The sequence below is a fragment of the Oncorhynchus nerka genome, linkage group LG13, assembly GCF_034236695.1.
Source record: "Oncorhynchus nerka isolate Pitt River linkage group LG13, Oner_Uvic_2.0, whole genome shotgun sequence".
NCBI classification, from domain to species: Eukaryota; Metazoa; Chordata; class Actinopteri; order Salmoniformes; family Salmonidae; genus Oncorhynchus; species Oncorhynchus nerka.
This window is the reverse complement of record NC_088408.1, coordinates 51996103-52068191: the sequence shown is the minus strand read 5'-3', so window position 1 is coordinate 52068191 and position 72089 is coordinate 51996103. Positions and strand designations below refer to the sequence as shown.

Below are 72089 nucleotides of genomic sequence, written 5' to 3'. Positions count from 1 at the left end.
GTTTAGTCAAAACCCCTCGTGCTCTACAGTTCCCGGCACCCTAGTGCGCATGTGCATTTCCTATTAGGTGTAGTAACGTAACACTGCCGTAATACATTACTGCTTAGTAACAGCATAGTAACTAATATAAACAGATGTAGATCCCAGATACTGCATAGATGTAGATCCCAGATCCCAGATACTATGAGGACCCCCATAGTGTTTAACTCCCAGAGAACAAGGTAAATATGTTAAGGAACTACTAATGCAATATCTGAACAATGCATTCTTTTAAAAAATTCAACTACTGGGTTGAAGCAGACTTTTCAGAGCCCAGCACAAATCCATGGGATTATTCTGCTCGAAGATGGAGTTTGTGTCCTAATAACTAACCCAGGTAATGTCCTTTTTCTTTCCTTTTATCTAGGACATATTAAAGTGTTTGTTTGTTTTACTGTCTGTTACCTCCTTAACCAGCTCAACTCACAGGTCAAGCTTTTGAGGTGCCCTTCGCTGTCGAATAGGATATCTCCGCTCCTCCCGGGCTTCCTGTGGTGGGCCAGGTTCAGGTGGAAGGTCAAGCTCTGTCTCTCCCGTACGTCCACAGTCAGGAGAATAGTCCTGGGTGTCGTTATTGTTCTTGTCCTCTCAGCATGTCTCTGCTGGGGCGTTGGACCGTAGCAGATGATCCACATGAACGTTGACCTGGCGATGACCAATTTGGACTTGGTAAGGTCCTCTGCGTTGCAAGATCACACCTGAGTTCCACAGGCGCTTGGGGTGTCTGAAATCACGTACCATCACCCTCTCTCCCTCTTTGAATTCTCTGACAGTCTTTGAGTGTCTGTCATGAGCTTTCTTCTGCTGTAGCTGGTGCTTTGCCACATTGATTGACAAGTCTGGTTTCAACAATGTCAGGCGGGTACGTGGTTGGCGTTTCAGAAACAGTTCAGCTGGTGTACATTCCGTTACTGTGTGTGGTGCGTTACGGTAAGTAAACAGGAACCGGGGAAGCCTTTGGTGGGTGGGCATAGACTGAACCTCGAGTCTAGTCCGGGCCTTCTTAAAGGTTTGCACGGCTCTCTCCGCTGCTCCGTTTGATGCCGGATGGTAAGGTGGTGACAGGATGTCCCTTACTCCGTTGTTCTTGAGAAACATTTCAAAATCATTTGACGTGAAAGGAGGGCCATTGTCCGACAAGAGCTCCTTGACTAGTCCAAAGGATGAAAACAGGTGTCTGAGAGGATTGATGGTCTTCTCAGCTGTGGTCAGTTGAGTAGGGAACACTTCCATCCACTTGGAATGGACATTTGGACATTGACGACAACAAGGAAATGTTGCTTGTCAATCTCGGCGTAATCCACATGGATGCGTTCCCAAGGTGTAGCAGCCCAGGACCATGGATGAAGAGGTGCAGCAGCAGGCTTGTTGTGAACAGCTTCACAAGGTGAGCAGTGGCCTACATGCTGTTGAATGTCCTGATCCAATCCAGGCCACCACAGATAACTGTGAGCGAGTGCTTTCATTCGAGTGATCCATGGATGTCCCTCATGCAGGTCAGATAGCAGTCTCCTCTGGAATTTGTGAGGTACCACCACCCTTGATCCCCACAGAACACATCCTTGATCAGTGGACAACTGGTCTTTCTTGTCAATGAATGGACGAAGGTTATCTTCATTTACGAAGGTTGGCCAACCGCCTAATGTTAAGTCCAAGACTTTGGAAAGCACTGAGACTTTCCTTGTTTCCTCTGCTATGTCTGAAGCAGATATGGGCAGTTCGTTGATGAGAGAGAGATCTGGAAGACTGCTCTATCATCTTCACAGTCGGAGTCACTCTTGCATGGTAGTCTTGAAAGTGCATCGGCATTTGCGTGATCACTGGATCGTCTGTACTCAATCTCGTAGTCGTAGGCTAACAATGTCAGAGCCCAACGTTGCATTCGAAGTGCAGCAAGGGTTGGTATAGCTGATATTGGTCCAAGGATGGCCAACAAAGGCTTGTGATCTGTCAGCAGTTGGAACTTCCTTCCATAGAGGTATTTGTGAAACTTCTTCACTCCGAATATTATGCTCAGGGCTTCCTTCTCAATTTGAGCATAATTTTTCTCACTTGGTGACAGAGTCCGTGATGCAAATGCAATAGGGTGTTCTTCACCTGACGGTAGAACATGTGAGATGACGGCTCCTACTCCGTATGGAGATGCATCACACGCGAGTCTCAGCTTCATCTCTGTGTTGTAGTGGGCAAGCCACTTGCTCTTTAGCAGGCGCTGTTTGCAAGTCTTGAATGCTTCTTCGCATTGTGGGGACCATTTCCACTTTGTATCGGCCTGCAGCAGTTGGTGAAGCGGATGCAACAATCTGGACAAGTTTGCCAGAAACTTTCCGTAATAGTTCAGGAGCCCCAAAAATGACCTCAGCTCTGAGATATTTGTGGGTGCTGGTGAGTTTACGATGGCTTCCACCTTGCTGTTGGTTGGGTGCAGGCCTTGTGCATCAATCTTGTATCTGAGATACTCCACTGAGTCCTGGAGGAACTCACACTTGCTGCGTTTCATTCTCACTCCGTATTTCTCCAGTCTTGACATCACTTTGCCCAGCACTACAAGGTGCTCTCCAATGGTTGGTGCTGACACGAGGATGTCGTCCATGAAGCACACAACATTGTCTATACCGTCCAAGATCTAATCCATTGTGTGTTGGAATATCGCTGGAGCTGTCGAGATTCCATAGGCCAAGCGATTGAATCTGAATAGCCCCTTGTGTGTATTGATGGTCAGATACTGTTCTGACTCCGGATCCAGCTTCAGTTGCTGATAAGCGAATGCCAGGTCCAGCTTACTGAAAACCTTCCCACCAGCTAGAGTGGCAAACAGATCTTCAGCTTTTGGTAGTGGATATTCCTTTACTGTGATTTACTGTGAGCTTGTAGTCACCGCACATTCTGACAGTCTTGTCTTTCTTTGGGACTACAACAATCGGAGCGGCCCAGCCGCTCCTCGCTACTTTCGTGATTATGTTATTCTTCTGTAGGCGGTCAATTTCCTTCTCTACTGCTTCCTTAAGAGCATAGGGAACTGGACGTGGTTTGTGAAAGATAGGCTTGGTTCCTTCTTGCACACTGACTTTTGCTGTGAAGTCTTGTATTTCACCGTAGCCATCTTTGAAAAGTTATTTGTGCGTCTCCAGGATGTTAGTGAGTGTAGCCTGTACTCCATCCATCCTCCATCTACTCCAAACTCACTGGTTTGTCATTTCTCAGACTGAAGATTTCTCCCCAGTTCAACTTGATCTTTTGTAGCCAGTTTCTGCCTAGCAAGGCTGATTGTTCTCCTTTAACAATGACAAGCGGTAGCGTCTACTCCATCCCCTCATACCGGACTGGTACCTGGATCTGCCCTAACACAGGAAGTGTCACCAGTGTATGAAGAAATGATGGACGCGGGCTGAAGAGGGCACTCTTTCAGTTTTTCTTTGAGATACAGATGCTCCGGTGTCCAGCTGCATTTTTACTGGTTTTCCCGCTAAATCCATGTTGAGATAGATTCCATCGTTTTGTTGTTGAGCTGTGTACACTGTGAACAGTTCCACTACTGTTTCAGTTGTACCTTCCTCTTCTTGTGCTGCGTCTGACACTTTGTGCGCTCTTGCTGTGCGTTTCGAGGCTTTACACACTCTCTGTAAATGTCCGACCTTTCCACAATTGTGGCACTTTTGATTTTGGAATCGACATTCACTGTGCTGATGATTATCTCCCCCACATTTGTAGCAACTTGGCTTAGACCTTTGAGATGTGGGCTGCTTTGTTCTTGTGTAACCTTGAGGATGGGACTGAGAAAAGTGTGACTTTTGTGAGCCTTTTTCACCATGTGCATCACTGACCTTGTGAACACCTTTCTGACGTTCTGCATGTCCCGATAGCTTAATAGTATCCCTGTGGGCAAGCTCGAGTCCAAGTGCTATATCACCGGCTTTCTTAAAGGTCAGGTCCTTCTCTGACAGAAGCCTTCTGTGATATGCTTCACCTGTGAGACCAAATACAAACTTGTCTCGGAGAGCTTCATCAGGAAATTGTGCAAACTCACATGTACTTGCGAGCCTTTTCAAAGCAAGGATGTAGTCAGCCACGGTTTCCCCTTGACTCTGGTGACGTTGGTCAAATCTGAAACGTTCTGCAATGAGAATTGGCTTAGGCTTGAAATACCTTGAAAGAGTTTCAGTCAGTTCTGCATAGTTCAACTCCACTGCTTTTATTGGTTCAATGAGACCTTTCAGCAATCCATACTCAGTTGGACCCAAAACACTGAGAAATACGTCTGCTTTCTTTTCATCTTTGATTTCATTTGCAGCCAGCCAATGCTCAAAACACTCCAAATAGGAATTAAAATCCTCGTTTGTAGCCTCAAACTCTGGTACTCGACCAATGGTTGCCATTTTCACAGTTAATTGTTCAGTTTCCTTATTCCTTGTATTCCTTAATTTTCTGAATTTGTATCTAATTCTTCACTTCAGAAGTTTCTGCAATTACTTCATTCACTGCACTCATTTGTAATAATGTACACACCGTGTTACGTTCCTTCTTCCTTTTTTTTTCTTGACAATATTTCTCCACTGAGATCGCCTAATTTCAATGGGTTCAATGACAGTTTTTTTTATTTAACCACCAGAGGGGAGTGTCGCTATTCTGGACTCCAATAGTCTTGCTACTTGGCAGCTCCTGAATACTGTACCTACTAGCAGTGCTTAGCCTTCTCTACTGGCGGAAGAAAATAAAAAATAACTGACGAATTACATAATTATTTTGAGTTTCATTACTCACGCAACATTTTTCCCTTCAAGCAATGTCCGTTTATGTAGTTTAATCACCTTGCCGCCACTGTAATATTTGTGTTTTGGAGAAATGACCAGGCAGGAGACGGGAGTACAGTTAGTTTTCCTTTAGTCAAAACCCCTCGTGCTCTACAGTTCCCGGCACCCTAGTGCTCATGTGCATTAGGTGTATTAACGTAAAACTGCCGTAATACATTACTGCTTAGTAACAGCACAGTAACTAATATAAACAGATGTAGATCCCAGATACTACACTATCCAGGTCTGTGTCCAAACAATTCGAGCTTCTACCTCTAAAAATCCACCTCTCCAGAAACAAGTCTCTCACAGTTGCCGCTTGTTATAGACCACCTTCAGCCCCCAGCGGTGCCCTGGACACCATTTGTGAATTGATTTTCCACCATCTATCTTCAGAGCTCGTACTGTTAGGTGACCTAAACTGGGACATGCTTAACACCCCGGCTGTCCTACAATCAAAGATTGATGCCCTCAATCTCACACAAATTATCAATGAACCTACCAGGTACAACCCCAAATCCGTAAACACGGGCACCCTCATAGATATCATCCTGACCAACCTGCCCTCTAAATACCAGGATCTCAGCGATCACTGCCTCATTGCCTGCGTCCGTAATGGGTCTGTCAAACGCTCCCTAAAACAATTCAGCGTACAGGCCTTTCTAATCGACCTGGTCTGGGTATCCTGGAAGGATATTGAACTCATTCCGTCAGTAGAGGATGCCTGGTTATTCTTTAAAAAGTGCTTTCCTCACCATCTTAAATAAGCATGCCCCATTCAAACAATTTAGAACCGGGAACAGATATATCCCTTGGTTCACTCCAGACCTGACTGCCTTTGACCAGCAAAAAAATACATCCTGTGGCGTACTGCATTAGCATCGAATAGCCTCCGCGATATGCAACCTTTCAGGGAAGTTAGGAACCAATATACACAGGCAGTTAGGAAAGCTAAGGCTAGCTTTTTCAAACAGAAATTTGCATCCTGTAGCACAAACTCAAAAAAGTTTTGGGACACTGTAAAGTCCATGGAGAATAAGAGCACCTCCTCCCAGCTGCCCACTGCACTGAGGCTAGGAAACACTGTCACCACGGTAAATCCATGATAATTGAGAATTTCAATAAGCATTTGTCTATGGCTGGCCAATGCTTTCCACCTGGCTACCCCTACGCCGTTCAACAGCCCTGCACCCACCACAGCAACTTGCCCAAACCTCCCCCATTTCTCCTTCACCCAAATCCAGATAGCTGATGTTCAGAAAGAGTTGCAAATTCTGGACACCTACAAATCAGCAGGGCTAGACAACCTGGACCCTCTCTTGTAAAAGTATCCGCTGCAATTGTTGCAACCCCCATACTAAACAAAGACAAAAAAAAAGGAAATAAAGGTCAGAACGTGACAATTACTAGCCTGTTCAACCTCTCTTTCATATCATCTGAGATCCCCAAAGATTGGAAAGCTGATGCGGTCACTCTAGACCCAAACTGTTACAGACCTATATCTATCCTACCCTGTCTTTCTAAGGTCTTCGAAAGCCAAGGTAACAAACAGATCACCGACCATTTCGAATCCCACCGTACCTTCTCCACTATGCAATCTGGTTTCCGAGCTGGTAATGGGTGAAACTCAGCCACGCTCAAGGTCCTAAACTATATCATAACCGCCATCGATAAAAGGCAATACTGTGCAGCCGTATTCATGAACCTGGCCAAGGTTTTCGACTCTGTCAATCACCACATTCTTATCGGCAGATTCAACAGCCTTGGTTTCTCAAATGACTGCCTCGCCTGATTCACCAACTACTTCTCAGACAGAGTTCAGTGTGTCAAATCGGAGGGCCTTTGTCCGGACCTCTGGCCGTCTCTATGGGGGTGCCACAGGGTTAAATTCTCGGGTCGACTCTTTTCTCTGTACATATCAATGATGTCGCTCTTTCTGCTGGTGATTCTCTGATCCACCTCTACGCAGACGACACCATTCTGTATACCTCTGGCCTTTCTTTGGACACTGTGTTAACAAACCTCCAGACGAGCTTCAATGCCATACAACTCTCCTTCCGTGGCCTCCAACTGCTCTTAAATGCAAATAAAACTAGATGCATGCTCTTCAACCATCGCTGCCCGCACCTGCCCGCCCGTCCAGCATCACTTCTCTGGAAGGTTCTGACTTAGAATATGTGGACAACTATAAATACCTAGGTGTCTGGTTAGATTGTAAACTCTCCTTCCAGACTCACATTAAGCATCTCCAATTCAAAATTAAATCTAGAATCAGCTTCCTATTTTGCAACAAAGCATCCTTCACTTATGCTGCCAAACATACCCTCATAAAATTGTCTATCCTACCGATCCTTGACATCCGCGATGTCATTTACAAAATAGCCTCCAATGCTCTACTCAGCAAATTGGATGCAGTCTATCACCGTTTTCATCCATTTTGTCACCAAATCCCCATATACTACCCACCACTGCGGCCTGTATGCCCTCATTGGCTGGCCCTCGCTTCGTATTCGTCGCCAAACCCACTGGCTCCGGGTCATCTATAAGTCTTTGCTAGGTAATGCCCCGTCTTATATCAGCTCACTGGTCACCATTGCAGCAACCACCCGTAGCACACGCTCCAGCAGGTATATTTCACTGGTCACCCCCAAAGCCAATTCCTTGCCACTACGGCCTATTTATTGCCTTACCTCCCTAATCTTACCTCATTTGCACACACTGTATACAGATTTTTTTCTACTGGGTTTATTTACTATATGTTTGTTTATTCCATGTGTAACTCTGTGTTGTTTGTGTCGCACTGCTTTGCTTTATCTTGGCCAGGTCGCAGTTGTAAATGAGAACTTGTTCTCAACTGGCCTACCTGGTTAAATAAAATAAAAAATAAAAATATAACAACAATTTGGCATCATGAAAATTTCGCATCATGAAAAGCATGATTGATTCTGCCTGCGGATCTCTCCATTAGGGATCTGCGTGGAAACCCGGTGTTACATTTCATGAAGCATGAGGGAAATTTCCGTCTGACCAAAAGATGATGAGACCTGCCCAGACCAGACCCTTACTGTGAGCTGCCCAAGAGTAGACACATCATGCGCGAACAATTGAGGGACGGCAACTGATTTCAGTAAGTCAATTTAAATGAATATGTATAAAACAAATACAAATAAATTATCAATTAAATCAAGGCGAGTAACACATAAAAAAGGTACCCATAGTCTTATAGAGAGAGGACTATTCACTAGTTTTATGAGAACTAGAGCGAGGGTGTAACGGTAACATGGAAAGCCCCGCTGACAGCTGTCTGTAGGCATTTAGAAGAAATGTCTATGCGGTCTGCATCCACTAAACATTTTTTGTATACGGGGTGTTACTTTTATGTATTGCAAGGAGTGGCAAGAGACCCGTTGACGATACATATGGTGCATAGCAAGTAACGACAAGAAAATCATTGAAGATGCACATGGGGTAATGAGAAGATTACCGAGTGTGTTTGCGAATAGTACTAAGTGAATGTGGATGTGAAAGTTGTGTGATATGACATATTAAACTGATTGCAATTTGGAGAATAAGATTGAACTTTGATATTAAACTGATAGAAATTGGGATCATAACTGGATTGAAATTATTACTATTATGATTGAAATCTGGATAATAAACTGATTGATTGAAATATGCATAATAAGCTGATTGAAATTCAGCTATTAAGTATTGAGTGAATGAGAGCTGTTAGGGGACTAGTAAGTGTGAATATGGAGTGAATGTGAGCTGAGTTTTCCAGTTCTGTGTAAGCTGATCTACGTTATCTACAGGTAGAGGATAAGATGTCTCAGGGGATGTCTTGATTAGTAATGAGGATAACATGTTTAGATTACATGTCTCAATTAGTAACGAGGATAACATCTCTGAGGGTAACATGACTCATTTTGATTATATGACGATAACATGTCTCATCATATAATGTTAATATGTGTGTGAGATATGAAAGGAGAGATAAATATTTCCAAATATGCTGTTAAATAGAACAATTAGTGTATATATTTAAACCCCTGTATGAATAGAACATTGGCGTAGAGGAGGAATTTGTGATCCGAATCCTCAAGATGACAAGGTAAAAATCATTCATTCTGCCCCTGAACAAGGCAGTTAACCCACTGTTCCTAGATTGTCATTGTAAATAAGAATTTGTTCTTAACTGACTTAACTGACTAGTAAAACATTATGGGTTACTAGAGATATTAATATTGAGTATCATGGGTTATCATAATGATCTGATGAAGTAACATTATAATAAAAACTTCTTAGGGCTGCAATCCCATTAACGGGATTGATATGACAACAGCCAGTGAAAGTACAGAGCACCAAATTCAAACAGGAAGATCAGCTTCCTGTGGAACAATAGCAAGCCGCCAGTAGACACTGAACTCAAACAGGCTGTAAGAGACACAGTGGGGAACTAAATTCTTGAAGATCCTAGCAGATTTGTTAAACAGGTTTCATATTTTGACTAATTTATTTCCCATGTACAGGACAGTTTGTACATGATTGCATTTCAGTGCAACAGGTCAAACGGACAATATTTACTTTAGAAGGAGCCTATTTAGCTTGACGAGACACTATCATCTGATGAATGAAATGTCATTTTGTATTCGACTGATTGAATGTCTGCTACCAATTTTTTTTGTTCATGTTTTCAATGATTCTGTACCTCTCCCTTTGAAAGGCTTCCTAAGGCAAGTGCCTTGGGAGAGCAGTTAAAGGTACCCGGATCCAGCTGTTAAGGGAGCTCCCAAATTAAGTATGTCCTGGCCATTTTGTTTGTTTCTATGTTTTACCAGTCACGCCAGTACCCACACACAACCCACCTGTTAATTCATATTTGTTAGTGGTTAATACTCTTAAATTAAACAAAGTGTGGGGTCTTCTTATTTGTATGGGTTTTTCACGGGTTAAAAAGGATGCTGTACACAAATTACATTTTTTAAAGTTTCTATCATCAGAGTTTTGGTTGCAAATGTAAATTCTCTTGATTAGAAGAAATGTACTGAAAAACACAATGTAAACCTGAAACACAAAATGTTTGAAATATCTTTAAATAATGTTTGAGATACAGGAATATAATTTAGTAATAGTCATGTGTGGACAGAGAGAGTGCTGCCCCTGAATGAGGGACACCTGTCTCTAGTCTATTTTAGCATTACCTTAGGGGATTCAATTATTTCCTTATGGAGTTATCAAGAGTTGCAATTCTAATTTGATTTGTTATTTTAATTGGTTTATTTGTTATTTAACAGGCAGTGTTGTTTTTTTGGAGGCATGAATCACGATGCGAGTCATCTGACCAAAGGGGGAATTACCGGTCCCCTGGGCCTTTGGTTAACATTGAGAGATTTATTCACCTCTGAATCTACAGATCCCTGTGAATGTGTGTGTAATTTTGATACTCACTCCCATTATTAGAATTATTACCTTTATTATGATTATAGTATTACCATACTACTATTGGATTGTAAAACCCAGAATGAAGGGCTTGAAATTATGAAGTGTCTGGGTTTTTTGTTGTTGTTGACTTCCCTTAGTTTAATAGGAGCATAGAATATTTTCATATAGATGCTCAAATCTAAATGCCTACATTAAAATGTAATGATTATGATCACACAAGTGATCCGAGGATGGAATGTGATGGAAATTGTATACTTGTGCTTTTATATAAACAAATGTCTGTGTTCATGCCAGTGATTGACTGAACAAATTCTCACTATCAGTAGCTGCAATTTGGCAGTACACCCGGACCTTTGTTTTGAGAACGAAATATCTCTCAGTTTCAAGGTCTAAGCTTAGAGAGAAGAGGCCTCGTCACACGTTATGAACCAGTATTGGTCGGTCACATGAATGAAACAAAATTGTAATAATGAATTAATTATCCTAAATCATGCAAATATAACTTGTCTGCGTATAGGCCGTATATAAGACAACTGCTGGGACTGCCCCAGCTTAGCTCCTGACAGACATTCACTATGGTGCATTAAGTTTGTTGGAACCTCTCCAGTGTGCTGACAATAAACAACGATTCATATAAGATTGACTTTGAGTGTCCCTGTGTAAGAATTTCCAAGACAAATAATTGAAACGATAACTCATTTATCAACTGTACATTATAATGTATTTGCTGTAGTAATATGATTGTATAAGGGAAGATGCTTGTCTCATCTCAGCACTCCAACATTATAGCTTTGGTCAAAGGTTATCAGTTGTTGGGCCTGATGCACTAACTTAACCTTTTCACCATAAAATAAAACATTTAAAAAATAAGGTAAAAAACCTGTTGTCTTTTTGTAGACCTTTGGAAAAGTGGTGCAAATTTCACACAGATATTTACACAAGTCAGTCAGAAGATAATCAGTCAGTTCAAGTTTAGCTTCCTTGGTTTCTTACATCCTTTGTTTATCCTATTGTCCTGTATCCAAGCTGCCACTCAAATGGAAGCAATGAGGTAGAGAATGTGGCATGGCACCCATAGTCTGCCTGTTCCCTCCAGCCAGCCTGCTGCCAGCTCTATTCAGCTAGGGCTTAACGGGTCTATCGGAAAATCCAGTGAGGTCATGGGGGGTTGGGGGGTATGGAATGTGGTCCATAATACGCCAGCCAAGCAGTCTTCCATCCAAGAAGAATATACCACACGGCAGCTGTGGATTATGGCGACATACAAGTGTAAGATCTTAATTTGGTCACCCTGTTGTGTAAGAAAACTTGTAGTGAGGTCAAGGTTTAAAGAGCAACTGTAGGCAACAAACAATTTCTCTGATTGAAAACGGCATTCGGTGCATTCGGAAAGTATTCAGACCCTTTGACTTTTTCCACATTTTGTTGCGTTACAAGCCTTATTCTAAAATGTATTAAATGCAATGTGTTAATCATCAATCTACAAAAATACCCCATAATGACAAAGCGAAAACAGATTTTTCAGAAATTTGAGCAAAAAACAGGTGCATCCCGTTTCCATTGATCATCCTTGAGATGTTTCTACAACTTGATTGGAGTCCACCTGTGGAAAATTACATTGATTGGACATGATTTGGAAAGGCACACAGCTGTTTATATAAAGGTCCCACAGTTGATAGTGCATGTCAGAGCAAAAACCAAGTCATGAGGTCGAAGGAATTGTCCGTAGACAGGATTGTGTCGAGGCACAGATCTGGGGAAGGGTACCAAAAAATGTCTGCAGCATTGAAGGTCCCCAAGAACACAGTGGCCTCCATCATTCTTAAATGGAAGACATGTGGAACCACTAAGACTCTTCCTAGAGCTGGCCGCCCAGCCAAACTGAGCAATCAGGGGAGAAAGGCCTTGGTCAGGGAGGTGACGCCGAACCTGATGGTCACTCTGACAGAGATCTAGAGTTCCTCTGTCTCCACAGCACTCCACCAATCAGGCCTTTATGGTAGAGTGGCCAGACGAAAGCACCTCTTCACAAAAACGCACATGACAGCCTGCTTGGAAGGAGTCTGACCATGACAAACAAGATTCTCTGGTCTGATGAAACCAAGATTGAACTCTTTGGTCTGAATGCCAAGCATCACGTCTGGAGGAAACCTGCCACCATCCCTATGGTGAAGTATGGTGGTGGCAGCGTCATGCTGTGGGGATGTTTTTGAGAGGCAAGGACTGTGAGACGAGTCATGATCGAGGGAAAGATGAACGGAGCAAAGTACAGAGAGATCCTTGATGAAATCCTGCTCCAGGGTGCTCAGGACCTCAGACTGGGGGCGAAGGTTCACCTTCGAAAACAGCCAAGACAACACAGGAGTGGCTTCGGGACAAGTCTCTGAACATCCTTGAGTGGTCCAGCCAGAGCCCAGACTTTAACCTGATCGAACATCTCTGGATAGACCTGAAAAAAGCTGTGCAGCGACGCTCCCCGTCCAAATCGACAGAGTTTGAGAGGATCTGCAGAGAAGAATGGGGAGAAACTCCCCCAATACAGGTGTGCCAAGCTTGTAGCGTCATACCCAAAATGACACAAGGCTGTAATCGCTGCCAAAGGTGCTTCAACAAAGTACTGAGTGAAGGGTCTGATTACAAATCAAACTTTGACACGTGCCGAATACAAGTGTAGACTTTACTGTGAAATGCTTACTTACAAGTCCTTAACCAACAGTGCAGTTCAAGAAGAGTTAAGAAAATATGTACCAAGTAGGCTAAAGTGAAGTGACTATGCATAGATAATAAACATCTTGTAGCAGCAGTGTACAAAGGGAAAGGGGGGGAGTGTCTATTTTGGTTTGGTCAGGGTGTGATTTGGGTGGGCATTCTATGTTCTGATTTCCATGTTTTGTGTTTCTATTGTTTTGCCGGGTATGGTTCTCTGATTGGGAATCATACTTAGGCAGCCTTTTCCCTTTTGTTATTGTGGGAAGTTATCTTTGTTAGTGGCACTCTAGCCCTTGTAAGCTTCAGGGTCGTTTTTGTGTTTCTTTGTATAATTGATATATATAAATAAATTAATGTATGCTCACAACGCTGCGCTTTGGTCCACTTCTTCAGACGGTCGTGACAGGGAGGGAACGGGGGTCAATGTAAATTGTCCTGTGGCGATTTGATTAATTGTTCAGCAGTCTTATGGCCTGGGTAGAAGCTGTTGAGGAGCCTTTTGATCCTAGACTTGGCGTTCCAGTACCGCTTGCTGTGCAGTAGCAGAGAAACAGTCTATTTTGTGACTGGAGTCTGACTATTTTATGGGCTTTCCTCTGACACCACCTATTATTTAGGTCCTGGGTGGCAGGAAGCTTGGTCCCAGTGATGTACTGGACTGTTTGAACTACCCTCCGTAGTGCCTTACGGTCAGATGCCGAGCAGGTGCCATACCAGGCGGTGATGCAACCGGTCAGGATGCTCTCGATGGTGCAGCTGTAGAACCTTTTAAGGATCTGGGGACCCATGCCAAATCTTTCCAGTCTCCTGAGGGGGAAAAGGTTTTGTCGTGCCCTCTTCACAACTGTCTTAGTATGTTTGGACCATGATAGTTTGTTGGTGATGTGGACACCAAGGAACTTGAAACTCTCGACCCGCTCAACTACAGCCCCGTCGATGTTAATGGGCGCCTGTTTGGACAGCCTTTTCCTGTAGTCCACGATCAGCTCCTTTGTCTTGCTCACATTGAGGGAGAGGTTGTTGTCCTGGCACCACACTGCCAGCTCTCTGACCTCCTCCCCATAAGCCGTCTCAACGTTGTTGGTAATCCGGCCTACCAATGTTGTGTCGTCAGCAAACTTAATGATGGTGTTGCAGTCGTGGGTGAACAGGGAATACACCCAGTGTTAAGGATCAGTGTGGCAGAACTGTTTGTTGCCTACTCTTACCACCTGGGGGTGGCCCGTCAGGAAGTCCAGGATCCAGTTGCAGAAGGAGGTGTTTAGTCCCAGACTCCTTAGCTTAGTGATGAGCTTCGTGGGCACTATGGTGTTGAACACTGAGCTGTAAGTCAATGAACAGCACTCTTACATATGTGTTCCTTTTGTCCAGGTGAGAAAGGGCAGTGTGGAGTGCGATTTAGATTACGTCATCTGTGGATCTGTTGGGGCGGTATGCGAATTGGAGTGGGTCTAGGGTGTCCGGGAGGATGCTGTTGATGAGAGCCATGTCCAGCCTTTCAAAGCACTTCATGGCTACCGACATGAGTGCCACTGTGCGGTAATCATTTAGGCTGGTTACCTTCGCTTCCTTGGGCACAGGGACTATGGTGGTCTGCTTGAAACATGTAGGTATTACAGACTCGGTCTGGGAGAGGTTGAAAATGTCAGTGAAGACACTTCCTGGTTTTGTTCACATCAGCTACCGAGAGCGTTAGAGAGCTGGTGCTCTCGTGCATGCTTCAGGGTTGCTTGCCTCGAAGCGAGCATAAAAGGACTTTAGCTCATCTGGTAGGCTCACATCACTGTGCAGCTCGCGTCTGGGTTTCCCTTTGTAAGTCCATAATAGTTTTCAAGCCCTGCCACATCCGACGAGCGTCAGAGACGGTGTAGTAGGATTCAGTCTTAATCATGTATTGACTTACTTTTTTTTTTACAAATCGAACATTTCTGTAACCCTGTTTTGCTTTGTCATTATGGGGTATTGTGTGTGTATATTGGTGAGGAAAAAAAACATTTAATAATTTTTTAGAATAAGGCTGTAACGTAACCAATTGTGGAAAAAGTCAAGGGATCTGAATATTTTCCGAATGCACCGTATATGATGTGAAGGATAGTTTATTCTACATGTAACTGTTACATTTTAAAGTTATCAATACACGTTGTTTAGAATATCTACATAAGTTCAGCAATTGCACTCTTTATGTAAAAGGAGTGAGTAAATGGCTGCAGGCAAGTCAGGCGCAGGAGAGCATAAATGGGTAGCAAACGGAGCCCTTTATTGAGGCAAACAAAACACGGTAATAAGAAAACTAGACACACACGGGTTACAATAACCCGCCGCAAACCAGCCTGGAGTACACATACATTTACATATAACAACTCCACATACAGACATGGGGGGAAACAGAGGGTTATATGCAAGACGATTAATGAGGTAATGCAAACCAGGTGTGTGGGAAAACAAGACAAAACAAATGGAAGTGGGTCGGCAATGAAAAAAAAACAAGTGGGTCGGCAATGGCTAGAAGACCGGTGATGCCGACCGCCGCCCGAACAAGGAGAGGGACCGACCTCGGCGGAAGTCGTGACACTTTAGTAGTCTACAGAGTGGTATGAGAAGAGTACAAACCTCCTGCATCTCACATCTGCCATATGCCAAATGTTTGACTAGCTGGGTTGAGGCAAACTAGACATATCTAGAATAGTGTAATGCACTCCACCCATCCTTCCACTTTACTGCATCTGTCCATAACCTGTAATACATTACAATGTATAATGATCACTGCATGTAAACAATAATCAGAGTTGTGGTGGTAAAAGGACTGTATCTTGATGTAACTGTTGCTGGGTTGAGTTGGGGCTATCGTGGTGGTGTGTCCATTAAAACAGAGAGGAGGATTGCAGTTGAATGGGCTGGTGCAGTTTTATTATTGCAGTTTGAATGATGAATGGATATTAGGATGTGGCTTGTAAGGCCTTGGAGATTGGATTGATGTGGTGGTTAAATCATATCACACACAATGGGAGTAAGGATAGGGCCACCATGTGGTATCACCAAGCAAACTATTCTAGTGTGTAGGAAGGAGCACGCTGCTTAAATAGGGAACTGAAAGTGTTGTAAAAGGCATAGGAGAGGTGATTTTGGTGTGGAGGAAAGGGGCATGGCCTGGGGTAATTGGAGAAGATTAGAAGACTGTACGAGTGACAGTGGTGAGAAAGAAGGGAAACAAGATAAGTACAGTTGTGGTGGAAACAAGGAAACCCCTAGAGCTGTTTAGTCAGAGTGAGGGTTTTGGACCAATACTACCTGGGAAATCTGTCTAACGTATCCAGGAAAATCTGGAATGTGATGCAGAAGAAGCATTAAGCCTCAAAAATATATCGGAGTGGTATAATATAGTAATAAATGCCATTTTGCAGACACTATTATCCAAAGCAACTCACAGTCATGAGTGCATACATTTTTTTTTTAACGCAATAAATAGGCCATGGTGGCGAAGTAATTACAACATAGCAATTAATTCATGGTCAGAATAAAGATGAGTCTGTGATGGAAGGAGTGACATTTTTGGAGAAAGTGGACCCCTGCTGTGACTTGTTTTACCGTTATCCGTTATCCCGTATGAGCTGTTGTGCCAAATCCATTATGTTGTTACAGGTGTCAAGTTTATGGGCATGTGGCAGTACAGCCTGGTCTCAGACTAGACGTAACATAGTAAATGTAAATCTGGGACACTCAGATTAGTGTGATATGTTACGTTGGTATGGTTACATAAGATAGATTGTTACTTAAGGAAAAACTAAAGTAGGATGGTTGGTCGGGGTGGATGGTTAGGCGTATAACGCAAATGTCTAGCATCCCAAAGGTTGCGAATTCGAATCTCATCACGGACAACTTGAGCATTTTAGAAACTTTTCAATGATTTACAACTTTTTTGCTACTTTGCAACTACTTAGCACGTTAGCTAAACCTTCCCCTAACCTTAATTATTTTAGATAACCCTTCCCCTAACCTACCTTAATCCATTAATCTAACTCCTAACTTAACCCTAACCTAGGTAACGTTAGCCAGTTAGATAACATTAGCCATCTAGCCAGAATTCATAAAATATCATACATTTAGCAAATTCACAGTATGTGAATGTTTAGTAGTATGTTTTGCGAATTCGTAACATATTGTACGTTTTGGAAAAATCATAACATATCATACGAAATGGTTGATGGATATCCACAAAGTAATACATACCGTACATGGAGTGTCTCGGATTTACATACAGAATCATACGAAATGCTCTGAGACCAGGTTATGTTGTGGTATAATCCAGTTTAATGGGGCAGTTATTTTTTTATTTCTAATCCTTTGGTGTTGACCTGCCTATATGAAAGTGAGTATTCCACTAGGCCATTATCTCCACCCAATTTACACTATTTATCCTCCCAGCCTAGATAATTCCCAACACAGATTATTCTTACTTGCTGGACAAAACCTCATAAAAACATCCGTCTCGTCCAGGACCGGAGTCTTTGCCGACCGGTGCGCCATAGCCAATCAGAGCTACAGTAGGCCTTTATGCAAACAAGCCATTTGCCACACAGGCCTACCATCATTCACTTTGAACTGGGCTCCCGAGTGGCGCAGCGGTCTAAGGTGTCACTACAGACCCTGGTTCGATCCTGGGCTGTATCACAACCGGCCAAGATCGGGAGTCCCACAGGGCGGGGCACAATTGGCCGAGCGTCTTCCAGGTTAGAGGAAGTTTTGGCTGGGATAGGCTGTCATAATAAATAATAATTTGTTCTTAACTTACTTGCCTTGTTAATAAATAAACCAAAAAGAAAGTTACAACAGCACGACTTTAAATCATTAGAACGCATTCGCCAAAAGCCACAAAATAGACCTGAATGGATTTCTGCAAATATGTCAATACCACAGGAGTCCTCTTACATTTGGGAACTTTACAGTCCTATTTATCAAATAAAAAAGGTAGGCTCTCTCTCCCTCTCAGTTATGCACATCAACAAGATCAACAACTAATGCTAGCCAGAGCAAGATGAACTAAAATGTAATGAAGGACCATTAGATAAACCCTCTCAAACTTGTTCAGCTAGTTGGCCGACAAAATTCCACTGATAAACGTTGGGGAATTGTATTGTAGCCTACTATTCCTTCTGCAGCTTGCCTGCCAATGATGCATGCTTGTCCCAACCAAGCACCCAAGCTATCTGGCTAAAGTTGGTTAGCTAGCTACTTCTAGACACAAATGAGAGAACAACTCACTGACCATTTTACTCGCCCTAGCAGAGCTGGTTAGGCTGTTTACATGTTCTCTAGAGCAGGTATTCCCAAACTGAGGTACCAATATTTGAAAAATAGATTTTTTTTAAACGAGAATAAAGACTACTTTTGAATAGTATGTATAAAAGCAACAGATACCATTAATAAGGGCCTAAAAGCATCTTATATGGTGAGCTACCGAGTGGCTAGGACAGGCAAACCCCATATTATCTGTATGGCTGAGACAATACTGGAGGGAAAAGGCCAAAAGAACTACACAGACAATGTCTTCATCAAACACTGTTTCACGACACATCAGTGACATGGCAGGAGATGTTTTGAAACAATTACTGCGTCGCATACAAGCCAGTGAATTCTATGCGTTACAGTTGGATGAGTCGGGGCAACAGACATGGCGGGCCTTGCACAGCTCCGGGTATGTGTTCGTTACGTTTATGGGTGGTCAATTAAAGAAGACATCCTTTTCTGAAAACCACTGGAAACCAGCGTAACATGAGACAATATTTTTAAAGTACTGGACAGCTTTGTGACATGAAATGGACTCTGGTGGTCAAGATGTGTTGGTATCTGTACTGATGGTGCAAAAGCCATGACAGGAAGACATAGTGGAGTGGTAACGCGCGTGCAAGCAGTTGCTCCCAACGCCACTTGGGTACACTGCAGCATCCACAGAGAGGCTCTTGCTGCCAAGGGAATGCCTGACAGCTTGAAAGACGTTTTGGACACTAGAGTGAAAATGGTTAACGTTATTAAAGCAAGTGTAACGGATGTGAAACGGCTAGCTTAGTTAGCGGTGCGCGCTAAATAGCGTTTCAATCGGTGACGTCACTTGCTCTGAGACCTTGAAGTAGTGGTTCCCCTTGCTCTGCAAGGGCCGCGGCTTTTGTGGAGCGATGGGTAACGATGCTTCGTGGGTGACTGTTGTAGATGTGTGCAGAGGGTCCCTGGTTCGCGCCCGGGTATGGGCGAAGGGACGGTCTAATGTTATACTGTTACACAAGGCTCCTTGAACTATATTTTCTGCATTATGCAATGATATGGGCAGCGACCATGTAACACTTTTGCATACAGAAGTGCGCTGGTTATCAAGGGGCAAAGTATTGACACGTTTTTATTTTATTTTAATTGAGAGACAAGCTTAAAGTTTTCTTTACTAACCATCATTTTCACTTGTCTGACCGCTTGCATGATGAGGGGTTTCTCACACGACTGGTCTATCTGGGTGCTAGCTAACCAAATGACACCTGCATCTCTAGCAGCGCAGTCACTCCTCCAATGACATGACATTCCCCTAGCATCTAGCTAATGTTGGCTTCCTACATAAATAGATACGCTAGCCTATTAACCACGTTATGATTTAATTGTGATCCCTTCATTGTATTGACATTCCCAGCCTTAGTTACATTTGTCCGTTTCTGTCCAAAATATTGAAACTAAAACAGTGCATCCTGAATGGAGGCAGCAAACAATGTACCAGGCCAGCTGTGATTTAAAACCTGATTGGACTACCAAGAAATGTATTGGTGAATTATACTAATCATGCATTGAACTGCATCCATCTCTTCTGCCAACGATGCCTTAGTGCATGTCATGGAATGTTGAGTGAAATAGAACCTTCACTATATACAGTACCAGTCAAAAGTACTTTCAAAATGATTGACTGACTAACTATGTCTTAAAGCAGGGCTGCCCAACCCTCTTCCTGGAGATCTATTGTCCTGTAGGTTTTCAGTCCAACCCTCTTCCTGGAGATCTACTGTCCTGTAGGTTTTCAGTCCAACCCTCTTCCTGGAGATCTACTGTCCTGTAAGGTTTTCAGTTCCACCCTAATTTAGCATATCTGATTCAGCTAGATAAGGTCTAGTTGAGCAGCTAATTAGTAGAATCGGGTGTGTTAAATTAGGGTTGGACTGAAAACCCACAGCATGGTAGATCTCCAGAAAAGGGTTGGGGTGCCCGGTCTTAGAGTAATGATGGACTGCTGTTTCTCTTTCCTTATTTGAGCTGTTCTTGCCATAATATGGACTTGGTCTTTTACCAAAAAGGGCAATCTTCTGTATACCACCCATACCGTACACAACTAATTGACTCAAACACATTAAGAAGGAAAGAAATTCCACAAATTAACTTTTAACAAGGCACACCTGTAAATTTAAATGCATTCCAGGTGACTACCTCATGAAGCTGGTTGAGAGAATGCCAAGTGTGTGCAAAGCTGTCATCAAGGCAAAGGGTGGCTACTTTGAAGAATCTCAAATGTAAAATATATTTTGATTTGTTTAACACTTTTTTGGTAACTACATGATTCCATATGTGTTATTTCATAGTGTTGATGTCTTCACTATTATTCTACAATGTAGAAAATAGTAAATGAATGAGTAGGCATGTCCAAACTTGACTGGTACTGTACAAATGTTGTTGTCATTACATTAAGTAGTTAAGTAAGTAGTTGATAAAGTTGCATGTCTTTCACATGGGCCAATTGATCATAAGCCATAAGATGTTATTTTAAGATGTTTTGCCTTCACTATAGCTTTATCTATTCATTACACAATAGAGGGAGAGTATCACGCCTGTGTCATGCTGATCTTTCTCCTTTTATCTTTCAGTCTAGTTGACAGTTGGTTTATCAGTGAGGCATTCATTATTGCAGGTTGACCCCACTCAACTCAACTGTGATCAAAGTCTGAGAGATTGGTGAGTGAGGCATGAGGCATACAGTATACTTAGCCCGGGGAGGGGACATTAACCCAGTCCTTCCCTGTTTGTTCTCTTCATCCTCCCCCCCCCCCCTTCAAAATGGTGTCCTTTCTTTGAAGCAGTAGACGAGACCCATCTAGAGTAAAATAAAATGATTTGCATTGAATCAACTGTATGGGTCTGTTACATGTAACCAATTAAATAATTGATCTGTACTATACAGAAATACATCATTATGGATATGAATATCATTAGAATCATGGTGATGTATCCTGAATAGGTACACAAAAAGGTAGAAATATGTAATATCCTTCTTTTGCATATTTGTATATTATTATTGTAATGAGCTCCACCCCCAAACAAGACCACATTTGTTGATAACAGACGAGACCAAATCAAGTTCTGTTGAACTAGTTCGGATATCACAGTACAGCACAGTAAAACACAGTAGGGTATAGCACAGCGTAGCACAATAGTGCATTACATTGTACTCTGATCTCGTGTGCTCTACTGTGCTGTTCTCTGAGCTCTACTGTACTGTCCAAACTTGTGAAACAGACGTCTGTGATTGGTTTAGATTTTGTCCGGCCATGGCAGATAGACAGTCTTGCTTTGACCACCAGACAACAAACAGCAAAAAAACAAACAGTTATGAGCTAAACAGAACAGTGTGCCTGGAAAGGAGGACAGTAAGCAGGTGACTCAACTGTGGTTGTGCCGTGGCGGAGATCTTTGTGGGCTATACTCGGCCTTGTCTTAGGATGGTAAGTTGGTGGTTGAAAATTTCCCTCTAGTGGTGTGGGGGCTGTGCTTTGGCAAAGTGGGTGGGGTTATATCCTTCCTGTTTGGCCCTGTCTGGGGGTGTCCTCGGATGGGGCCACAGTGTCTCCTGACCCCTCCTGTCTCAGCCTCCAGTATTTATGCTGCAGTAGTTTATGTGTCGGGGGGCTATGGTCAGTTTGTTATATCTGGAGTACTGTCTCCTGTCCTATTCGGTGTCCTGTGTGAATTTAAGTGTGCTCTCTCTAATTCTCTCTTTCTTTCTCAGAGGACCTGAGCCCTAGGACCATGCCTCAGGACTACCAGACATGATGCAACAATTACAGCATAGAGTATTCTTGGGTATGACACCACAAGCTTGGCACACCTGTATTTGTGGAGTTTCTCCCATTCTCCTTTGCAGATCATCTCAAGCGCTGTCAGGTTGGATGAGGAGCGTCGCTGCACAGCTATTTTCAGATCTCTCCAGAGATGTTCAAACAGGCTCTAGCTGGGGCATTCAAGGACATACAGAGATTTGTCCTGAAGCCATTCCTGCATTGTCTTGGCTGTGTGCTTAGAGTTGCTGTCCTGTTGAAAGATTAACCTTTGTCCCAGTCTAAGGTCCTGAGTGTTTTGGAGCAGGTTTTCATCAAGGATCTCTCTGTACTTTGCTCCGTTCATCTTTCCCTTGATCCTGACTAGTCTCCCAGTCCCTGGCCATGAAAAACATTCCCACAGCATGATGCTACCACCTTCCTTTAGCGTAGGGATGGTATTGGCCAGGTAATGAGCGGCGCCTGGTTTCCTGCAGATGTGACGCTTGGCATTCAGGCCAAAGCACTCAATCTTGGTTTCATCATACCAGAGATTCTTGCTTCTCTTGGTCTGAGAGTCCTTTAGGGGGTTGTCATGTGCCTTTTACTGAGGAGTGGCTTCCGTCTAGACACTCTACCATAAAGGTCTGATTGGTGGCGTCCCGCAGAGATGGTTGTCCTTCTGGAAAGTTCTCCCATCTCCTCAGAGGACCTCTGGAGCTTTCAGAGAGAACTTTGGGTTCTTGGTCACCTCCATAACCAAGGCCCTTCTCCCCCGATTGCTCAGTTTGGCTGTCCGGCCAGCTCTAGGAAATCTTGAGGGTTCCAAACTTCTTCCATTTAAGATTGATGGGACCAAATCTTGGGGATTTTTTTGGTACAATTCCTTCGACCTCATGGCTTGGTTCTTTGCTCTGACATGCACCGTCAACTGTGGAACCTTATATAGACAGGTGTGCGTATTTCCAAATCATGTCCAATCAATTGTATTCAAAACAGGTGGAATCCAATCACGTTGTAGAAATATCTCAAGGATGATCAATGGAAACAGGATGCACCGGAGCTCAAATTTGAGTGTCATAGCAAAGGTCTGAATACTTATGTAAATAAGGTATCCGTTTGTTTTTTAATACATTTGCAAAAATATGTAAAAAACTGTTTTTACTTTGTCATTATGAGGCATTGTGGGTAGATTGATGAGGGAAAAATGTAATCAATTTTAGAATAAGGCTGTAACATAGCAAAATGTGGATTAAGTGAAGGGGTCAGAATCAGTGTTGACTGTTAATATTTGGCAGGGGTCTTTACTTCAACATTGTGTTGTGATGCATCTCTAAAACCTTTCAACACCTTTTCTGGTAGATGTTGTCTATGACCCCTTTTCCATCTGTTTGACCAGAAATCAAAACCTTGAACTATTTTCCATTCTTAATATTTGGAATAAGCAATAAGAAATATGCCTTAATTTTTTTTAAATATACTCTTAGCTTTCTTTTGACACCCAATTTGACATGCTTCTATGAACTTCACTTGTCCTATGGGTCCTTTTAGATGGAAATGCCCATATATTAACCAACCATTTATCTCATAAAGTGAGACAAAACATCAAACATGTGACAAAGATTTGAGCTAAGAGTGTATTTCTGTGTTGTGTCACAGTTGGCCACCATGTGAGCCTTCCAAGGTGAGCAGCGTCATTAGACATGCAACATTCCCTAATCTCCCATGGATAGGACAGCTCTTTTCTCAGTACAAGTGTGCAGCCTACACAGTTGTCATGTGATCGGACTTTGAGGAAGGGGCTGTGGGAAGTGTGTGGGGCATTCTGCAGCCTGGTCTCAGACTAGACGTAAAATAGTAAATGTAAAGCTGTGTTATGTTATGTTTGATATGGTATCATAACCTAACTCCTAAACTTAACCCTAACCCAGCCAACATTAGCCAGCTAGCCACCTATCAAAAATTTGTAACATATCATACATTTTTCAAATTCGTAACATATAATAGGAATTTTAAATCATAACATATCATACCAAATTGGTGATGGACATCCACAAATTAATACATACCATACGAAACATAACAGATCATACTAAATGGAGTGTCTCAGATTTACATACAGAATAATACAAAATGCTCTGAGACCAGGTTGCATTGTGATATAATCCAATTTAATGGGCAGTTATTTTTTCTTTATAATCCTTTGGTGTTGACCTGCCTAAATGAAATCGAGTTTCCCACTAGGCTTTTATCTCTACCCATCTTTCACTCTATATCCTCCAAGCCAAGATCATTCAACACAGACTATTCTTACTAGCTAGACAATATCACTGACATTCTAGGACATTCATGGTACATCCTCATTCCCAAGCATCCCACATTCAAACTGACAATCATCACTCCGACTTGCTTCAGACAATCTCACCCGATCCCTCACCCAGACACAGTGTCATACACCAAGGGTTCACACTGTGGACATTATTATTACAAATACAGGAAGTCATTAAATAATAGTTAGATTAAATCTATTTATAGGAACAACCTCAATTCATTGGGGCATGGACTCTACAAGGTGTCGAAAGTGTTCTACAGGAATGTTGGTCCATGTGGACTCCGATGCTTCCCACATTTGTCTTGGCTGAATGTGGGGAGGGTTCTTGAATGTAACAGCCAATAAAAATGTAGCCACTGGATGCCAGCGGACCATTCAAGCTGTTTTGACTAATACAAAATTCTCCAGACCTCCAAAGTAGGCGTGACAACAACATGATTTGGAGGTTTTGGCTACGCAAGACTAGGGTTTAGGGGACAGTGATGACAGCTAGCTCTCTGGAACAACAATGGAGACCTGCTACCAGTGGTGTAAAGTACTTTAAAAGTACTACTTTTTTTAAAACTTTAAAAGTACTACTTAAGTAGTTTTTGGGGGTATCTGTACTTTATCATTATTTGAGAACTTTTACTTCACCAGATTCCTAAAGAAAATAAATGTACTTTTGACACCCAAAAGTAATTACAACTTTGACAGGAAAATGTTCCAATTCACACACTTATCAAGGGAACATCCCTGGTCACCCCTACTGTCTCTGATCTGGCACTCACTAAACACAAATGTTTCATCTGTAAAGTATGTCTAAGTGTTGGAGCGTGCCACTGGCTATGTGTAAATTAAAGAACATGAAAATCTGGGAGTCTGACTTGCTTAATGTACGGAATTTTAAATGATTTATACTTTTAATTTTGATACTTATGTATTTTAGCAATTACATTTACTTTTGATTCTTATGCACTGATGACCACTGGGCACTGCAGCACTGGGTCGCTCCACCCAGCGGTCTATGGGGAGAGGATGGGAGGACTGGTCATTGTGTCCGTGGATGACCAGAGTACACCATCTGTCTCACTGGCTTTGTTCACTGGATTACAGCTAGGTTGGGTGAGGGGTGGGTGTGGATTGGTGGAAAAAGGGGTTTGGGGAGGGGTGAGGGGGGAACACAGGATGCGTCATCCAGGGCTGAATTGAATACTCTAAAAAAGGCTAGAGCAAGTGGACCGAAGTTCACAGGGGTTAGAAACGGTCAAGCTGAAGCTAAAAGGATTCATCCTTGCCAGCACAGGCTACATCGTCAATATATGCAACAAAAGCTAAACTAATAGGTAGCCTAGTCAATAGGTAACTATAGGTATTCAAAAGGAGATCAGGGAACCATCCTCCGAAAGGTGTCTGAAGAGATTAAACCAGAAAGTCAGCAGCATTAATGCTAAGTAAGCTTTCACCTATACTGATGGCCAAAGTTAACATACAATCATAGAAAGAGAATCTATAGAACCGGTATCCCCATTCAAGTCAATGTTCCGACAAAGGGTTCTGTCAAATTACAGTCTTTCTAGTGATTCTATTTCAATGCATACAATACCCCATTGTAAAGGTGCAACAAACAAAAACATGAACACAGACAATGGGGACCTACCACATGCCAACCCCCCACCTCTCTGCACCCTTAGAAAAGCACTATGATTTTCTTTACAACTATGGGCTGTAGCCTGGCACTCAAACGTAAGTGAAGTGAAACAATGGTGAGGGCAGCGTTCAGTCTCGTTTAAACAGGCTAGGTAACGAGGGAAGAAATAGAGAGGAGAGCGGGGCAAGACGCTGGAATGCCGTGTAAATGACTAGAGCAGTGTGGCTGTGTGGAATGCTCCCCAAGGGGCCTACTACTGTGCGGAAGGCCCTCTGGCTGAGGGCTTTTCACTGGGCTACAGAGCTAGGCCAGGGGCTAATGGCTTTACTGCCCTGTCTGGCTGCGAACTACCGCTCGGTTAACTCTGAACCAATGACGTTTGTTCCCACTGTAGATTCACTTTCAAAAGTAGGTTCCTTTTCAAATGTACTGTAGAGTCACTATGAACGTAGATGGCATTTCAAGCATTATGGCGATCCAGTGGTGCTATTTAACCATTCATTGTGAAATATCTCCTGTTGACATTACCTTCTAGACAAGTCTGATGGATTATTATCAACGCAGATGTTCAATGAGTTTGAATGTACTAAATGGGGGCTCAACTTCCTGATTTGGCCTAGTTTTTTCACCTTGGTCATCAAGAAATGTAGCGGCCATGACTAAAGCCAAACGAGAGTTGTATTGGGGGGAGGGGTTAATGTGGGCGTCTTGTGTGTGTGTGTGTGTACATGTGGCAAGCATTTCTATATTCACTCTGACAAAACAGTACACAGTCACTCACACTTCCAGATAACTTCAAAGTCTAACCAGTTCTTGTGTCTTGACATCGCCTAGGCTAGAGCTAGACAAACTTGCCAATTAGCTTCAGCCGGCTGGAGTGCGACCATGGCAAAGTTGGTTTGACATTGGATAGCCCGTGTACATTGTGTCATTTACCGATTGTCCCTAACTAGCCCCATAGGGATATTGAATGTCAAACCAAATTGACACTACAATAAATGTTTCCGACTCAAGATGCCACATAGGCCATTTTCAAAAGGAGAAGTTGCTTTTTAGGGGGAGTCGCTCTTTTAAGGGTAGAACTAACCTCTTCCCCAGGCTATTGTGCACGTCTGATACATAAACAGTAAGGCTGGCACCGATGAAGTCGGCCTTAGTGGGATCGACTATAGAATTCTATGGGAGTGACCTTACTTGTCATCATTTTATTTTAGCGACTCAGAAGATTGTGGCGTGCTAGCATACGGGGAAGGTGTTGTGGGAGATGATTGGTTGGTGGATTAAGCCATGCCTATGCACCGGGAGTTTCTCCCAATATTTCTGTATTGGCTAACGAATGCCCACACATTTGGGCGGAAGTTTCTGGGAGCGAGATCAAGGGTAGTCCAAAGAAACCACATCTAAAAATACATTTTTTTTAAATTACACAAAACAACAGTTTGACATCTGTACCAAACAGCCATTTTAAAATGTTCACAATGACACATTGACGGGTACTGTAATATATCAAAAACACATTGGCAGACATGTCATATTTAAAATCTGAAAAAACGAATGACACATACCTCAATTTGCACAGAGGGCTTGAGTCTCAAAAAACAATAAAAGTAACGAGACCTTTTCAAAAACAAAGGAACGTGTCAAAATACATTTGCCAATACAATTATTCTATATTGCATACACATTTACTTTGAGTGGAAATCTGAAATGCATCCTTGAATCAACATATAAATTATATCTTTGTGTTGATAATAATAATAATATTGAATGAGGGAATTTCCTTCCATCAGATTTCCCATTTAAAAAGGCCACTAAGATGACTACATCGGCACATAAAGCCTCACAAATCCATTCACTAGAAAGAAGGGAAAAGATTCAGTGACATTTCATTTAATCTATAAAGTTATTCTCGCTATCTGAGAAAACAAGGAAGTGGGCTACTGTTTTGTAGCAGTGTTAGCTCGTTTTGAAGCTCTGTGGCTGAAATAACACACTTCAGTTTGGTCATGCAAAGTTGCAGCAGAAGCACTCTGGACACTGTAAAAACATTCAGGATGGATTTTGACTAGGTCCCCTCCCCAACACATTCATGAGGAATATTAGTATGAATTTCAACAACCCATCCGATGGCTCTCCAGCAGAGATTTAAAACAGAATATTGTTTGGCATTTTGTAGTGCACATTTTCTTCAGTGATAGACCCTCAGGCTTGCAAGGCATCCGATTTTGTTGTTGTTGAATAAAAAGGTTGCTGAAGTTTGCTGATACAAGATAGCCTACAGTACTTACGCAAACAGTACTCAGTGCTATTTCAAAGCAATTTGAATTATAGGCGTGGTGAGGTTTACACAGCGTCTGCCTTCAACTAACAACTGCCATTAAAACAGAGTCAAGGCCAGAATAAAAGTCTGAGAAAAATTCATTTAAAAAAACATATTTTCAAAAACAAGTCTACAGCATAGATGGTTCGTCAAATATTCAGAAAAACTTCACAAATTAAATCTACCATCCAAACTAAATATTATAAATGCATCTACAGAGAAAATTATAGATCATTACTAATAACTTAAATAAAATTGTAATAACAATTTTCTATTGTGGGGCCAAGGCTAAGAAAATTGATGCTCAAAGCCTATCCCCAAAAAATAAAAAAAATAATTCATAAGTGAAAAGGTCCATAGATCAACAAAAAGACCTGCAGAGTAGACAGGTGTGCTTGGCCTTGCAGGTGTCGTGTTGGCTCATGGTACTTGCTGGAGGGGAGTCTCCATTCTGTCCTTTATTGAGACGCTTTGGCACATAGACACCGTGGAGGGATGGGACGACGGTGACACATCACAACCCGGCGCTAATGTGGGGAAGGATACACATGCAGCAGGCCAGGCCAGGCCAGACCAGGCCGTGGCCCTGGCGGTTGCGGAGGTCAGAGGTGAGGAGGTGGCGAGGGGTTGGCAGTGGGGGTGGGGGGGGCAGTGGGAGGGCTGGAACAAAGGGTGTCTTCGAACAAGTCTGCGGTAGTGGAGCCATTTTCCTACCAGTGTTTCCAGAATCAGAGCGCGCTGTACACACGACAACCCACTGTCAACTTTGGCTGGCACTTTTAAAAACTTCCATCCACTTTAGTAGTGATTCTATCCTTCCTCCGACTGTGTCCGGTCTGTCTCACAGAGAAGATTCCACCTCTCGGGTGATGATGACCTCGGGCTCCGGAGTCCGGGGGACCACCTGGACGACTGCAGCAGCCGCCTGCTCCAGAACTGAAGCTCCAGCTGCTCCCTCTGGGGTCTCGCTGATCACCTCCATTGCAGAGGCCGCCAGCACCTTCCCCTCGCCTGCCGGACCAGTGCCAGCAACACCCTGCTTGTCTGCAGCGCCACAGCACAACTTGGGCGCACACTGAGTCCGGCAGGAGAGCTCGCAGAGGGAGGCACTTGACTCGGAATTGACCGTGACAAACTCGGGCTGGATGGTGGTGGCGTGGATGCCCTCGTCATGGAAGAAGTCCTTGATGCGCTTGGCCACGTCCATGTAGGATGTGGGGTCGTGGCACTTGATGTGCGCCGTGGCAATGATGCGCGAGCCCGCCAGCTGCCAGATGTGCAGCTCATGAATGGCCAGCACACCGTCCAGCGAGAGCAGCCGCTCGTTGAGGCGATGCATGTCGATCTGTTTGGGCACCGTCTGCAGGAGGATCAGCGCAGACTCCTTGAGCAGTGGGTAGGTGGTGTAGAGCAGGATACCCACCATGATGATGCACAGCGTGGGGTCAAGGTAGAGCACCCAGCATGGCCCCACCATGGTCCGCTGAAAGCTAGAACCGTTGCCGTCCATGGACAGGTCCACCAGGGTGTGGTTAACGTGCGGGTGGTCTGTCGAGTGGCATGGGTTGAAGCAGCTCTCGCCAGGCGGGCACGGCCGCCACACAAAGGTGAAGATAAGGGCGTTGACCACCACGATGACCGAGCCCAGGGCGTCGCCCAGCACGTGCAGGAAGACGCCGCGCATGTTGAGTGAACCCTCGTCGTGGCTGTGATCCATGTCCTCGTAGGCGGCGCTGCCGTTCATATGCACCTCTCCGTCGTTGCGAACAATCTCTGAAGGAAGAAGACGGGGACAAGGGGTTAAAGAGGTCGGGGGGTTGTGCAAAAGCACAGCCCTGTTAGAAATGCATCCTTCCTAGTTTGAGATCATTTTTTTCATTTAAACTAGGAAAGTCAGTTAAGAACAAATTCTTATTTACAATGACGGCCTACTGGGGAACAACTGCCTTGTTCAGAGGCAGAATGACAGATTTTTACCTTGTCAGTTCGGAGATTTGATTTAGCAACCTTTCAGTTACTGGCCCAACGCTCTAACCACTAGGATACCAGCATTGATCTAGAAGTGATTGGATAGGTGAAAGCAAGGTGATCACCATCCCCAATGACAACCAATTCAGAGCCGAGATTACTTCAAGGAAGGTACAAAGGATGCATTTCTAGTATTTGAATAGAGACAACATATTTGAGAGGATGATAGGAAGAATGGCAGAGACTCTTGCATCAATCGGATGGAGAAAAGAAAACGCTGATAATTACAAAGACGAGGAATGACTGGAAATCTTCATTTTTAATGACTCACATCCAGCTGTGGTTTATTAGCTGCCTCATCCAACTACTGACCACCATATCAAACCATAATGATTGATGACTTCATCAGAGGTTTTGGAGGACATGGTTGATGCGCCATGTACGGCTGCCAGAGGCGATAAACACCTTGATAAGAAGCTAAGACTTGAATTAAAACCATTTACTTCAACGTAGAAAAAAATGTAGGCCGTAGTACATCACCTTCCCAGTTCCCATTCTGGAAATGAACTCCAACCGGCGTGGTGGTGGAAGCCAGTAAATTAACCGACCACAACAGACTCCAATGCTTAACACCTTGAGGGAATTCAATTAATGTCTGCAGACAGCTTGATTGCCTAGCACTACGCTACGACTCATACGGCTACATAATGGCCAATGGCACCAGAACCAGCGCTAGGCTAATAGCCTCTGTCCCGGCAATCAGTGACGTAGGGGTAATTCATCAGGGCCTAATGGTGTGGCTGAATCAGGGGATTTCGGTCGTGTCACTGCTTGAGATGATGTATAGCCGGGTTGCAGCGATCAGTGCATATGGAGGAGGGAGAAATGGGATCCATTTACTGAAACTGGCAGAGCCTAACAGGCCCATTGTAGAGGGGAAACTTAGTTTCCTGGTTTAACTATTTTCTGTCCCAAAAGGAGGCAGAGGGCAGCTCTCAGCTCACAGACCCTAATATCAGCAAGGAGATCATGGTCATTATCTGAATCTGGTGGATTGCCATGTTTACACCATGATATCCTGTTAATTTGATAAAACAATTGGTGACAAGAATCACTGAAGGTCTCTGACTGGGATTTATATGAACCATTTTTTTGTAGTATATAAACCACTTATAATATGTGGGTTTTGTGAAGGAAGACAACTTCCTGTTATGGTTGTAGAAGCACGAGTAGTGACAATACGGATTAAATGTCTTCTAATAAGGTCACGATTTGAAAGCCTGGACTTCAAATACTCAATGTAATTTGAGGGATAAAATCTGGATGGCTGGGACTTTCACAATTGTGTAATAAGTCATGACACGTCTGCCACCATGTAAAACATCTGCAGGCTGACCCTAGGTCAGATTTATTTATTTGTTTAACCTTTATTTAACTAGTTAAGTCAGTTAAGAAAAAAAATCTTATTTTAAATGACAGCCTAGGAAGAGTGGGTTTAACCGCCTGTTCAGGGGCAGAACGACAGATTTGTACCTTGTCAGCTCGGGGATTTGAATTTATTAGAAGACATGTAATTCCGGTTGCTAGTCCAACGCTCTAACCACTAGGCTACCCTGCCGCCCCAGAATTTTTTCAGATAAGTTTGATTCAAATTCTCTGTAATATTACAGTGAGCATGCAAAGGGGGCACAGTTTTATGAAGCATTGTGTATTTTACAGACAAGCAAAGAGGCATAACCTGGGAATAGGAATAACTGTCTTCCTGAAGTGGCAAAAAGAACGGTGGCAGTTCCTTGAGATAAGAGATTAAATTAAAAGGGACTGTTGTGCACTCTCATGGCCTCTGCAAAAGGAATTTCAAAATGGTGTGTGGAGAATAGGCATAGTCATGGGCCGCATTGTTCTGTATCAAGTCACTGCTGATACCAGTCACTGACGCCTACCAATATTACAATGAATTTAGCCTTATCAGTGTTTCTGTTAAAAACTACAGATGTCATTGTGCCTCTGCCCAACCATTACACTTTGTGAGCCACTGGTCTGTCTGGTAAATGGCTCCTATAGCTTAGGCTATAGGAGCCCATTTGGCAACATATGATAGATATACTGATGATGCCCAAGTCAGGAGACCCACATTAGCCCAGTTACACCTTTGAGATGGTAGTGGATATTGATCCAGCTACAATACAGAAGAAACCCAGCCAAGACCATGTGAGACTGGCTGTGTTGAATGTCTCTCCTCAAAGGCAAAGATATGAAAGGGTTAACCAGAACACCACAGAGATGGCTTTGGATTAAAGACCACTACATATTGAGTAGGCCTTCAAATTGCAGTTCTTTGAATAAAATCCCTGTCAGTGTGAGATTATGCGAGTGTGTGGTCTGTTTGTCCCCACTCCCCAATTATATATCATCATTTCAATCGATGAAACAACATAAAACCTGAGACAGGCTAGTATGGTTGTTTCATATCTGATATCATAATGAAGAGCTGTCTAGATATGATTCATAGTAGAACAATGAACCCGAGGTGAAAGAAATATCAGTATCACTGGGCACCAAAGGGTCAAATTCTGAGTGAAAAGATTGTAGCTAGACAAGTACAGTAGCTACACCAACACAGTATGTTGACAGTATAGCTGCTTACTGTAAAATACAAATAATTAATGACATAACTTACCATGTCTACGTCTCTCAGTGTCCACGCCATTAGGGGGGCTGTTGTGGCTTCCCACCAGGTTGTTGGACTCCTCTCCTGATGATCCATTCGGTTTTTCTGACTTGCATATTTTACCCCTCTTGTTTTTCTTATTTCCATGAGAATGGCCTCCTCCGTGAGAGTGCCCGTGTCCACCACCTGCGTGTCCGTGGAACAAGCACAGCCCGAGGAGGTTGACCAGGAGCCCGGCGGCCCCCACACCGATTACTACATGGGGTTTCTCGATTTCATGTGGGTTGGTGAATCGCTCGACGGCCTCCAAGATAATGGTGAAACAGAGAGCTGTGAGGAACACTGCGTTTACGAGAGCCCCCATCACCTCCGCCCGGATCCATCCGAACGTGTTTTTATTTGTCGATTGCGTCTTCTCAGCGAAGCGCACCGCCACCAAAGCCACAACCAGCGCAATGACATCCGATAGCATATGAAATGAGTCCGACAGCATTGCCAAAGATGCCGTGATCCGACTGACGACTACCTCTACAATAAAAAAACCAAATGTCAATGAAAGCATGCATAGTAGCCGCACACGATTAGGCTCACAAGCCATTTTTCTCCGCTGGGTCACTCGTTTAGCTAGATAACTGAGTTAGCTAGCTAGTTAGCTTACAATATGCTGGTAGCTATCTGTAGCGTGCCAATCGAGACTGGAAGCATATGATGGGATTCCATCACGTATTGTAAATATGTATATGCTCGTTAAAAATTCGTAATTATCGTACGATTTTACAACCGACTCCAATTCCAGATACAGCAAAAAACGATGTTGGGTCCTCAAAAGCGACTAACTGGGAAAATTAAAAGACTGGGGTATATTTCAGAAACGTTAGCGTAGACTTTGATTTGCAGACGGCTGAAACTTTGCACCCGAGCCGGTAAAGTTTCCACAACGAATGAGGCACGCCCTGGTCTTTTGCTATTGGTCATTATGGATAAAGTAGAATTTGGTTGGTCCATTTTCCCAACCATTTCACATGGGCGGAGCCGAGCGTTGCTATGTAGGCACGTTGCGTAAAGCAAACATTTCGAGGTCGTCGTTTGGAATCAATCGTCTAACATTTTGTGACTTCTTGTTTTTTTAGGATGGTGTATAGCATCTCCACAATGCCCGTTGTCTTATTTTTGTTCGCTAACAAAATGGTAACCACCTAATAGACATTGGGTTACTTAGACTACTGGTTAAGCACGATTACAAACCGAAAAGAAGCCTACACCTACTCTGAAAATATCTAAATGAAAATCGACATGTTATTTCTCAATCTGTTTAAAAAATATATTTGCAAGGGACAATGTCCTAGCAATACTTAAGTAGATTGAACCATTTAGAACGCATCCTGGCCATCACACAGTTACATGATTGTGGACCGCAATTTGGGTCATTGCGTGTCAAAAAAATATATACATCAAATAACGCTATTTGACGTACCAAATTAGCTTGTTGACTAATCAGGACCTATATATGACTAGCCGTCACATAATAATTTAACACGTAAATATTGTTTTACGTAGTTATTACACCATCACTCGTATTTCATGTCACAGCGATTCACCAAACGTATGCTATTGTAATGACCTGACTAGATCATAAATGAACAATTGTCCAGACAGAGGCTTGAGTTTGCGAATTGACGGTTTATTGAACCAACTTTACACAGGCTACTGTTTGGGCCGTAGCACACGCCAAATAGATGACAGATAACCCACAAGCCAATCGTGACCTTCTCTTGTGAAGCCCAGACGTAAGAGAGAGAGAACAAAGGCTGAACCTGGTCTTAACTTCCAATGCCCAACCCCCCTCCACGCCACTCCGCCAACCACCAGGATGCCCGGCATCAGAACATTCCAGGCATTCCCGTGATTGGCAGATAGCAGGTTGATTGACATGTCGGACCCCGCGAACACCGGGTACTGGTCAGTACAACACAACCACCTCCTAGCCTAGCACATAACACACAGCTGTCTGTGCGGGTCGCTACACACAGCCCCCCCACCACAAAGTCCCTCGTCCCGAGGGAACAAAGTCTCTGAAGCGACCCGGAGGTCTCCTTTGCCTGCGTGGCCGTGATGGTCGCAGAGTGCCCCTCTGGGAACCAGGGGATGAAGGCAGGGATATGGGGACAAGGAAGCGGGAACGGGTAATACAGTCCGTGGTTCTGGGGAACCACGCGGTGACACAGGGGGAGACAGGGGGAGTGGGCTGTCTGGAGCCTTGTCTGCGGCACCTGAGGGTGGGTGCCTGAAGAATGTCATTGCCAGAGAGGGGAATTGTGGGGGTTCCTGGGGTTTGGGGAGAAGAGGCCCCTCTGTATGGGGCTAACCTGTCCCGGTGCAGTGCCACCTTTCTCCCCCTGGGAGGAAGCTGCACCCGGTACACAACCTCCCCTACCCTCTCCAGGACACTGCAGGGTCCCACCCAGTGACTGTCCAACTTGGGGCATCTGCCTTTTTTTTCCTTAGGGGCTGTAGACCCAGACCAGCTCCCCAGCCACAAAGTGCCTTCCCGGGTGTGCACGTCATAGTTCCTTTTCTGCCTCACACCTGCATTCACCAGCTGCTCTCTGGCGAAGGTGTGGGCTGTCTCCAGGCGGTCCTGGAGTCTCCGGGCATACTCCGGCCCCGGAGGAACAGGAGGGCTATCCAGGGGGCCGACCAAACGCCATCTCCGCAGGGGTGCGGATCTCTCCCCAGCATGAGGAGGGCAGGCGTGCAGGAGGTGGAGTCTTGGACAGCGGAGCGGCATGCCATGAGGACCATAGGCAGGTGCTTGTCCCAGTCACGCTGGTGTTTGGAAGAGACGATGGCCAGCTGCTGTCCAAGCGTTTTGTTGAAGCGCTCCACAAGGCCATCACTTTGAGGATGGAGAGGAGTAGTGCGGGTCTTGTGCATACCCAGCCTCTCACACATGGTGGCGAACACACGGGACTCAAAGTTTCTGCCTTGGTCGCTGTGGATGGACTCTGCAGCTCCAAACCTGCTGAACATCCCCGCTGTCAGGGCGTCGACGATGGTCTCTGCCTCCTGGTCAGGCAGAGCATAGGCCTCGGGCCATTTTGTGAAATAGTCCATGGCCGTGAGCACCCAGCGGTTTCCACTGTCTGTGGTGGGAACGGCCCAACTACATCCACTCCCACCCTCTCCATGGGAGCCCCCACTGGGAACTGTTGGAGCTGAGCATGAGAGCGGCCTGGGGGCCCTTTCTCGCTGTGCAGTTGTCACAGCGGCGACAAAAGTCCTCCACATCCCTCTTGTGCTGCCCCCAGTAGAAGCCCTGACGGAGACGGCGCAGTGTTTTTGTGACCCCAAAGTGTCCAGTCCCCACCCCCATGAGTACTCTGGAGCACAGCCTCCGCAATGCTTTTGGGACCACCACCTGCCACCTCTCCTCTCCCGTAGCTGACTCCTTCCATGCCCGCTGTAGCACGCCATCAGCCAGCCGCAGTCTCTCAAACTTCGACCACAACCCTTTGGTCGCGAGTGAGAGCGCTGTCACCTCTTCCCATGGTGGCCTCACCTGCGCCTCTACCCACTGTAGCACTGGCTGTAGGTCTGTGTCCCGTCCCTGCTGCTGCCGCCATTCAGCCACGTCGACAGTCTGCAGCTCACAGCAGACAGGCCCGCTCGCCCGACACACTGTGGCACAGACACCCTCCTCTGCCCGCAGCTCTCTCTCCCGTCCCTCTCTCCGTTCACAGTGGCGGCAGCCGTCTGCAGTACAGGGCCGACGGGACATGGCGTCGGCGTTGGAGTGGCGTGCCCCTGCCCTGTGCACCACCGTGAAGTCATACGGCTGAAGCTCCTCCAACCAGCGTGCCACCTGCCCCTCTGGCTCTCTGAAAGACATGAGCCACTGGAGAGCAGAGTGGTCAGTCCTTACAGTAAAGGGCAGACCACCCAGGTAGTACTTGAAGTGTTTGACGGAAGCCACAACAGCCAAGAGCTCCCGCCGGGTGACACAGTAGCGGCGCTCATGTTTGTCAAATGTTTTGCTGAAGTACGCCACCACTCTCTCCCCCTCTGGCCCCACCTGGGCCAGCACCCCACCCATGCCCACATTGCTCGCGTCTGTGTCCAGGATAAAGGGCAAGGTGAGGTCAGGGGGCGAGCACGGGGCCTCGATCAGTGCACGTTTGAGGGTGTTGAACGCCTCCACACACTCCACTGTCCAAGTGAAAGCCTTGTCCTTCGGCAGCAGGCGGTTCAGTGGAGCAGCAATGCTTGAGAAGCCCCGTACAAACCTCCTGTAGTACGAGGCCAGGCCCAGGAAGCTCTTCAGCTGACGCTGGTCGGTGGGGGTGGGCCAGTCTCTGACAGCCCCTAACTTGTCCTCCATGGTGCTGATCCCCTCCTTCCCCACTCGGTGGCCCAAGAAGGACACCTCTCTCCTCATGAAGTGGCACTTCTCGGGGTGGAGCTTCAGACCTGCGGCAGCCACCCTCTCCAGCACACGCCGTAGCGCCCCCAGGGCTGACTGGAAGGAGCTGCCATGGGCCAGGATGTCATCGAGGTATACCAGACACTGCTGTCGGGGGATGCCATCCAGCACCCTGTCCATCAAACGCTCAAAAGTAGCTGGAGCGTTGCACAGGCCAAAGCACAGGACCTTGAACTGCCAGTGTCCTCTGTTAGTGGAGAACGCAGTTTTGGCTCTGGCCTCTGGGGAGAGGGGCACCTGCCAGTAGCCGCTGCGGAGGTCTAGTGAGGAGAACCAGGAGGACCCCTAACCAGGTCCAGCGACTCATCGATACGTGGTATGGGGTATGAGTCCTTCCTGGTCACCTCATTCAGCCGCCTGTAGTCCGCACAGAACCTCAGCTTGCCCCCCTTCTTCGGAACCATGACGACTGGCGCCGCCCAGGGGCTGTCTGAGGGCTCAATGAAGTCTGCCCGCTGCATCTCCAACACAGCCTTGTCTGCCGCCTCCTGGCGTGCCAGCGGGATACGCGGCGGGGACGCATCTTGATGGGTCGAGCATCACCTGTGTCGATCTCATGCTGCACCAGATGGGTCTGACCCACCTCTTCCTCACTCAACGCAAAGCTGTCTCTGAATTCAAACAGCAACTGCCACAACCGTCCCTGCTGCTCGGGGTCAAGACCAACACAGTTCCTCCCCCATATCTCCCTCACTGCAGACAGTGTCCTCTCCTCTCCCATCTGGGGTAGCTGGGCTGGGGGTGCGGCCCGGGCTCACAGAGGGCTGTGTCATGGAGGTAGCTGGGGGAATGTAACACACCGCCGTAGGTGACAGGGGGACTGGGGAAAAGTCACACACAGCTGTGGGGGGGGGCGCAGCCATGAGTCTCTGCTGCTTTAACTGTTGGAGTAAAGGGTTTGTTGGGTTGAGTGAATGTGACATTAGGGGGGGCCATGGTGACTTCCGTCCCTCCCTGGAAGCTCAGTGTGCCCCTATTTAGGTCTAACTGGCAGCCTGTGCTCCTAAGAAAGTCCAACCCCAGGATACAAGGGTCCTGCACAGCCGCCACCCACACAGGATGACGCACAGTCCTGCCCCCTACTGTCAGAGTCATTATTCCCTTCCCTTTCATGGGTGCCAGCTCACCTGTGACTGTGCGGAGCTGCACAGTTGTAGGCTCACACTGAGTCCAACCTGGCACAATATCTGGCCTCACCAGGGTTACTGTGGACCCAGTGTCCACCAGGGCGGAGCAGGGCACCCCCTCCACAGTGACAGGGACATGACAAAAGTCCCCAACACAGGTCCGGCCCACCACAACAACAGGCTCCATCCGCTTGCCCTCGTCTGCTTCTGGGGAAGTGGAGCCTTGCTTCCCCGTCTGTGCCGGTGGGCTCCTCCTGAAGATGATGGTGGTTGGGATAGAAAGCCAGGGGTCCGCACTACCCGGTCTATGCGGACCCGAGCCGTTCCCTGAGCTCTGGGGGACATGGGGCAATCTCGGCGCAGATGGCCTGGCTGGCCACAACCCCAGCAGACCCTGGGACCAGGGCTTGTGTTTCGTGCCGCCTGTAGCGACACAGCCCGAATGAGTTCTGTCATTTCGGCCACCCAAGCAGGCTTTTCCGGCTCCGGGCTGCTCTGCCCCCAGCTCGCACAGAGGGTGTGTCTCCCTGCACCCCCACCAAAGCCCCAGCTGAAGCCCCAGCCCACACCAGCTCCCTCTCCAAAGCCATCTCCAAGGCTGTCTCCAATGACTCAGGATGAGCCAGCTGGGTCTGTATGCGCAGCTCCGTAGGGGAGAGCGCCTGTATGAACTGGTCCCGTGCTAGCTCGCTCTGCACGGAGGGGGGCATGTGAGCATATGCCCGCCGAGAGAGGCTCTCAATGTCATTAGCTAGCACCCGTAGAGGCTCTCCAGGCTGCCTGCGTCTATTCCTCAGTTCGGAGCGCAGTAGCCCGGGCTGTACACACTGTCCATAGCGCCTCCTCAGTGCTCCCACTAGAGCACCATAATCATGCCTGTCCTCGGGGCTAATCAATATCAAACAGGCCAGAGCTTCATCCGTGAGGCATAAAGCCAACTGCAGTGCCCTTTCTTCATCCGACCACCCCCTAAAATGAGCTAACAGTTCAAACTGAGCATGAAAAGCTTCCCAATCCGCCTTACCGGAATACTTCGGGGTCTTAACAGATACGGACGCAGCCGGGAACTGGGCGCCGCCATGTTTGTTTACATCCTGAGCCCCAGATTCCTCGTCACCCCGCGTCGACGTCGCCACTTCGGTCCGCCCACCAGAATCCGCGAAATACACTCGACGAAGCACTCATGCCCGCTTCAGCGGCCATCACTCTAACGTCCTCCCTCAAGCGGCCTCTGCGCTCCGACGCCCTGGCGATCTCCTCAGACAGAACCCCGACATCCATTCACACGCACCTCCTTGGCCATAATCGTCCCCTACCTCCACCTTCACTTTCTGATTCCCTCAAGCATTTTCAATCCCCGTTCTCACCTACGGTAGCTAGCCACATAAGTCAGCTAGCTAGCTGGCTAACTTGTATCAACGTTTTTACTTCTGACACCAATGTAATGACCTGACTAGATCATAAATGAACAATTGTCCAGACAGAGGCTTGAGTTTGCGAATTGACGGTTTATTGAACCAACTTTACACAGGCTACTGTTTGGGCCGTAGCACACGCCAAATAGATGACAGATAACCCACAAGCCAATCGTGACCTTCTCTTGTGAAGCCCAGACGTAAGAGAGAGAGAACAAAGGCTGAACCTGGTCTTAACTTCCAATGCCCAACCCCCCTCCACGCCACTCCGCCAACCACCAGGATGCCCGGCATCAGAACATTCCAGGCATTCCCGTGATTGGCAGATAGCAGGTTGATTGACATGTCGGACCCCGCGAACACCGGGTACTGGTCAGTACAACACAACCACCTCCTAGCCTAGCACATAACACACAGCTGTCTGTGCGGGTCACTACACTATGATGCTACTACTGCTGCTGCACTTCAACACAGACAGATTCCCCCAAGCTCTCGAACTGATTAATGATGGTCGGACCCACCTATGTGAAGCTAGACATAATAAGGATTAGCCACAATAGTTCGCCTTCAAAATAAAAGCCTCAGTAAATGTGATGCAAATAGTGCCATAATAGAATAGATCACGCTAAACAAGGTTGGACTGTGTCATATAAATTCAACAAAAGACCATTTGTTACATTGAGAAAAATCTGTTGAAATCACACCGTGGATGCATTAGACTTTAGAATTGCATTTTATATATTAACATGCAATTTATATAACAACATTCCAACCTCGTTTAGCATACTTATTTCACTGTACAGCCTTCCCTATAGATTGTGGATTAATGACATTGGGTATCAGTGACACCCACAGAATATGAAACCACTGTGAAATGAGCCACATTTATTGTATCAGTCAACCACTATGTGTATTGAACACTTCCAGAGGAGAAACAATACAAAGTGAATGTTTTAGAGTCTGATAACTCTGAGGAGGACTTTGGAAAAAAGCACTCGGGTATTAAGCAGACTGATAACCCCTTTAATTGATCCCAAATCCGTAGGTAAGGATGTACAGTGCAATATGAATGTCAATACGCACAAAAGGCTGACTGGGGAGGTGATTTCCCACAGCCAAAGTCCTGCAATAAGAGTTATGATGCTAATATTTGCGTAAACTCTTCACAGTTGTGTTCTGTGGGTCTAACAAAGTAGACCTATACCCCAGGTCATTTCTCCACATTCCAACACGCCAATCTTGTTTAACTTGATCTAGTCTAAATATGTCATGATTCCACCAATTGTAACCATTTGCGTCACTTTCAAAGAGGGAGTTTTATCTTGAAGTCGAACCAAAATTCCACTATTGTGGCTAATCGTTATTGTTGCTAGCTTCATAACACGGTCCAGTCAAGCCTCACTAGCCAGATTAAGCTAGCTGGCTGCTTGTAACGTTAGCTTTTTTAATTTTTTTTTAATTTCACCTTTATTTAACCAGGTAGGCTAGTTGAGAACAAGTTCTCATTTGCAACTGCGACCTGGCCAAGATAAAGCATAGCAGTGTGAACAGACAACACAGAGTTACACATGGAGTAAACAATTAACAAGTCAATAACACAGTAGGAAAAAAAAGGGGAGTCTATATACATTGTGTGCAAAAGGCATGAGGTAGGCGAATAATTACAATTTTGCAGATTAACACTGGAGTGATAAATGATCAGATGGTCATGTACAGGTAGAGATATTGGTGTGCAAAAGAGCAGAAAAGTAAATAAATAAAAACAGTATTTATAGGTAAAAATGGGTGGGCTATTTGCCGATAGACTATGTACAGCTGCAGCGATCGGTTAGCTGCTCAGATAGCAGATGTTTGAAGTTGGTGAGGGAGATAAAAGTCTCCAACTTCAGCGATTTTTGCAATTCGTTCCAGTCACAGGCAGCAGAGAACTGGAACGAAAGGCGGCCAAATGAGGTGTTGGCTTTAGGGATGATCAGTGAGATACACCTGCTGGAGCGCGTGCTACGGATGGGTGTTGCCATCGTGACCAGTGAACTGAGATAAGGCGGAGCTTTACCTAGCATGGACTTGTAGATGACCTGGAGCCAGTGGGTCTGGCGACGAATATGTAGCGAGGGCCAGCCGACTAGAGCATACAAGTCGCAGTGGTGGGTGGTATAAGGTGCTTTAGTGACAAAACGGATGGCACTGTGATAAACTGCATCCAGTTTGCTGAGTAGAGTGTTGGAAGCAATTTTGTAGATGACATCGCCGAAGTCGAGGATCGGTAGGATAGTCAGTTTTACTAGGGTAAGTTTGGCGGTGTAAGTGAAGGAGGCTTTGTTGCGGAATAGAAAGCCGACTTGATTTGATTTTCGATTGGAGATGTTTGGTGAGTCTGGAAGGAGAGTTTACAGTCTAGCCAGACACCTAGTGTTATATAAATATATGTAAACATTCATATACATAGTTCATATATTATACAGCGCCAAGCCAAACCGCCTGACTCAAGTCATCTACGTACCCCTGCTAAAACCGGAACTAGCTCACACAGCCAGCAATAAAACTACCACCTAACACTATCCCCTCAGCTTTGTTGTCTTACGACCCCAGGAAACAAAGACATTCCATCGCATGAACACATACACCCAGCCATAGTAAACTGCCCCTCTAACTTACGAACCCCTGACATAAACATCTTCTAGTATAAACACTCTTTCCCCCTGCTACTGGTCTGCTACTGGTCGGGTGCCCAGAACAGAAGACTGCTGTGCACCAATGGGGGCTTCTACTCTGGCTAGAGCGGGTCCGCCTCCATCCTACGGGACCATTCAGAAGGCGTCACGACAAGACTCTACCTACTTTATTCTATGTATAAAAATGAATGTAACCTTTGTATAAGCTCTCTTTTTCACCTGACTCCTTATCGAGTTATATGAACTAGATCCGTGCACGTAAAACTGCGGGACAAGATATCCTTTAACTCATTAAAACTGCCTTTTGTTACAACTGAAATCCACTCTGTCCAGCGCCCGTGATTTGGTCTCGACTCTTCAGTATTTAATTACTAACACTAGGTACTTATAGATGTCCACATATTCAAGGTTGGAACCATCCAGGGTGGTGATGCTGGTCAGGCGTGGAACGGTTGAAAAGCATGCATTTGGTTTTACTAGCGTTTAAGAGCAGTTGGAGGCCACGGAAGGAGTGTTGTATGGCATTGAAGCTCGTTTGGAGGTTAGATAGCACAGTGTCCAAGGACAGGCCAGAAGTATATAGAATGGTGTCGTCTGCGTAGAGGTGGATCAGGGAATCGCCCGCAGCAAGAGCAACATCATTGATATATACAGAAAAAAGAGTCGGCCCGAGGATTGAACCCTGTGGCACCCCCATAGAGACTTCCAGAGGACCGGACAGCATGCCCCACGATTTGACACACTGAACTCTGTCTGCAAAGTAATTGGTGAACCAGGCAAGGCAGTCATCCGAAAAACCAAGGCTACTGAGTCTGCCGATAAGAATATGGTGATCGACCTTGCCAAGGCTTTCGACTCGGTCAATGAAGACGGCTGCACAGTACTGTCTTTTATCGATGGCGGTTATGATATCGTTTAGTACCTTGAGCGTGGCTGAGGTGCACCCGTGACCGGCTTGGAAACCAGATTGCACAGCGGAGAAGGTACAGTGGGATTCGAGATGGTCAGTGACCTGTTTGCTGACTTGGCTTTCGAAGACCTTGGATAGGCTGGGCAGGATGGATATAGGTCTGTAACAGTTTGGGTCCAGGGTGTCTCCCCCTTTGAAGAGGGGGATGACTGCGGCAGCTTTCCAATCCTTGGGGATCTCAGACGATATGAAAGAGAGGTTGAACAGGCTGGTAATAGGGCTTGCGACAATGGCGGCGGATAGTTTCAGAAATAGAGGGTCCAGATTGTCTAGCCCAGCAGATTTGTACGGGTCCAGGTTTTGCAGCTCTTTCAGAACATCTGCTATCTGGATTTGGGTAAAGGAGAACCTGGAGAGGCTTGGGCGAGTAGCTGCGGGGGGGGGACGGAGCTGTTGGCCGAGGTTGGAGTAGCCAGGCGGAAGGCATGGCCAGCCGTTGAGAAATGCTTGTTGAAGTTTTCGATAATCATGGATTTATCGGTGGTGACCGTGTTACCTAGCCTCTGGGCAGCTGGGAGGAGGTGCTCTTGTTCTCCATGGACTTCACAGTGTCCCAGAACTTTTTGGAGTTGGAGCTACAGGATGCAAACTTCTGCCTGAAGAAGCTGGCCTTAGCTTTCCTGACTGACTGCGTGTATTGGTTCCTGACTTCCTTGAACAGTTGCATATCGCGGGGACTATTCGATGCTATTGCAGTCCGCCACAGGATGTTTTTGTGCTGGTCGAGGGCAGTCAGGTCTGGAGTGAACCAAGGGCTATATCTGTTCTTAGTTCTGCATTTTTTGAATGGAGCATGCTTATCTAAAATAGTGAGGAAGTTACTTTTAAAGAATGACCAGGCATCCTCAACTGACGGGATGAGGTCAATGTCCTTCCAGGATACCCGGGCCAGGTCGATTAGAAAGGCCTGCTCACAGAAGTGTTTTAGGGAGCGTTTGACAGTGATGAGGGGTGGTCGTTTGACTGCGGCTCCGTAGCGGATACAGGCAATGAGGCAGTGATCGCTGATGATCCTGGTGGAAGACAGCGGAGGTGTATTTGGAGGGCCAGTTGGTCAGGATGACGTCTATGAGGGTGCCCTTGTTTACAGATTTAGGGTTGTGCCTGGTGGGTTCCTTGATGATTTGTGTGAGATTGAGGGCATCTAGCTTAGATTGTAGGACTGCTGGGGTGTTAAGCATATCCCAGTTTAGGTCACCTAACAGAACAAACTCTGAAGCTAGATGGGGGAAATCAATTCACAAATGGTGTCCAGGGCACAGCTGGGTGCTGAGGGGGGTCGGTAGCAGGCGGCAACAGTGAGAGACTTCATTTTCAAGATTAGTAGTTCGAACTGTTTGGGTATGGACCTGGAAAGTATGACATTACTTTGCAGGCTATCTCTGCAGTAGACTGCAACTCCTCCCCCTTTGGCAGTTCTATCTTGACGGAAGATGTTATAGTTGGGTATGGAAATCTCAGAATTTTTGGTGGCCTTCCTGAGCCAGGATTCAGACACGGCAAGGACGTCAGGGTTAGCAGAGTGTGCTAAAGCAGTGAGTAAAACAAACTTAGGGAGGAGGCTTCTGATGTTGACATGCATGAAACCAAGGCTTTTTCGATCACAGAAGTCAACAAATGAGGGTGCCTGGGGACATGCAGGGCCTGGGTTTACCTCCACATCACCCGCGGAACAGAGGAGGAGTAGTATGAGGGTGCGGCTAAAGGCTATCAAAACTGGTCGCCTAGAGCGTTGGGTCAGAGAATGAAAGGAGCAGATTTCTGGGCATGGTAGAATATATTCAGGGCATAATGCGCAGACAGGGGTATGGTGGGGTGCGGGTACAGCGGAGGTAAGCCCAGGCACTGGGTGATGATGAGAGAGGTTGTATCTCTGGACATGCTGGTTGTAATGGGTGAGGTCACCGCATGTGTGGGAGGTGGGACAAAGGAGGTATCAGGGGTATGAAGAGTGGAACTAGGGGCTCCATTGTAAACTAAAACAATGATAACTAACCTGAACAACAGTATACAAGGCATATTGACATTTGAGAGAGACATACAGTAATCACAGGTGTTGAATTGGGAGAGCTAGCTAAAACAGTAGCTAAAACAGTAGGTGAGACAACAACAGCTAATCAGCTAGCACAACAACAGCAGGTAAAATGGCGTTGGCTAGGCAGGGAGGGTCGGATTAACTACACACAGAGTCTGAGTGCGGCTGGGGCCGACAGATAAAACATAAACAAGCAGAATGGAGTACCATGATTAATGGACAGTCTAGCATGCATCAGCTATGTAGCCAAGTGATCAGTGTCCAGGGGGGCAGCGGTGGATGGGGCAGGGAAGCTGGACTGGCGAGTGTTATCCAGGTTAAAAAAACTGTCTGGCTGTGCAAAAGGTAAAATCCGCTAGCAGTGGCTAACAATGACTAAATAGCTTGTAGCTAGTTAGCTGGTTAGCTTCTGGAGGTTCTTGAGTGTGTTCTAAAAATTAAAAATAATGGCGATTCCGTATCACATTGGGTGAGGCAGGTTACCGGAAGGTATAAACAAATTAAAAATCGAAAAGAGATAGAAAGTAAATATGGGTCCAGTGAATGTTTGGGACGCGGCGATTCAGATGGTTAGCAGGCCTGTGCTAACAAGCTAACAGTTAGTAGGCCAGGGCTAAACAAGGTAGCAGTTAGCGGACCGGGGCTAAACAAGCTAGCAGTTAGCAAGCCGAATTAGCAAGCAAGGAGATAGCAAGGGCTAGAAAGTTAGCCTTTGGGGGACGTCGCGATGGGGTGAGTCTGTTTATTCCTCTTCATGCGGTGACATCGATAGACCGGTCGTGGATCCGGATATTGTAGCCCAGGAGTATGCTTCGCTGGTAGCACAGGAGCTCTGGCAACAGGGAGCTGGCGTGCTAGTTATTTTCATGAACTGAAGTTCAATTTCAATAGGAGGACAAGTGGCTACCTAGCTAATACTTACTCACAAGGATTCCTAAATCAATACTAAGAATATTAAAAATGACTGCAGTTTCTACTGGTCATTGTTTTCAGGCTGGTTGCATTGGTGCTAGCTAGGAGGGTACCTAGCTAGTGTTTCTAATTTGCAAACATTTTTGATCCTGCTCTTATTTCAAATGATCAATTATTGTTTTCCCATTCGGTCGAACTAATAAAGCCTTATTACCAACGTGATATTGTAAACACAACGTGCAAATTCAGCACACACAACATTCTATAATATAATTTTGTTATTTGACGTGTATCTTTTTTGTCAAGCAAAGACCCAAACGGCGGTCCATACAGGATTCATTTTGGAAGAACGTCTTCACCTGCAGATTTCTCCAGCCACTTTCGAACGACACTTCAACCATTCCAACATGAAAGGAAGAGGAGAAATGATTACCTCTTGTGGGAGACGCTGACTACTACAAGCCTTTACATCTCGAGTACACTAGATTACCAAAAGTATGTGGATACCTGCTCGTTGAACATCTCATTCCAAAATCATGCGCATTAATATGGAATTGGTCCCCCCTTTGCTGCTATAACAGCCTCCACTCTTCTGGGAAAGCTATCCACTAAATGGAACATTGCTGAGGGGACTTGCTTAAAGCGATAAGGCCTGGCTCGCAGTTGGCGTTCCAATTAATCCCAAAGGTGTTCGATGGGGTTGAGGTCAGGGATCTGTGCAGGCCAGTCAAGTTCTTCCACACTGACTTCGACAAACCATTTCCGCTTTGTGCACAGAGCATTGTCATGCTGAAACAGTAAAGTGTTGCCACAAAGTTGGATGCACAGAATCTTCTTGAATGTAATTTTATGCTATAGCACTAAGATTTCCCTTCACTGGAACTAAGGGGCCTAGCCCGAATCATGAAAAACTGCCCAAGACAATTATTCTTCCTCTACCAAACTTTACATTTGGCAGGTAGCGATCGGGCAGGTAGTGATCTCCTAGCATCCGCCAAACCCAGATTCGTCCTTCGGATTGCCAATGGCGGAAAGCTTTACACCACTCCAGCCGACACATTGCATTGTGCATGGTGATCTTAGACTAGTGTGCGGCTGCTTGGCCATGGAAACCCATTTCATGAAGCTCCGGACGAACAGTTCTTGTGCTGACGTTGCTTCCAGAGGCAGTTTGGAAACCAGTAGTGAGCAGTGGTGGGCCTGGGCCTTCAGTGAGGTCCTACACAGTCCCACCCAAATTAATCCACCTCTTATTACTCAGTACTCTGGACGGCTCTGACTTAGAATACGTGGAAAACTACAAATACTTAGGTGTCTGGTTAGACTGTAAACTCTCCTTCCAGACCCATATCAAACATCTCCAATCCAAAGTTAAATCTAGAATTGGCTTCCTATTTCGCAACAAAGCATCCTTCACACATGCTGCCAAACATACCCTTGTAAAGTTGACCATCCTACCAATCCTCGACTTTGGCAATGTCATTTACAAAATAGCCTCCAATACCCTACTCAACAAATTGGATGCAGTCTATCACAGTGCTATCCGTTTTGTCACCAAAGCCCCATATACTACCCACCATTGCGACCTGTACGCTCTCGTTGGCTGGCCCTCGCTTCATACTCGTCGCCAAACCCACTGGCTCCATGTCATCTACAAGACGCTGCTAGGTAAAGTCCCCCCTTATCTCAGCTCGCTGGTCACCATAGCATCTCCCACCTGTAGCACACGCTCCAGCAGGTATATCTCTCTAGTCACCCCCAAAACCAATTCTTTCTTTGGCCGCCTCTCCTTCCAGTTCTCTGCTGCCAATGACTGGAACGAACTACAAAAATCTCTTAAATTGGAAACACTTATCTCCCTCACTAGCTTTAAGCACCAACTGTCAGAGCATCTTACAGATTACTGCACCTGTACATAGCCCACCTATAATTTAGCCCAAACAACTACCTCTTTCCCAACTGTATTTAATTTATTTATTTATTTTGCTCCTTTGCACCCCATTATTTTTATTTCTACTTTGCACATTCTTCCATTGCAAAACTACCATTCCAGTGTTTTACTTGCTATATTGTATTTACTTTGCCACCATGGCCTTTTTTGCCTTTACCTCCCTTCTCACCTAATTTGCTCACATTGTATATAGACTTGTTTTTTTTTACTGTATTATTGACTGTATGTTTGTTTTACTCCATGTGTAACTCTGTGTCATTGTATGTGTCGAACTGCTTTGCTTTATCTTGGCCAGGTCGCAATTGTAAATGAGAACTTGTTCTCAACTTGCTTACCTGGTTAAATAAAGGTGAAATAAAAAAATTAAAAAAATTACCATCATTATGATGCCATGGCTCTAGACACTATACATTTAGACAGAAACGCAGTATAACCAGGTGTTGCGTCACCTTGAATTTGACATTTTTATTCAGAGAATTGCAGGGGAAGAGTACAATCCCTTTTCATTGTGCAGCTCCGTTGCCCTGCACGCTTGTTCGTTGAGCTGTAGATCCACTCGGGTGTCCCCAAAAGTTTTCAAAAGCACCATTGCTTGTAAGTGCCTAGCCGTACTTTGGTGTTTCGTTAACTGCCTTGGTTAGACAACTCAAGTTTGCAAAGCCAGTGTGGCTCCAAACACCAAATCGATCACTTGCAAATAATAGGCATTCCCAGCAGTACAGTTTGCAGTGCTTCTCGGAGCCTGTGAGCCATTGATAGCGCTCGTAGTTGGAAATTTGAAAGTGGCGAACGAACCCCTTTCCCGCCTTTGACAGGCTTTGTAGCGTCGGCGTCGGGCGACCTCTCCTGACAATGTCTAACTTTTCTTGAAAAGTTTGTCTTGAGAATGGGGTTATAATTATATCCTCGACCAAATTGATATCTTCTCCTCCTTCCGCCATTGTGGATTGAAAAAACAGCTTAGTAGTACGCGAATTAATTCGTTTATCAAATTCAGTTTCCTAGTTCTGAGGTTCTGCATAGGCCTGCCCCTCAATATTGGTAATCCAATCAAAAGACGTGCACGATCTACGCCTGCTAGCTGGCTCCTGTGTAACACTGGAGCCAGCCAGCAGGCGTACAATAGCCAACTCTAAAGCTGATTGGTTGACACTAAAATTTTCATTTCCATTCACTTTAAGCTACAAGCACCCGCACTGTTGATTCTGAAGGCCTGAGGGCAGATTTTAAACCCCTGGCAACACATGATGGCCGAATATGATTGGATAAAAGATCTAACATAAAGACCAGCCCTACAAATCTCAACCTGGGGCTGGAAGTAGTGCAACCAAGAGGAAAGCTATGAAATTAAGAGTATAACTCTTACCCTGGGGAATAATTTAATACATATTTGTGGGAAAATATATTTTAAAAAATATTATATTCTGCTGATGTTTAGGCCAGCAGAGAAGGCCTTGCTGGCCCACCACTGCTAGTGAGTGTTTCAACCAAGGAAAGACCATTTTTATGTGCTATTGCACTCAGTGGTCCCGTTCTGTGAGCTTGTGTGGCCTACCACTTCGCGGCTGAGCGATTGTTGCTCCTAGACGTTTCCACTTTACAATAACAGCACTTACAGTTGACCGGGGAAGCTCTAGCAGTGCAGGACATTTTACAAACTGACTTGTTGGAAAGATGGCATCCTATGACAGCACCACGTTGAAAGTCACTGAGCTCTTCAGAAATGCCATTCTACTGTCAATGTTTGTCTATGGAGATTGCATGGCAATGTGCTCGATTTTATACACCTGTCACTCCAGGTGTGCCTGAAATAGCCGAATCCACTTATTTGAAGGGGTGCCCACATACTTTTGTATATAGAGTGTATATCTATAGCTAGGTTTCCATCCAATTGGCGACATATTTTCATGCAAATATTCTAAAATCCCTATAAAGAAAATATGCACATTTTCATCCAACCGTTTCATGTTGATTCATTTTTATTTAACCATTATTTAACTATGAAAGACAATTAAGAACACATTCTTATTTTAGGGCCAAGATGGGGTAGTAGTGAAGACGTGTTTTGTTCGTGTCTCGTGTACTTTTGTATTTTTCGTATATATATTTACATTTTATTTTCAATCTCTTTTTGATTTTTAATTCGATTATACCTTCCGGTAACCTGCCTCACCCAATGTGATACGGTATCGCTATTATTTTTAATTTTAGAACACTTTCAAGAACCTCCAGAAGCTAACCAGCTAATTAGCTATTCAGTCATTGTTAGCCACTGCTAGCGGCTTTTACCTTCTGCACAGATACCAGCCCTGTTCTTAGCCTGGATAATACTCGCCAGTCTACTAGTATCGGACTGTCTCTCCACAACAACGCCGGATTCATGCCGTAATCCCTGGAACACTACTTCTGATCTTCACAGCTAGCTTGCAGCTAGCTAGCTCACAGCTTGCAGCTAGCTAGCTCACTGTGGCACCCTGTACCGAAGCTATCCCTGAGGCCCACCTCCCAGCCTACTCAGCTGTTCACCCGAACCCCACTCATACACGGCTAGAGCCCGATACTCCACCGGATCCTTGCTGTAAATTCTGGACCTTGGCACCGGATCACCGCTGCTACCGATTGGCTATAGTGGCTAACGCCACTGCCACGAAGCTAGCACCAGTTAGCCGTGAGCCAGGCACATCTCCCGGCCAGCAAACTAAATTCTACAATACCTCTTTCGCCATCTGGCTTGGATTCTCTGTCAACACGGCGCCCCGCCGCGCCCCCACCACGACTGGTCTGCCGACGAATACTCCATCCGCTGTGCCTTCAACCGGCCTCCGTTGGAGGGCTACTAACTTTAAACGCCTTGTCGCCTGCTAACGTAGTGGCGGGTTCCCTGTCCCATCCACCGCTGCCCCCTGGACACTGTGATCACTTGGCTACATAGCTGATGCCTGCTGGACTGTCCATTAATCACGGTACTCCATTCTGTTTATTTATTTTTTATCTGTCGGCCCCAGCCGCGAACTCAGGCTCTGTGTGTAGTTAATCCGACCCTCTCTGCCTAGTCATCGCCATTTTACCTGCTGTTGTTGTGTTAGCTGATTAGCTGTTGTTGTCTCACCTGTTGTTTTAGCTAGCTCTCCCAATCAACACCTGCGATTACTTTATGCCTCGCTGTATGTCTCTCTCAAATGTCAATATGCCTTGTATACTGTTGTTCAGATTAGTTATCATTGTTTTAGTTTACAATGGAGCCCCTAGTTCCACTCTTCATACCTCTGATACCTCCTTTGTCCCACCTCCCACACATGCGGTGACCTCACCCATTACAACCAGCATGTCCAGAGATACAACCTCTCTCATCATCACCCAGTGCCTGGGCTTACCTCCGCTGTACCCGCACCCCACTATACCCCTGTCTGCGCATTATGCCCTGAATATATTCTACCAACCTGGAAACCTGGACCCGTACAAATCAGCTGGTCTTGACAATCTGGACCCTCTATTTCTGAAACGATCCGCCGCCAACACCTCATTTGGCCGCCTTTCCTTACAGTTTTCTGCTGCCTGTGACTGGAACGAATTGCAAAAATCGCTGAAGTTGGAGACTTTTATCTCCCTCACCAACTTTAAACATCTGCTATCTGAGCAGCTAACTGATCGCTGCAGCTGTATATAGTCCATCGGTAAATAGCCCACCCAATTTACCCACCTCATCCCCATACTGTTTTTATTTATTTACTTTTCTGCTCTTTTGCACACCAGTATCTCTACCTGCACATGACCATCTGATCATTTATCGCTCGTGTTAATCTGCTAAATTGTAATTATTCGCCAACCTCCTCATGCCTTTTGCACACAATGTATATAGACTCTTTTTTTCCTCTACTGTGTTATTGACTTGTTTATTGTTTACTCCACGTGTAACTCTGTGTTGTTGTCTGTTCACACTGCTATGCTTTATCTTGGCCAGGTCGCAGTTGTAAATGAGAACTTGTTCTCAACTAGCCTACCTGGTTAACTAAAGGTTAAATAAAAAATAAATAAATTGATGGCCTACCCCGGCCAAATCCTCCCGTTTCCCAGACGACGCTGTGCCAATTGTGCGCGGCCCTATGCTACTCCCGATCACGTCCGGTTGTGATACAGGCCGGGATCGAAGCTGGGTCTGTGGTGACGACTCTAGCACTGAAATACAGTGCTTTGCTGCGCCACCTGATTCATGAAAAAAAGTCACGGCCGGGCTGATGGAAACATGAAACGCTGGTACAATTTTATAAATGTCGACAATATGTTCGTTCCACATGATGCACGTTTAGTTTTTTTCTCTTGCACTTCACAGTGGAATAAAATAATCAAAGCTTTATTTGAATCACCTGTGTAGTGCTAGGGCGAAAAACAAAATGTGCATCCAGTTGGCCCCATGACCGAGCTTTGGAAACCCTGTATTTGGCTCGAGGAAATAAATTATGAACTTCACAGGGTGATGAATGTGCAAAGTAATGTTCTTGATGATCCTTTCCAATAAATATCGACTTGTCTTATTCTGGTGACATGAAGATCGATGCTTGGCTGCAGTTTAACATATCCAAATAATATCGCTCTTATCCATATTAATCTCCTGATGTAGGTAGCCTACCCGCACTGTATCTACTAGTTGAGAGCCAGAGGAAATTATTAGGACACGTAAACACCTTAATCGGCTTTCCAGCTGTGCATTTGATCTCCGTAAACGCTAACGACAGCCCAGCGAGCCTACCACTTTAGAGCGAGTGAAATTAGTTCCGAACTGAATGTATGCGTCTAAGTCATTTTCACATACACATTTTATATGTCCGAAATCAGAATCATATATGCTTCCAAAAATAACATTATCGCTGTGTTAGAACGTTTATTTTGATCGACATTCTGCATTTGTCAGAGTGCCATCTGGTATCCTGATTTCAGATGTGTCCATGTAAACAGGATTATTAGGGAAATCGTTATTCTTGCAAAGCATGTAAACGTTTTAATCAAACTATTATATTAATTTGACTATCCACACAAATTGCATTATTGTGTGCATGTAACCGTACTCAATCAACAGATAAACCGTACAAGGTGAGAATGAGATCACTTGCATGTAACGTAAATCTTTCATTTAGAAATAAAGAGAATGTACAATCTACAACAATCATCCATCTCTGATTACATAGCTTCCTCTACAAGAGTGCACTCACCCTTACATGTTATATTCCCAAATCATTTACATGGTCACATTTCTTTGCAAACTGCTGAGAACATAAAATGAAACATTTAGAAAAGTGTAGCAAGAGCTGACCATCATGTAGCCCTAATCAAAATGCCCATTTGAGATTAATAGGAGACAAGCCAAGGGCAAAGGAACAATAAAAGACAAATGTCAATCAGATAACAATTCCACTGAAACAGACATTTGTTGGGTCACCAGTGTCTATTTTTAACAGAAAACAATGGCCTTGACGTTTGCCAACCCTTCCCAATTCCTAAACTCATATTTGCCAAACATTTACATATTTCCAGCAGTGTATGTGGGAGTGGACACCCATTTATACATCTCTGGATACTGTACCAACACAGCCCTTGAAATATATTTTTAATGCCACAGTATGTACAAAGCATCATAACTTCAGTGCAATTCAGTCTAACATCGACACATTTGAAATGTCGAGGTGAAAAAAACATTCACACCACTAAAAAACATATTTGGTATCCAATATTTAGCCATTTCATCACAGTACAATCACTCACACTATGATACAAATAAATTAAAGCTACACATTTTCCCTAAAGGGTGTGACCACTAGCTTTCAGTGAGTTTTTAAAACTCTCTATTAGTCAGAAAGACTGAGCATAGTCAGAAAGACTGAGCAGAGACCAGTAGCTTCTGGGACGTAGCTCAGACATCCATTCACATGACACTGATAATCAGGCCCTAAACAGCAGGCTCTCCTGGTGCTAGCGGATGCCTAGGATCTGCCTGCTCTTGAGCTGGTACTTCCTCTCCACCTCCTCCAGGGCCTGGGTCCGCAGGTTGGCTGTCTGCAGCCTCCTCTTCAGGACCAGCTCCTGGCTCTTCTCGCTCTGCTTCTGATCAGGCCTCTGGTTCTCTTTGCTGTCTCTGGCAAAACTGACCTTCTTTTCAAGGGGGACATTCTCCTCTCCCACATCTAAGGGGGCCAAGATGGCAAAAAGTTACACATGTTGAACAGGTTTTATTGAGCACTACATTATGTGCAGATAAAATACCCTCCCATAATATGTTACCAAAACAATTCTCAAGTTCGTAATTTGCCCAGAGAAAAAGACAGGTGTCTTAAAGTGACCTAAATGTATTCCCTCCCCTTTATTTGATCTGAAAACATGGCTACCCTATATCATATTGTTCAACTTCAATATAGAAGCAAAATCACGTATCCTCCCCTTTCCTAGTTTTTCACTTGACACCCATACCCATGTCATTGGAATAGAGTGGTGGCAGGGTCTTCTGCTGTTTTACCAGGTTGCAGCTCTTCAACAAACTCTCCGCTCTGAAATGAAAATACATTTCTGGGAGTCAAAATAGAGTATAGCCAACCCTCTTGCAGTTTTATAGCAAGGAATGCGATTATGACAGCAAAGCGTGAAGGAAAGTAGCATTAACACATCTTGGAGGACTAAAGCCTTAGCAGTTAGTCTAATGTGACATTAAAACAGCAGTTTTCTGCATTTCAAGTGAAGTGATCCAAGGGAGCTTTGTTTTACCTGGCAAGTTTCTCATTCGATAGTCTCTCGTGAACACAAAGCTCCTGCTCCCGCTCTGTAGGAGGAATATATATATATATTTTTTATTTAACTAGGCAAGTCAGTTAAGAACAAATTCTTATTTACAGTGAAAGCCTAATTCACCAGAGTTACAGCATAAAAATTCCACAGATTACAAACAATTCAGTCTATATACACTCAGTAGCATAGCCAGTGACACATTGACTACAAACAACAATCATTATAGATGTTTCAGCAGTCCACACCAAACAACACTGATTAAAAGAACATCCGTGTTCCAACACCAGAGGGGTCTCATCTGTGACTCTGACATTATAGGGACCAGGGTTGGGGTTGAATCAGTTTTCAATTCAGTCAATTTAAGTTAATTGAAATTTCAATTAAGAACAGAATTAAGCTTAATCGTGATAAGGGTAAACACTCACGCTCCAGCCTCTCCTCGCACTCTTTTAGGGCCTTCTCCCTCTCCCGCAGCAATTGCTCCTTGAGCCTCAGCGCCGCAGCGGTCGGGGAGGTTGAAGACCCGGCTGGCTTTGGGTTCTCTGGATTAGCCGAACTCCTCCAGTTGCGCGCCTGCATCCTCTGCTCATCGGCGACCACGTCCACCAACAGGCTGCTCTGGAGAATGGACTCCACCGAGGGCCTCAGGTAGTCCTGGCAACGAGGCACAACAGCCAAATCAACAAAGAGTAGAATGGTGGGCAGGAGGGATTAAAATCTCTTGACATTGAAATTGTATTTTGAGCATAATAATGTGCTTGGCGATGGAGACAAATAATAATCATCTCAACAGGTATGCTGCAGTGAGGAGTTGCTCACAAGATGACATGAACTTTAGATGGAGATTTTCTGTGCCGTGAAACATATTCCAAACCTTTAAATGGAGCATTCTGGACAGGAGTGTGTTCAGCTCCTCTGAGTACCGGTAGGGGATCCTCCTGAACTTCCCCTCTCGGATCTTCTCTGCCAGCTCTTTTTGGTTATAAGCTGTGAAAGGAGGCCTTGGTGGAAGAAACATGCGTCAGACTGTAGTCTAAGGCATTGACTGAGGGATATTTAGTAAGAATATAGATGACCGGTAAGGTAACTTACGATAAGGCACAGAGTTCATACAACAAGCATCCCAGGGACCAGATATCCGATTTCTCGTTGTAGGACATGCGATTAATTTGTTCCTGTAAAATATGGAATTGTCCACACATGGACAGATTGATTGAATAGAAAACTAGAGTATGGGGTGGGAGGGTTGTATTTTGTATTTTTCTGTACCAATTATGTTGATTGTCCTGTTTGAAAATGGGCAAATCCATATGAATTGCATCACTTTTTGACAGCCTCCCTTTTGATTTAAATATACATTTCCATACATGTTTGTCCATGGAAGAAGTGGTCAAGAAAGTGACATTTTGTACCTGAATGCCAAAACATTCAGGAAATAGGTGCTCAAAGTTGACCCATTTTGCATTCTCCACCAAACCATGAGACACCATGTCTTCATCAATGGAAAAGATAAATGATTGAGTTTGATATAATTTAAATGCTTTCAAATAGTTGTCAAACTACTTTATAATTTACCCAAATCCAATAAATGTGTTTAAAAAAGAAAGAAAACCAGAGTATCTGGTTGAAAAAAAAAGTTTTACTTTTAAAACCATAATCATAGGATTCCCAATTCCCAAAGCCTTTGCTTTTGCTATTGACTCACAGGCGACATGTAGTAAGGGGTTCCGACGAAAGTCTTAGCGAAACTGGTGTCATGGTTCAGGATTCTTGCGAGACCAAAGTCACCGAGCTTGACATTTTGCTTGACATCCAGGAAGATATTGGCGGGCTTGAGATCTCTGTGCAGCACTGTGGCCACACCATCGCTCCGGCAATGGCACTCCTTCAGTGCAAGAGTGAGCTGTGCCATGACTCGCATGATGAATTCCTCCTCCAAGTAACGCCTGGCCAGAAGGAACACAACATGCACAGAGTTACCAACCAACACGCTTACCTTGAACATGCCAAATGCAATTTGTATTATTCTTTTTAGTCATGACAACCCTCAGAGTTTGCCTACAGGCTGGGAGGCCAGTGTTCAACACCCTCAAAGGGTGGGTATCCGCCGTTCGCTACCTAGGTGTCAGAGAGGGATGGCCATTGGATATACAGTGGGGCAAAAAAGTATTTAGTCAGGCACCAACTGTGCAAGTTCTCCCACTTAAAAAGATGAGAGAGGCCTGTAATTTTCATCATAGGTACACTTCAACTATGACAGACAAAATGAGGAAGAAAAATCCCGAAAATCACATTGTAGGATTTTTCATGAATTTATTTGCAAATTATGGTGGAAAAATAAATATTTGGTCAATAACAAAAGTGTATCTCAATACTTTGTTATATACCCTTTGTTGGCAATGACAGAGGTCAAACATTTTCTGTAAGTCTTCACAAGGTTTTCACACACTCTTGCTGGTATTTTGGCCCATTCCTCCATGCAGATCACCTCTAGAGCAGTGATGTTTTGGGGCTGTTGCTGGGCAACACGGACTTTCAACTCCCTCCAAAGATTTTCTATGGGGTTGAGATCTGGAGACTGGCTAGGCCACTCCAGGACCTTGAAATGCTTCTTACGAAGCCCCTCCTTCGTTGCCCGGGCGGTGTGTTTGGGATCATTGTCATGCTGAAAGACCCAGCCACGTTTCATCTTCAATGCCCTTGCTGATGGAAGGAGGTTTTCACTCAAAATCTCACGATACATGGCCCCATTCATTCTTTCCTTTACACGGATCAGTTGTCCTGGTCCCTTTGCAGAAAAACAGCCCCAAATCATGTTTCCACCCCCATGCTTCACAATAGGTATGGTGTTCTTTGGATGCAACTCAGCATTCTTTGTCCTCCAAACACGACGAGTTGAGTTTTATCCAAAATGTTATATTTTGGGTTCATCTGACCATATGACATTCTCCCAATCTTCTTTTGGATCATCCAAATGCTCTCTAGCAAACTTCAGATGGGCCTGGACATGTACTGGCTTAAGCAGGGGGACACGTCTGGCACTGCAGGATTTGAGTCCCTGGCGGCGTAGTGTGTTACTGATGGTAGGCTTTGTTACTTTGGTCCCAGCTCTCTGCAGGTCATTCACTAGGTCCCCCCGTGTGGTTCTGGGATTTTTGCTCACCGTTCTTGTGATCATTTTGACCCCACGGGGTGAGATCTTGCGTGGAGCCCCAGATCGAGGGAGATTTTCAGTGGTCTTGTATGTCTTCCATTTCCTAATAATTGCTCCCACAGTTGATTTCTTCAAACCAAGCTGCTTACCTATTGCAGATTCAGTCTTCCCAGCCTGGTGCAGGTCTACAATTTTGTTTCTGGTGTCCTTTGACAGCTCTTTGGTCTTGGCCATAGTGGAGTTTCGAGTGTGACTGTTTGAGGTTGTGGACAGGTGTCTTTTATACTGATAACAAGTTCAAACAGGTGCCATTAATACAGGTAACGAGTGGAGGACAGAGGAGCCTCTTAAAGAAGTTGTTACAGGTCTGTGAGAGCCAGAAATCTTGCTTGTTTGTAGGTGACCAAATACTTATTTTCCACCATAATTTCCAAAAAAAATAATTAAAAATCCTACAATGTGATTTTCGGGATTTTTTTTTCTCATTTTGTCTGTCATAGTTGAAGTGTACCTATGATGAAAATTACAGGCCTCTCTCATCTTTTTAAGTGGGAGAACTTGCACAATTGGTGGCTGACTAAATACCTTTTTGCCCCACTGTATGTACAGTGTATTCGGAAAGTATTCAGACCCCTTGACCGTTTCCACATGTTGTTACATTACAGCCGTACTCTAAAATGGATTACGTCGTTTTCCCCCCTCGTCAATCTACACACAATGCCAAAGCAAAAAAACAGTAAAAAATAAATTTAAAAAATGTTTGCATATTTATAAAATCGGAAATATCACATTTATATAAGTATTCAGACCTTTTACTCAGTACTTTGTTGAAGCACCTTTGGCAGCGATTACAGCCTAGAGTATTCGTTGGTATGACGCTACAAGCTTGGCACACCTGTATTAGGGGAGTTTCTCCCATTCTTCTCTGCAGATCCTCTCAAGTTCTGTCAGGTTGGATGGGGAGCGTCGCTGCATAGCTATTTTCAGGTCTCTCCTGAGATGTTTGATCTGGTTCAAGTCCAGGCTCTGGATGGTTCACTCAAGGACATTCAGAGACTCTCCTGCATTGTCTTGCTGTGTGCTAAGTGTTGTTGTCCTATTGGAAGGTGAACCTTCGCCCCAGTCTGAGGTCCTGAGCGTTCTGGAGCAGGTTTTCATCAAAAAGCTCTCTGTACTTTGCATCGTTTATCTTTCCCTTGATCCTGACAAGTCTCCCAGTCCCTGAAATACATCCCCACAGCACGATGCTGCTACCACCATGCTTCACCATAGGGATGGTGCCAGGTTTCCTCCAGATGTGACGCTTAACATTCAGGCCAAAGAGTTCAATCTTGGTTTCATCAGACCAGAAATTCTTGTTTCTCATGATCTGAGAGTTCTTTAGATTCCGTTTGGCAAACTCCAAGCGTGCTGTCATGCCTTTTACTGAGGAGTGGCTCTCGTCTGGCCACTATCATAAAGGCCTGATTGGTGGAATGCTGCAGAGATGGTTGTCCTTCTGGAAGGTTCTCCTATCTCCACAGAGGAACTCTGGAGCTCTGTCAGGGTGACCATCGGGTTCTTGCTCACCTCCCTGACCAAGGCCCTTCTCCCCCGATTGCTCAGTTTAGCCTGGTGGCCAGCTCTAGGAAGTCATTTAAGAATGATGGAGGCTACTGTGCTCTTGGGGACCTTCAATGCTGCAGATCTGTGCCTCGACACAATCCTGTCTCGGAGCTCTACCGACAATTCCTTTGACCTCAAGGCTTGGTTTTTGCTCTGACATACATTGTCAAAGGTGGGACCTCATATAGACAGGTGTGTGCCTTTCCAAATCATGTCCAATCAATTGAATTTACAACAGGTGGACACTAATCAAGCTGTGGAAACATCTCAAGGATGATCAATGGAAACAGGATGCACCTGAGCTCAATTTCAAGTCTCATAGCAAAGGGTCTGAATACTTATGCAAATAAGGCATTTATTTATTTTTACTACATTTTCATTTTACTACAAAAATTCTAAAAACCTGTTTTTGATTTGTCATTATGGGTTATTCTGTGTAGATTGATGAGTAAAAAAATGAATTTAATACATTTTTAGAAGAAGGCTGTAACATAACAAAATGTGGAAAAAGGGAAGGGGTCTGAATACTTTAGGAATGCACTGTATACATGGATGGACAAGGAAACCAAGGTAAACACGACAGCACAAAACACACACACCTTTCTTTGATGCATCTGGTGATGAGGCTGGAGAGGTCGCCGCCTTTGCAGTGCTCCATAACGATGTACAGTGTAGTGTTGGTCCGATCTATGATGCGGTCATAATATCTCACAATGTTTGGATGCTTCAGTTCACGGAGGAGGTTGACCTCGGACACCAGCATTTGCTTCTCGCTCTCAGCCATTGTGCCGTAGTCCAGCGCCTTCCAAACTAGAATCTATGATGAAACCCAAACACCACAAAACTAAGCATTTATTGATTGGCCAGATGTTATTTAATTTCTAAGGTTTCACAGGAAATGCATGGAATAAAATGCTTGATGTTGGGAACATACTTTAAAAGATGGCAAATAAACATATACATTGAAGGCTAGGTACTAACCAGCTACGTGTTTTACTTCAAATGCTGTATGGTTCACATACATAACGTTAGCTATATGACATCAAATCCTCAGTTGTAGGTAAACAACATAGCTTATGATTTAGTTTTGTTCATAGATATCGGGAGGTCTGATGTGCCCCTTTCTGTTTATTGAGGTCATTTTTGGAACCCCTTCTTGGCTCAAGAGCCCAGAAGCTAACGTACCTGGCCTGGTGGCTTACTTGGTGAACTCAATGGAGTTGAGTTTATTACGCTAGTGGCCATGTTAACTAACGTTAACTAGCTAGCTAAAGTTAGCTAGTAAGCATAACGTTAGCTACACAAAGTCGAACCATATATTCAATTAAATTCAATTGACTTTATTGACATGACAATTTCATTATTACTTACATTGTCAAAGTAAACATATCGAAAAATAAAAATAAACAAAACATATATATTTATATATAAATAAATTCACTAACGTTACTGTAGACAGGTAGCTACGTTACATTTGCTAGCTTCTAACGTTAGCTAGCTAGGTACAGTACAGTGCACGCTGTAAAAAGAAAAACACTTACCTTCCCATCAGATTTCCTCCGTATTTTCTGACATTTGCCATAAGACCCTGATCCTATGGTATACAACACCTTATATAATCGTCAACACGAGATGGCATTTTGGCGAAGCTAGCTAGCTAATTGCAAAGTTTGCATCCAAGGTAGCTACTGTAGCTTACTGTAACGTTACTGTACTGTACTTAGCTAGTTGCAGGTGTTCAGCGAAGGAGAGGAACAACTTTACTCTGGCAATGGAAATATTTTGTACGTTTTATTTCCTTAAATAATGTTAGCAAATGTAATTGCTGGCAATATATCTTCGATCACTTATTTATCACTTACAGTGATTTGTGTAGATGACGGTTTAAAATTGGTGCCTGAATTATTCAATGTGGTTGGTCCGCATTCAGAATATTCTGATTGGCTGGAATTAAGATACAACCTGCAGGTTGCTAAGCATCTGACACCCGCAAGATCTGGCGCGGGTGTTTAAAGAGGAGGAATCTTTTAAATTGATATGCATGTCAAAATTAAAATGTACTCATGTAATTTTTAAAAAACATCACAGAACCCAATGTATAAATCTAAAATCTTCCTTACTGATTACGCTACTCTGTGTGATATAATCTCACCACAAGGTGGCAGTAAAAGCAAACTGTACTTTTATTCTCCCCCAAGGTGACCACCTCCATGCAAATAACAACAAGTAATTGCCCGAGTGGTGCCACACATTGATAACTATTCTATCAAAGTACACCTTGTCCATCTATGCAAGTTAAAATAGAAGAAAACAGAACATAATAGAGTAGAACAGAACCGAATAGAACATTACCAACGATGATGAGACAGCCTACATGGAGGAGGTGAGGGCTCTGGGAGTGTGGTGCCTGGAAAACAACCTCTCACTCAACGTCAACAAGACAAAGGAGATGATCGTGGACTTCAGGAAACAGCAGAGGGTGCACCCCCCTATCTACATTGACTGGACCGCAGTGGAGAAGGTGGAAAGCTTCAAGTTCCTTGGCATACACATCACTGACAAACTGAAATGGACCACCCACACAGACAGTGTGGTGAAGAAGGCGCAACAGAGCCTCTTCAACCCCAGGAGGCTAAAGAAATTTGGCTTGTCACCTAAAACCCTCCCAAACTTTTACAGATGCACAATTGAAAGCATCCTGTCGGGCTGTATCACCACCTGGTACGGCAACTGCACCGCCCGCAACGCATCACCGGGGGCAAACTACCCGCCCTCCAGGACACCTACAGCACCCGATGTCCGAGGAAGGCCAAAAAGATCATCAAGGACATCAACCACCCGAGCCACTACCTGTTCACCCCGCTATCATCCAGAAGGCGAGGTCAGTATAGGTGTATCAAAGCTGGGACCGAGAGACTGAAAAACAGCTTCTATCTCAAGGTCATCAGACTGTTAAACAGCCATCACTAGCACATTAGAGTCTGCTGCCTATAGGCATAGACTATAACTCATTGGCCACTTTAAGGAATGGAACACTAGCCACTTTGATAATGTTTACATATCTGGCATTACTCATCTCATATGTACAGTATATACTGTATTCAATACTATTATATGGTATCTTAGTCACTTAATGTTTACATACCTGGCATTACTCATCTCATATGTATATACTATTTTCTATACTATTCTATGGTATCTCACTCACTTAATAATGTTTACATATCTTGCATTACTCATCTCATATGTATATACTGTATTCTATACTATTCGACTGTATCTTAGTCTGTTCCGCTCTGACATCGCTTGTCCATATGTATATAGTCTTAATTCATTCCTACTTAGATTTGTGTGTATTGGGTATATGTTGTGTAATTTGTTAGATATTACTTGTTAGATATTACTACACTGTCAGAGCTAGAAGCACAAGCATTTTGCTACACCCGCAATAACATCTGCTAATCACGTGTATGTGACCAATACAATTTGATTTGAACAGAATAGAATAATACCTGGTGCCACAAATCTAATAATATATTGACTAGGTCTATATTTTCCAGTGTCAATCAAAAATATCATGACTTTTGTGAACTATATTTGTATAGTATTTTCATCTTTAAGATTGTAACAAACGTCTTCTGTCAGTCTAGTGGACATCAAGAGACAGACAGCCCTCTTGGATGTTTTTACATATGGCTCATTGGCTTGAATAATTTTCTGCTGCTTAGCTTGTCGTTGTGAGACAACATTGGGCAGCCAGACCGAGTTCTCTGTCTGCACACGGTCCCAGAGCAATGCTGAATATGAATATCACTCTGCACCATAAATCAATGTTAGGAGAGTAGTGTGATAGAAATTGTTAGCAGTTGACCTCACATAGCAAAGGCTACATTAGAACGTGATGATACCCCACAACAGAACAACTCATTGATTTACTGCCTACATTGCCAGGGAGGTTGTTTGCAGTTTGTACTAGAAAATGATCCTTCCCATTCAATTGACTGGGTGTAAGGTTAGGTGGGCCAGCAAGGCTAGATGAAAGGCAGCCATGAAATCTGCAGAGCGTTTGAATTACTGTGTGGTTGAAACTCGATACAGAGACATCACACTTCACCCTTGGATATCAATAGCCTTTTACCTGGGTTGTATTCATTACTGCACACTGTGGCAAAATGCTTTTCAATAAAGAACAAAAACAAACATTTCTTATTTTACAAGTTCAGGTATTCATTCCCTGTTTCAGATCATTTTTTTCTGTTTGGTGCCTAATGAACATGGCCCTGAACTTGTCAGTGTTCATGATCTCATCATTGCCATCATATCACCAATCATCTTGCCTGTTGTGATGCTCTCTGTGAACAACAGGTGTCCACGTAGAGAGGCTAGTTTGCAGCAACAATTTCTAATTCCAATTATGTTTGTGCATGTACTAGTCCCAAAAAGGTCACTGACACTAGGGCTGTTTCCATGGCGCCCTGTCATGCACACAGGGGAGGCTAACAGGAATTGAGTTCCAGTAAACACGGTATCCATCCTCAGCGGAGTCATGTGATCAAAACAAACCTCTGCAGAGTCCCGCTAGGGGTTATTGCGGTGACAGGCGTGTTCGAATTACCCCTGTGTCACTCGCCTCTCTTGTCACAAGTTGCTGACCCACGCACGTCAGGAGGACACGGCAGGGCTCGGGGTGTGGTGAGAAACAGTCAGTCTGTCACCACAAAGGTAATTTCCTACAGAACGGCTATTGTGGAACCAGTTTCCCTCTGTCTGTAAGCCAGCCAGGAGTGGTGGGGTGCTGAGTGTGAAGTTGACAACCAAAACAACAGAGACCATTGGAGGGCACTAGGGGCTCTTGGGAGGCCACACTACGTGTCACCCATCCTTCTGAGGACCAGCAGCTGGGAGGGAGAGACACAGGGGATGCCACATCTGCCAGTCAGGCAGCTTAGTTTAACAAGTGGCAGCTAGGCTTCTCATTCATGACCTAACCTCAAAAGGGTTTATGTCTACCGGCAACACATAAATGCAACAATCTTAGTAATTCAGTCCTATGCCAAACAGTAGGCCTATAGAGCCCCACAGTAGAGGTGTAATAATACAGATAAAACAGTAGGCCTATAGAGCCCCACAGTAGAGGTGTAATAATACAGATAAAACAGTAGGCCCATAGAGCCCCACAGTAGAGGTGTAATAATACAGATAAAACAGTAGGCCCATAGAGCCCCACAGTAGAGGTGTAATAATACAGATAAAACAGTAGGCCCATAGAGCCCCCAGTAGAGGTGTAATAATACAGATAAAACAGTAGGCCCATAGAGCCCCCCAGTAGAGGTGTAATAATACAGATAAAACAGTAGGCCCATAGAGCCCCCCAGTAGAGGTGTAATAATACAGATAAAACAGTAGGCCCATAGAGCCCAACAGTAGAGGTGTAATAATACAGATAAAACAGTAGGCCCATAGAGCCCAACAGTAGAAGTGTAATAATACAGATAAAACAGTAGGCCTATAGAGCCCAACAGTAGAGGTGTAATAATACAGATAAAACAGTAGGCCTATAGAGCCCCACAGTAGATGTGTAATAATACAGATAAAACAGTAGGCCTATAGAGCCCCACAGTAGATGTGTAATAATACAGATAAAACAGTAGGCCTATAGAGCCCCACAGTAGAGGTGTAATAATACAGATAAAACAGTAGGCCTATAGAGCCCCACAGTAGAGGTGTAATAATACAGATAAAACCTAGTGGTCAAACAGGGGAATGGTTCCAATCGTTTTTCCACCATTCATTTTTCCTATAGGGAATTCTCGTGTAGGCTTACCCTGGCGAGACGTTTTGATAACCATGTAAATTTCTCTCGTACAAGGTCAATATGGAAAGATATCAGTTTGTCTCTGTGAATGGTTTGTCCTCTGACAAATCAACTGTAAATTTCGGTGTTCCTCAAGGTTCCGTTTTAGGACCACTTGTTTTCACTATATATTTTACCTCTTGGGGATGTCATTCGAAAACATAATGTTAACTTTCACTGCTATGCGGATGACACACAGCTGTACATTTCAATGAAACATGATGAAGCCCCAAAATTGCCCTTGCTAGAAGCATGTGTTTCAGACATAAGGAAGTGGATGGCTGCAAACTTTCTACTTTTAAATTCGGTCAAAACAGAGATGGTTGTTCTAGGTCCCAAGAAACAAAGAGATCTTCTGTTGAATCTGACAATTAATCTTAATGGTTGTACAGTCGTCTCAAATAAAACTGTGAAGGACCTCAGCGTTACTCTGGACCCTGATCTCTCTTTTGAAGAACATATCAAGACCATTTCAAGGACAGCTTTTTTCCATCTACGTAACATTGCAAAAATCAGAAACTTTCTGTCCAAAAATGATGCAGAAAAATTAATCCATGCTTTTGTCACTTCTAGGTTAGACTACGGCAATGCTCTACTTTCCGGCTACCCGGATTAAGCACTAAATAAACTTCAGTTAGTGCTAAATACGGCTGCTAGAATCCTGACTAGAACCAAAAAATTTGATCATATTACTCCAATGCTAGCCTCCCTACACTGGCTTCCTGTCAAAGCAAGGGCTGATTTCAAGGTTTTACTGCTAACCTACAAAGCATTACATGGGCTTGCTCCAACCTATCTCTCTGATTTGGTCCTGCCGTACATACCTACACGTACGCTATGGTCACAAGACGCAGGCCTCCTAATTGTCCCTAGAATTTCTAAGCAAACAGCTGGAGGCAGGGCTTTCTCCTATAGAGCTCTATTTTTATGGAACGGTCTGCCTACCCATGTCAGAGACGCAAACTCGGTCTCAACCTTTAAGTCCTTACTGAAGACTCATCTCTTCAGTGGGTCATATGATTGAGTGTAGTCTGGCCCAGGAGTGGGAAGGTGAACGGAAAGGCTCTGGAGCAACGAACCGCCCTTGCTGTCTCTGCCTGGCCGGTTCTCCTCTTTCCACTGTCCTGTCGGTGTCCTGTGTGAATTTAAGTGTGCTTTCTCTAATTCCCTCTTTCTCTCTTTCTTTCTCTCTCTCGGAGGACCTGAGCCCTAGGACCATGCCCCAGGACTACTTGACATGATGACTCCTTGCTGTCCCCAGTCCATCTGGCCATGCTGCTGCTCCAGTTTCAACTGTTCTGCCTTATTATTATTCGACCATGCTGGTCATTTATGAACATTTGAACATCTTGGCCATGTTCTGTTATAATCTCCACCCGGCACAGCCAGAAGAGGACTTGCCACCCCACATGTGCTCTCTCTAATTCTCTCTTTCTTTCTCTCTCTCTGAGGACCTGAGCCCTAGGACCATGCCCCAGGACTACCTGACATGATGACTCCTTGCTGTCCCCAGTCCACCTAGTCATGCTGCTGCTCCAGTTTCAACTGTTCTGCCTTATTATTATTCGACCATGCTGGTCATTTATGAACATTTGAACATCTTGGCCATGTTCTGTTATAATCTCCACCCGGCACAGCCAGAAGAGGACTGGCCACCCCACATAGCCTGGTTCCTCTCTAGGTTTCTTCCTAGGTTTTGGCCTTTCTAGGGAGTTTTTCCTAGCCACCGTGCTTCTACACCTGCATTGCTTGATGTTTGGGGTTTTAGGCTGGGTTTCTGTACAGCACTTTGAGATATCAGCTGATGTACGAAGGGCTATATAAAATAAATTTGATTTGATTTGAAATATATTCGCCTTAATTTACATTTAAAAATGCTAATTAGCATCAAAGTAGACATGGAACACTCCAAATCCCTGTGCGTCAGGTCTAGCTGGCAGCTTTGCTAACAGGCATTATTTCAATTTAAAACTTGCACAAGACAGTTCACAGAATTGTAAATGAAATGTTGCCAATTTATTAATTAATAAATTTAGCTAACATTAGATAGTTAATCCAGAGATTCTTACCTTTGCCTTGAGTTGGCAGTCCTCATACAGATCATGGCATTTGTAATTCTTTATGATAGCCACATTAGCAGCTAATTAGTGTTTGATTTTGGAGGGGGTAAATATATTGATAAACATCACCTTGTCCTAGAGAGATTTACACAGTTATCAAAATGTCACACAAGGGTAAGCCTACAGCAAACACAGTCCTTATTTTACTTTTCTAAAATCCCCTATGGAAAAAATGAATGGTGGAAAAACGATTGGAGACATTTCCTTGTTTGACCTCTAGGTTTTATGACTCATACTGTGGTACTCTATAAGGATCAAGAGAAGCCTGCAGGGACAGATATCCTGAAGAGCAGGGGTCTGTTCAGAAGGGTATAATGTTACAAAATGTTCAGATAGAAATTTATTTTGTAGAACAGGTATGATATTCTGCCATTCAGAATTGGAGATTGTGTCAGCTCTATTCATGACATTTTATCTGCAATGTCCTGTAACGTTTCACCTCACTGGTTACACCCCAGGAGGAAACATAATGACATTGATTAACTTCCTCAAACATGTGCTGTGTTCAGTCTGGCACACTGTAGCAAAATATTTTTGGAACAGAAAAGGAACATCTATGATCTTATTGGATGAGTTTAGGTAGTACCTCCCACCTCGCTTCGAAGCGTCTTTTTCCTACTGAACACGACCTCTGTTTCACAGCTGAAAGAGAATATGTAATGTAAACCATTGGCTCTCGGTGGCCAAATGAAAGAAGCCACTGTTAAACAACAGCCACAGGCCAAAGCAAACACAGGCTTTAGTTACTGTACCTGGAGACCTCTCTGCAGCGGTGTCACATTCAGTGCCCGAGTCAATAGAAAATGAGGAAGTTAGCATGACAACAAACCTGGCAGAAGCAATCACAGCACCATAAATCCCAATTCAATACTTATTTATTGTGCTGTTTTTAGGTGTGGAAAACAGGGGCTTGCTTACCCATGCATTTAAAATACAAAATTTGAATGATGTTTGATTGACAAATGTTGTAATGTTGCACTATTAATATGATTTTTTCCTTATTTTCAAATTAGGGGGTGGGCCATCATAAAAAAAATTCTCATGTTTCATAATGTACTGTACTATGAGTTCAGATCACACATTCTATGACAGTGACATACTTTAATTCACCGTCTACATTTCCAATATATCAGAGAGAGAATGTCTCCAATTAAAATGTATGGACGTTTGAACATAAACTCAAATTAGGAGTTTAAGTGTGTCATCTTAAAGTGAAAGGAAGTGCACAGACACCTTTTGAAGCGTGTCACACACATCAATAACCAACAGTTGTGTAGTACATCAAACACTAAGTACATGAGGCAGAGGAAAAACCAGACAAGCTTTCAGGATCTTCATGACCATCAGTTTATTCCAGCACAAGTTCTTTGTGTGGTAAAATGGCTGTGTAGCTAGGAAGAAAGGGAGGAGTACAAAATGGAAAATTACAGTTTCTAGTATTGTTTGTTAAAATTCCTAACATAGTATTTTTTTCTTCTTCCTAAAACCATATCTAGGAAAATAATCTTATTTCCCCCTGCCTTTCTTTGGAGAGACACTACATTTTTCTGTCACTCTCTCACATTGAAGGGCAATCTCACGGGACCGGCATGAAGATGACACCTAAAGGCCCATCTCCAAATGGACTCTCTCCCGAACCAGCCAGCCCTCTGCATTTCATACACAGCCTCTGTTACTGTACAGTATTTCCACGCTTTCGGAGATGATGACTACAGTCCATTCCGTTTGAATTACATAAACATCATGATTTTGGCTGTTCAACCAATTTGTAAATTCTTCTGTGCGGCTTTTGCTCCATTAAAAACGATGGTAATAATAACAATTATGGGACAGAACTGCTGCATCATTGCTGGGCCGTGACTGAATTCCCCTCCAACGTGAAGAGTGATTTGGAATTCTTTATTTTTATGTTTCAAATAAAACATTTGATGCCCTACCACTAGACACTATCTTGGTACCACCATAAGATTTACAAAGGCTAGATGGAGATCAGTAAGATGGCAATATCTCCACCAAGCCCAATAATAGTCTAGATAGGAGATTTGCAATACTGCATACACCAATCAAGTCCCTTTAAGATCTACAAGTTGGAATCAGCCTAGGTTGAAGATGACAAAAGATTAAGACAACGGGATTCTAATATCCCATAACTCTTTGCAAAAATGGGACCAGCGTTGCTAGTTAGCAACGGTGCTAGTAGTTAACAATGGGGCTGGTCCAATTAATTTGTTTATTTTCAAACACTGCCGCGTAGAATTATTATGTTGTCTTAACCTGTATTTTTTGGACCTTGGAATCCATCAGTGTCTTTAGGTGGAGGGGCTATGATTTGGTTTGAACTTGGGCCTCTGTCCCTGTTCTAATACTTCAGAAAGGCATCCTTCCTTCCTTGTTTTGCTGAGGTAAGCACATATCGATAAGAGATTGGATAGGTGTAGACGAGGTAACCACCCTGTTTCTTACACTAATCCAACCAGTTCAGATCTGCGATTTCTTCAAGGTAGGAAGGAAAAAATGCATTGCTAACGTATCTCAACAGGGCCATATGTGTATCACTGAGCATTGTGACAGTGCAGGAGCTGAGAGCCTGGCCGAGCTCTCCGGGTTCATGAAGCACACATAAAATAACATCCATGTCAGAGGTCAAACCAAAGGTCAAGGAACAGGGAAGTAACACAGAAGTGACAGGTCTCGAAACAATTGTTCTTTTTATCATTTTTTTGTTGTTTTTTAAACATTCATGATTTTTCAAAACTAAAAACAAATAAGAAATAGTCGGACCAAGAGAGAGAGATAACATCGGTTGCAGTCACTCACAACAATGAATTTCTTCCTCAGCTTCGTTATTTACAAGATTAAATATACTCATGGCATAAGGACAAAAGTTCAAGTAATTTAAAAATGAAATAATAACTGACCACTAAGAGTGATTTGCCGCCACAACTCGGATATCGCAGATCAGTGCGACATCATTATAATTATATATATATTAAAAAGAAGGGAGGAAAAAGTCAACCACACACACTCACTTAGGCAGGTTACGCTGTAAATTTACAGTAATGACACCTACGAGTTTGTAAGCTAAAATTAAAATTTTAGAATGCCGAGCATTAGGGTAGCTCCGCCTATAAAAAGTATATTTTTCTTATGTCATTCCCCACCCCATGACACTAAGCATATGGCTTAAATATTTGTAAAACTATGGAGTCCAATGGGGAGAAATTCAGCTTTGTCCGCCTTTTTCAGTTTGGCTCACTGAGACAGTCCTATATGGGCAGAGATCCACTCTGCTCTGTGTAGCTGCACCATATCTGTGTGTGTGTGTGTGTACTAGTGAGGGCAGGGGGTGTTGAGAATCTGCATCATCACGGGTGTTAAGGGAGTTATTTTTCAGGGAGGGGGGTCGGATCAGAGTGCTGTCCCAATGTGCCATCAGTGTTTCGTCATCAGCATTTGGGCATTGCCCCCCCCCCAGGTTCCGGAACCACCCCACGTTGTGGAAACAGTCTTAACAAGAGCCTGACATCATTGCCAGCTTCCCTTTAGGCCCAGACAGGGGGCCGCCAGTGTAAACAAGAAGATTCCCCTTCAGTCAGTCAGCTCAGAATACAGTCTTGGACAGACACATAGTAAAGTAAAGTCTCGAAGACGACAAGGTAGGTGGTCTACGACAACACCAACGACGATAACAAATGCAATGGTCGTTGTTAGGGGGAGAGGGGGTGGTTAGAGGGTGGGGCAAATGAAAATAAACGAAATAAAAAACAAACAGCTACCGTTCAGGAATATTTCCTGGAGTGGGTGGTGGGGTAGGGGGCAGTATGGATCCTTTTAGTGCAATGAAGGCCATAAGAGAGGGGTCAGAAGTGGTAGTCTCTGATCGGGTACATACAACAGCCCCCTCTCTCTGTAATGTGGGCCCAACCATCTAATCAACAGTCCTGGAGAGAAGTCCAAAAAGAGGGGGGGGCACAAAGGGGGGCAAAAAGAGGGGGGGGGCACAAATGCACAAACACACACTGTAAAACTACACCTAAAGACCAGGGAGAGAGTCCACTTGAGAACA

General features: G+C 44.4%; 4 protein-coding genes across 5 annotated transcripts in view; all 4 read right to left on the bottom strand.

Annotated features, from left to right (window-relative positions):
• Positions 1–24182: 24182 nt before the first annotated feature.
• Positions 24183–33877, bottom strand: LOC115139672 (proton-coupled zinc antiporter SLC30A1-like). The gene is made up of 2 exons (XM_029677300.2): positions 32964–33877; positions 24183–30088 (listed from the first exon to the last, which is right to left on the bottom strand). Exons 1-2 carry the CDS (start codon positions 33550–33552, stop codon positions 29157–29159), a joined length of 1521 nt encoding a protein of 506 aa, XP_029533160.2. The 5' UTR covers positions 33553–33877; the 3' UTR covers positions 24183–29156.
• A 2477-nt stretch (positions 33878–36354) lies between these two features.
• Positions 36355–37093, bottom strand: LOC135574711 (uncharacterized; the record flags this gene model as incomplete). Its single annotated transcript, XM_065026473.1, has 1 exon — positions 36355–37093. A coding segment is annotated over exon 1 (693 nt), but the record flags the coding sequence as incomplete, so codon positions are not given.
• Positions 37094–53384: 16291 nt separating this feature from the next.
• On the bottom strand, positions 53385–62045 carry LOC115140530 (serine/threonine-protein kinase Nek2-like). Its single transcript, XM_029678859.2, is given in 10 exon segments — positions 53385–54695; positions 54979–55055; positions 55270–55324; positions 55716–55944; positions 56165–56291; positions 56383–56465; positions 56996–57236; positions 60649–60866; positions 61591–61665; positions 61668–62045. Coding segments are annotated over 10 exon segments (1338 nt in total). The 5' UTR covers positions 61689–62045; the 3' UTR covers positions 53385–54483.
• Positions 62046–72005: 9960 nt separating this feature from the next.
• LOC115139671 (acyl-CoA:lysophosphatidylglycerol acyltransferase 1-like) overlaps positions 72006–72089 on the bottom strand; it is a 101378-nt gene continuing 101294 nt past the window's right edge. For both annotated transcript variants that reach the window (XM_029677299.2, XM_065026472.1), the window contains one exon: positions 72006–72089. This exon is cut by the window's right edge and continues 629 nt beyond it. The gene's annotated coding sequence lies outside the window, so the exon portion shown is untranslated.

Coding starts and splice junctions, on each gene's coding strand:
- LOC115139672 (XM_029677300.2), bottom strand. CDS start 33,552: ATGGCTTGTGAGCCTAATCGTGTGCGGCTACTATGCATGCTTTCATTG. Junction 30,089..32,963: donor CACTGAGAGACGTAGACATG/GTAAGTTATGTC, acceptor TTCTTCCTTCAG/AGATTGTTCGCAACGACGGA.